This window comes from Microchirus variegatus, assembly GCF_963457635.1.
Source record: "Microchirus variegatus genome assembly, chromosome: 6".
NCBI lineage: Eukaryota > Metazoa > Chordata > Actinopteri > Pleuronectiformes > Soleidae > Microchirus > Microchirus variegatus.
The window spans coordinates 26249563-26321651 of NC_139807.1; the positions used below are offsets into that span (position 1 = coordinate 26249563).

At 39.8% G+C, this 72089-nt stretch overlaps 4 protein-coding genes across 5 annotated transcripts; 2 read left to right on the top strand and 2 right to left on the bottom strand.

The window, feature by feature from the left end:
- The first annotated feature begins 1979 nt into the window (after positions 1–1979).
- slc22a31 (solute carrier family 22 member 31) lies at positions 1980–25822 on the top strand. Of its 2 annotated transcripts, XM_083890945.1 has the most exons (10): positions 1980–2415; positions 9819–9922; positions 10000–10154; positions 18063–18231; positions 19040–19185; positions 19584–19692; positions 20518–20732; positions 21024–21135; positions 22690–22965; positions 23047–25822. In XM_083890945.1, the coding sequence occupies exons 1-10, from the start codon at positions 1987–1989 to the stop codon at positions 23168–23170; spliced, it is 1839 nt and encodes a 612-aa protein (XP_083747071.1). In that variant the 5' UTR covers positions 1980–1986; the 3' UTR covers positions 23171–25822. The 2 variants fall into 2 exon arrangements, with proteins under 2 accessions (XP_083747071.1, XP_083747070.1); XM_083890944.1 differs by having other exon boundaries at positions 22690–25822.
- A 33-nt stretch (positions 25823–25855) lies between these two features.
- Positions 25856–37664, bottom strand: dpep1 (dipeptidase 1; the record flags this gene model as incomplete). Its single annotated transcript, XM_083890946.1, has 10 exons — positions 25856–26124; positions 27558–27693; positions 28924–28999; positions 29123–29207; positions 32218–32394; positions 32584–32653; positions 34273–34423; positions 34516–34648; positions 35908–36034; positions 37537–37664. The coding sequence occupies 10 exons, from the start codon at positions 37662–37664 to the stop codon at positions 25930–25932; spliced, it is 1278 nt and encodes a 425-aa protein (XP_083747072.1). The 3' UTR covers positions 25856–25929.
- A 7506-nt stretch (positions 37665–45170) lies between these two features.
- On the top strand, positions 45171–48533 carry sult5a1 (sulfotransferase family 5A, member 1; the record flags this gene model as incomplete). Its single annotated transcript, XM_083890850.1, has 6 exons — positions 45171–45318; positions 45516–45727; positions 47152–47278; positions 47366–47463; positions 47551–47731; positions 48355–48533. The coding sequence occupies exons 1-6, from the start codon at positions 45180–45182 to the stop codon at positions 48531–48533; spliced, it is 936 nt and encodes a 311-aa protein (XP_083746976.1). The 5' UTR covers positions 45171–45179.
- Positions 48534–58097: 9564 nt separating this feature from the next.
- hp (haptoglobin) lies at positions 58098–59689 on the bottom strand (the record flags this gene model as incomplete). The annotated part of the gene is made up of 3 exons (XM_083890851.1): positions 58098–58661; positions 59286–59583; positions 59658–59689. The coding sequence occupies 3 exons, from the start codon at positions 59687–59689 to the stop codon at positions 58098–58100; spliced, it is 894 nt and encodes a 297-aa protein (XP_083746977.1).
- Positions 59690–72089: the final 12400 nt, after the last annotated feature.

The window sequence follows — 72089 nt, forward strand, 5'->3', positions numbered from 1 at the left end:
CTAAACTTTGTTAATTTTGGTAAACAACTATTCTAGCTGCAAACGTCTGGTTTTTAATGGAATATGTACATAGGTGTATAGAGGTCCATTTCAAGTGTTCTAATGGTACATTGTGTTTGCTAATGGCGTTAGAAGGCTATTGGATGATTAGAAAACCCTTGTGCAATGATTTTAGCACAGCTGAAAACAGTTTTGCTGGTTCTTTGACCAAAGGGCAAATCCTTATTTCTAATCTTGTCGTCTTGTTTTCTATTCACTGTGCAACTCTTTTGATGAATAAGTGTGTGGCTTTTTAATGGAAAACACAACAAAAATTGTATAGGTGACCCCAAACTTGTAAATGGTAGTGTACACGACAACGTAAAGTACAGATACGTTAAGTACAATAATGAACAACACAGCACTGAAGTCCATGAACCCTTTAGTGAAGCACGTTCAAGTGTGTGTTCCTTAGAAAAGACACTGAGGCTGCACATACATGTACTCCTGTGTGCAAATGGAGAAGTTTACATTAGGAACAAAATCAGACGTAAAAATCTAAATTAAATTAAATTAAGGAAAATATCCGCTGTGCAGCCCCATAATTAGCCGGAAGAAGAAGAGGAAAGATATCTATAATTAGCTCATGTCAGAAAAGAACAGGAAGAACCAACACATAAACGCTTCAAACTAATCCATTTTGCTCTCGAACCCAGTGAAGTCCTCCTGTCATCGTTTATGATTTAGCCCCAAAACTATTTATGGCTTCAAACACTCGGTCACAAGGTAGAAGCAGCTGTTTGTTTGCTGTGAGTCACAGAGTCACTGAGTGAGTGAGTGAGTGAGTGAGTGAGTGAGTGCAGTGTCATTTTCCCTGTGCAGCATGTGACGCTTAAACACTCTGTGAAAGTGAAAGTTACTTTAAGATTTGAATCATCGCTCATCATGTATTAATTATTTATGTCTCCTTCACCTGTATTATGGTGAGTCAGTGTGAAAATAATATGGACGTGTTCAGATACGAGTCATGTTATTATGGGTCAGTGAATCTTTAATGGGGATGACACATACAGTTCCACATTCATCCATGAAAACGATCATGGTTCATTTTAATAAAATAATTGATTATTCTGTTGAATATTATGTTAATCCATCGTTACGTTGTCCTCAGTGATTTTTTTTTTAATCTTATAGGGAGGCCTTGACTGAGAATGAATGAATTAATAAATAAATAACTTTTAAACTATTTAAATAATATATATAGATTAAAAAAAATGTTTTTATTACTTTTTTGGGGGTCTGTTTTCTGGCAAAAAAAAATGTTGGGTTTTGTTTTTACGAGATTTTTTCCCCAGGTTTGTTTTCACTGAAAAAAAAGACAGATAAGCTTCTGTGTTTCTGTCTCATTCACTCGGAAGAACAACCCCCCCCCCCCACAAACAAAAAAAATCTCGTTAAAACAGACTTGAAAAAGAGTTAATGTAATGCAATACAGTTCCGTAGTTAAGAATCTACAAATAACCACTTTATTGGCACCTTAAATACACACTTATATGTTGCTGTTTCTTTTCTAGCCCAGTCTGAGTGAGGCCCAACTGCAGTCCCTCGAAGGGCCACCAGAGGGCCACCTCTCACACTTTGACAAGCACTGATGTTGCTGGTGTCCTCTCTGTTTGTTGTATGAAACGTTGACGTTTTTTTGTGTAAACATAATGTTCTTTTGGTGCTTTTTTTGTTTATAATGTTTGAACTACAAAAAAAAAAAAAATATATATATATATTTTTATATATATTATATATATTATAACTGAGAATGTCCTTATGTTGAATATGTACATGTATATAAATGATCTTATATTAACCATCTTATTTGATTATCTCATCAGCCCAAGTCATTCTGATCCTCCTTCCTTCCTTCCCTCCCTCCCTCCCTCCCTCCTCGCGTGCTTCACCTGCCGCTGTGGACAGTCCTGTCCTCAGTGTCCTCAGTGTCTCGGTGACGGAGTCATGGCGGCGGACACGGATGACAGTGAGGCTCCTCTTCACGTGGACTACGAGGCGAAGGTTCTCCCTCACAGCGGCGGTTACGGACGCTATAACCGGCTCGTCGTCTTGTTCAGCTGGTTCCCAAACTTCGCGGTGACTCTGAATCTGCTCAGCGACGTTTTCTTCACTCACATACCGGAGTCGTACCACTGTAAGCCCGACCCGGAGCTGCTGCCCTCCGCCTTCCTCCTCAGCAACTTCTCCGCACAGGGATACTTGAACGTGGCCATCCCGTGGGTGAACGGCTCCGGGCTGAGCCACTGTGAACTCTTCAAATACCCGGCCAACACCTCCGACTTCACCGGTAAGGTTGCCAGGGCGAGGGTGTCCTGCACCCGAGGCTGGGACTACGTTCACTCTGCGGGGCTTCACACCAACTTTGTCACGGAGGTAAAGTAGCAGCGGTTACATTAACTCACGCATTATTTTCACAATTATTTTCACAATCGATTAATCTGTCGACCGATTTATTCGATTATAATCGTTTGGTCAAACATGGAAATGATGATGTTCTCGAATGTTTTTGTCCACAAACCAAAATTCAAAAGATTGGAGCAAAGAAATGAAGAGAATATTCACATTTAAGAAGCTAAAACAATCAGAAATCCTATTTTAGTAATGATTAAAGCTTCAAATCGATTCATGATCAAAAGAGTTGACGATTAATTTAGTAATCGTTGTTTCAGCTCTAGTTAATTCAGCTTGATTTCGTTATCGGGATTAGAGCTCCAACTAACGATTATTTTCGTAATCGATTAATCTGTCGATTGTTTTCTCGATGAATCGGTTGGTTCATAAAATGTTAAAAAAAACATTGATCAGTGTTTGTCAAACCCGGAAATGACGATTTTCTCCAATGTCTTGTTTTGTCCACAAACCAAAATGATTCAGTTTTAATGATTTCTTTGTTATGTGGAGCAAAGAAACAAAGAAAATATTCACATTTAAGAAGCTAAAACAATCAGAAATCTTGTTTTAATCATGAAAAAAGATTCAAACCGATTAATCGATTATCAAAATAGTTGGCGATCCATTTAGTAATCAATTCATCGATTAATCGTTTCAGCTCTAATCGGGATAATTGTGAATGTAGAAAGTATTCATATGATATTCATAACATTAGTACAAAGTACTAGTGATTTATTTTTAAGTGTCACCAGGGGGAGCCTGTCTACTCTCGAGTAATAATAATTATTAATTATTTATTTTAATTACTTGTTTTTCACTTTAAAGTGTGTCTAAAGTGTATTTCTCTGACGTATGTTTTGATTAAGTACTTTTGTAATGTTTGCAGCGTGTTTTTGTCACTGACATATTATGCCGCGTTCCATTAACATTGGAACTCGGAACTTCGAGTGACGTTTGAGGTAAGGGCGAAATTTCCCGCTGTCGGGACGCCGCTGTCACGACATCTTTAGACACACCGCCCGGAAATCTGCGGCGCTTACAACTTTCCTCTTCACTTGCTCGACTGTACGATCGTAGCCGGCCTCCCGCATCCGATGTTGCATTTTTTACGTCAGCCGTCTTGTTCCTGGATGACTCCATCTTCTTCTGGATCTCGTCCTCCGACCAGATTCTGATCAGGCTCTTGGTTTCGGAGGTGTTCCGTGTACAGAGTCCAGCGCCCTCCTTCACCTCCGCCATTTTTTTTTGGAACAAAAGTCCCGCGGTATATGGTAATTAGCGCGCGCTATATGCTAATCGCCTAAATCCGAGATTATTATTAACAGACGCAAAGTAAGTATCCTAAGTATTAATGGATGTTGCATACTTTTGTTTAGAACTGTAATTTGTACAAGACAAGTCGTTAACATCTTTTCAGCCATGACTTCATCCACAGTTTTTTCTGCGTTTCTCAGCACAAAACACCACACAACAGCTATTAACTGACGATACCAACAGTCCGCCTCCATGTTTGTTTATATTCTGAAATGTCGTTAAATCGCGCAAGTTTGCGTGAGATCTCAAATCCATGGAATCTCCTCCCTGAAAGACTTTGGCAGACATTAGTCATAGTTTTTTGTAACATACCAACATTTTGTTGTCTAAATGTTTGGTTGTTGGTTCTTCTTTACCAACGAAAACTGCTTTTCTCGACAGTAAAACAAATGTTTTGGGCGTTCTCCACGATGGTGGTACTGTGTTAGTGTTATCCGTGAAAGAGAAGCTGGTTTCTCTTTGCAGGGAGCGTGTGTGGTGTGTCGACGAAGGTTGTTCACATCAGTCAGTCAATATTTGCTCGGGTTAAACTGTTCAAACTATGCTGCCTGTTTTTCACTCTCACTTATCAGGAATAGTTCTGCCCCTAGGGCCATAACTGACTGTGTGTGTGTGTGTGTGGATACCAACATACACTGACCATTGTCCTCGTTCTGAAACAGACGTTATTCAGATTATGGCATGAGTTGCAATAGTCGCATTCAAATCGCGTGAACGCGGGTGTCATCGTTTCAGCTCAAAGGGTGAATTCCAATTTCTTGCTTAACCCTCAATCTTAACCCTCAATCTCAAAAATGTGCGCTCCCTCTAGTGCAAGTGCTGTCCCGATTCTCAGAAAAATTAAGTTGAGGGGCAAGTTTAAGGGCTGTATCGCCCTCAATATTGAGATTTTCCGAGACCACCCTTGGGAGCAAGGGCTACCCAGAATGCATTGCGTGTTTTCACATAACAAAGATAGCGCCGAAAGCAGCAAAACGAGTACGCTACAAATGAAGTATTTTCTTTGTTAATAGAGATATAAAAATTATGAAAAAAACATTGTATTATCTTAGTTTAGGCCCATATTATGGATTACTGACGTCATTGTTGCGTAACATTTATTTTCATTTTACGATCTTTTGTCAATAGCCGGCCGGTGCGGACAAGCGATCGTTTGCTATGGTTTACTTTTCAATAAGCCGTGGTGTGTGGTAACTGTCAGCTGAATATGTCGTTGGTTGTGGTATTTGTATGAGTATCATCTTATAACTAACTGACAAGCTAATAACTTGACTGACAAACAGATCGTAGTAAATAATCGTGACGTAAATGTGTTCTTCTTCTTCTTTTTTGGAGTTGACAGACTGGATGCAGCTTTGGCGTTATTCTGCCCCCCACAGTCTGAAGACGTATCTGCATTTAAGGGGTGTCCCATTTCTAAGTGACAAAATTACCCTCAACACTTGGTTTTGAGGGCCAGTTAAGATTAAGGGTTGAGCTTGAGGGTTAAGATAGGAATTGGAATTGGCCCTAAATGTCTGTAATCGGGAACAACTCCTGGTCAAATGACTCGGCAATTAATGGAAACTTAAGACCCGGATGAACATGCTCATTTCTTCTTCATTTCCTGCTGTTAGCTCAGCCATTAGTGCTGAATGTTGGACGAGGCTTGATCTAATCAGCTGTACTCTGGAGGGGCCCCTGTCAGCTTCAGATGCCCCTGTGTTGTACTCCATTGCAACACCCATTACTTCCATTGCTTTGGAAACTCCATTCGTTAACATCATAATGTGATGAATGAGTAGTGTCTTATTCAGTCTTACTCGCGTTAGAACTTTTCCATTACACAGTTCTAGCATGGCTCAGCTCAGCTCGACTCAACTCTATTGTCGGCCACTGATTGGTCAGAGAGAGTCGTCACTGGAAGAGTCTTGAACGTGGCGTCCAGCACAAGAATCAAACCGAACAGCGCTGGACTGTAGATCAAGTTAAAAAGACTATCTGGAAAACGTGCATTCATCTGCAACATTTAGCATAGGAAATGTCTAAATATCCTCTGTTAAATATCTTAATATTTAACAGAGGAGTCTGGTGTATTTAGTGACATCAGTGCTGAAAGCCAGCGATCATGAGCCGAATCACAATCCATTCCATGAACTGATTCTAATGATCCTGAGAGAGAGTTTATTTAAGATGAATAATAATTGTTGAAGTGATTGGACACAATTGATAAAAGGTAGTGTTTCCATGAGCCTGTTTTTATGCCCATTCTCTCTTTTCGCATTGAAAGAGTTAGGGTCAGGGTTAGGGGAAGAACTGGTGTTTATCGAGTAAAGAATGCATTTCCATCATTTTCAAACAGTGTATGTGAGAAGGAAGGTGTCCAGGTAAAGTCACTCCAATAACAGTGATGCTGTTAATTTAGGTCATCAAGTTGCAACATGTTGTCTTTTTTGTTTTGTTTATGTCCGTGATGACCTGGATTTTTATCTCTGTGAGCTACATTCCAATGTTCACTTAAACTGTAGTTTATCTTTGAAATATAAACAAATGTCACAGGAGTAACCTCTTCTTCACAGTTGCCCGTCATGAAACCATATCTAACTTTAACAAACACAGACATGCTGCATACCCACAGAAAGGTCAGAAACTCAGCTAAAAGCTCATATAAACCATTCTTATGTTCACGAAACACCTACGGATCAAACCGGCAAGAGCGAAAAAAAACGTTACAGTGCACACATTGAAAAGCGGCACCGGAGCGTCAGCGTGATTATGTAAACAAAAAAAGGTCGGCTGCGATTCCAGCGGTAATCTTTTTAGATCTGTAGTGACATATAAATAAAATTAAATGGGTTTTTAATAATTTGGTACCTAAGATATCTCAAATGGCACAGATGGTGCCAAGCTGTGCCAAAAGAGAGAACGCTCAGACATCTCTTTACTAAAACCTCTGTAATTTCACTCTGCTTCATTTCAGCAGCATCAGACTTTGCACAGCTCGTGTCCACATGTTGTTACATGACCTCCATGTGTTTTTAAGCTCCTACTGCATATTTTAAAGGTGATATTTGCTTTAAAATGCAATATTTTTTTAGGCGAGAGAAAAAAATCCTTCAGTTATGCTGCGTTCCATGTACATTTACTCTGACACAGTGGCATCTACAGTGAAACTTATCTCACAAGTGTTATCTTCATTTTGATACCAAGATAATCCACATAGAGCTTGTAACTGCAGAGATTTACTCTATTTAGTTTAGTCATGTCATTGTCGAGCAGGGACTCCAAAAAGAGGGTAAGGGAAGAAGTAGTTAAATCTTTAATATTAAGATTAGGGGAATTGTTGTCTCCATATGTTTTTAATATGTTTAATAATATGTTTTTATTAAATGAAGGAAAAACTTGGACAGAAGTTGCCTGGCCAAAGACGAGAGCGTTTACAGCAGGATAATGGCAGAGAGCTATTATTAATATTAATATTAATATTAATATCTCTACTTCATTGAAAAAAGTGATTTTCCCTCAAAAATAAGTACATTTCTATGTGACCCCAAAATTGTGAACGGTAGTGTAACTTTGATTTTTAAAGTATAGTTGCAGAAGAAAAACATAAAGCTAAACTATTAACATCTAGTTAAAAGTTGCATTTTTGTACATACAACCAATATGCAACTTTTGGAAAACAATGATGTCATAGCCCCACCTCTGTCATTGTCTTTGTCTTTCTTAAATCCTTGTCTGAATTTATCTTTATAAAAGGAAAAGCCCACAGGCTTTTGTTTCTCGAAGCGATTTTGCTTTTACGGAAAACTTAACTTAAGAACAAAAAGGAAAAAGGCAGTATTGGGAAAGTTCTCTTTTCATGTCAATAAGGTCTTATGCTACTCAAGAACACAGGTTTAGTATTTGCTAACACATGTCGAACACATCAGAGTATTTTCTGCACTCTGAACCACAGTGTGGGTTGATCAGCAGGACAAAGTCATTATGGGTAATTGTTCCTCAGATTAATATCTGTTTACTAAATACAGCAGGAGGTGGAGGAGGAGGAGGAGGAGGAGACCCTGCTCTGCCTCATTTTCCCTCATGACAAACTGTTGCTGGAAATCTAAAGGCTTCCATGTTCCTTCCTGAGTAAACATATCCGTCTTTCGCCGCTTCCTCTGTCCATGACGTCACTCACAGGGACAAAGGAAGAACTCGATGAAAAGGGAAACTTGAATAATCAACGACATCAGAGGTCATCAACTCCCAGACGTTATTTCTACTGATTATTGCAAATGTTCAAACTGAAGCTGCTGTTGTTGCTGAGTTTTGACCAGGAAAAAATTCCTAATTCAACAAAGGTTAATATAATATACACAAGGGTCAAAATGATAAACTCCTCTAGTGTACAGTCCTGTTTTATCAACATCTTTATCTCTGTATCTGTTTGTTGTACTGATGTTACTCAGGATCTGCTTGTGGCTGATCCTCCTCCTTTTTAACGTGTTGTTGTGTCGTGTTTTATTTTTGCTGCACATCCGCAATCTTGATAAATGGCTGTTTTTTACAAAGGCTTGAAAAGAAATTTTGTGATTTTCTGTTATTTAATCCACCCCACATAGTCTTAATGCCAGAGGAAGGCAGTGACTGGTGCCTCGCGGCTGCACAGTCACTGTTCACAGACAGGCTCTACTTCATTCTAATGTAATAACTGTCAGCAGACATTTTAACTTGGTTAGAAAAGGGGACGTGATCTACATTCCTGCTTCGCCCACAGAAATCTATCTGTGGTCCGATGTTTAGACCTTCTCTGAACATCTGTCCTCAGAGATCCGGTCACAAGTCGGACTGTTCACACCTGGAGTGAATATGTCTCCTGTGACCCTGTTTAAACACGTTAGTCCGACTAAAATTGAGCTAGACTTAGTCTGGATAATGTGATTCATAGTGATTACTCCTGCATGTATACGCTAAGTCGGACTGGAGTCGGACTGGAGTCGGACTGGAATCGGACTGGAGTCGGGCTGGGCCTCCTGCACTAATATTTCCTAGTATTTCCTAGTCTCCATGCTGTGTTGTCAAATCATATTTAAATGCAGCGTTTTCATGATTATTTTGTTATTTTTTTGGAGGAACACATTGGTTTAAGTTAATTTTATAATAACTAGGGCAGTGCCCGTAGGAAGTATGTATCCCTATAGTGGGAGCTGAAGAAAATTTTTTGTGAGCTGTTTTGTGACGTGGCTGACAGCGGGACTGTATCTATGTTCCCCGGGTCCTATGTTCCCCGCTTTGTATGTGACCGGGGAACATAGGACCCTTTCTCTAAAAAAGGGTCCTATGTTCCCCGCTGTTCCCTTTACCCTGGAGCTCCACACCCAGACTTCCACAAAGTGGGGAACATAGGACCCTTTTTTAGAGAAAGGGTCCTATGTTCCCCGCTGTTCACCCAAAGGGTCCTATGTTCCCCGCTTTGTATGAGACCGGGGAACATAGGACCCTTTCTCTAAAAAAGGGTTCTATGTTCCCCGATGTGCCCTTTACCCGGGAGCTCCACACCCATACTTCCACAAAGTGGGGAACATGGGACCCTTTTTTAAAAAAAAGGTCCGATGCTCACCGATCGGGGAACATAGGTATGGCCCCCTGACGGCTAGCTATGCTAATGCTAATCGAAAATGAAACCATTTGCGTTGTGCCTAATGAGGTTGCACAGTGTTTGTATTATGTTAGCCCTACGCTAATGCTAATTGTAGCCTCACTAGCTTACCTTTGGGAACAGATTTGCCAAGTTAGCGGCAAAGTAGTAGCATGCTAATGCAAAATAAACATGCGCTTGGTTATTGGTGAATGGACACCGACTTCCATTCCTTCCTGATGATGAGCCGCTGCCTGCCTGGTGTAGCGTGATGAATCAGTGAAAATTAAAATTCCTCAAAAAAAATTGAAAATCAAGGATGCACACCATCGGGCCATGCTCAACCCATATCCAAAGTCTTAGGGCCGATCAGCGAGATATGCCTGTCACAGACAGACACACGGACGCAACTTGCTTTATAGATAGAAGATAGATATTAATATAATTTTTTTTTCTCCTTCCTGTGCAGTGGAACCTGGTTTGCAGCGACTACTGGAAAATCCCTTTGCAGCACATCTGTTTTATGATGGGATGGATTCTGGGATACATCCTCCTTGGTACATTGTGCGACTGGTAAGTAAAGAATCTTTTCTCTATAATTTCAGAGAAGACGGCACGTGTCGTGACGTATGGACGCCGTGTGTTTTCAGGCTGGGCCGTCGGCTCGGGTTCCTCCTGTCCATCAGTCTGTCCAGTGTGTTGGGCGTCGCCGTGTGTTTGTCCGACAGCGCTGTGGTGTTCCTGCTGCTGCGTCTCTCTCAGGGCGCCATGCTCGCCGGAGTGTTTTTGTCCTCGTACATCATCCGTGAGTATCCTGCAAACACACATTTCGTGGTTTGGAAATGGAAGCAGTTTCTTTCTCAGGCTAGCTTTACACGACAACGATCTGAACACAAACCGCAAAAGTGCCGTTGCGTTCCCACTTTTTATTTCGCGCTTAGACGAGCGTCTTTGGGTGGAAATCTGCATGCACACGGTGACGCAAAAGTGTGTGAAATTTGATGTAGTATGCCTGCCAGGTGGCTAGGTGGCACTGTGAAGCACTGTCATACAACAACACCAGGAGCTCATGCATGCGCTGAAACGTCCTCCTACTTCTCTCTAGTAGCGCTGAGTAGCCCACAGTTAGTCCGCCCACAGTCGAAAACCACAACATTAAATCGCCGTAATTGCTGAAATGACTCCTGGATAGGTATCAGAGCAGCTAAGGCAACTTGAATGTCGGACAGACGGATCTAATCCGACATGTTTGTTGTAGTTTGCCTGTACTGCACATGGATCTGACGTCAATGTGTACAGGGGGATAGCCAGCGTGATGACGCTGAAGTTGGCACCACATTCGCCCCCAGCTCTCTTTAGTGAACCTGAGGCGAATGTGGTACCAACTTCAGCGTCGTGCCAGCGTGAGCAGCTGAGAAAACACTCTAGCGTTTTCAACCCTTTAGACGGGAACGCGACAGCAGAGCGCTTTTAAGATTTCCACTCTGGAGGGTGGGTTCATTTTTTTGCGTTTTTGCGCCCCCAAAACGCAGTCGCCGTCTAAACGAAAGGCACATCTGATAAAATATTTTGTCGGTTTCACCCGGGAGCGTTGCCGTGTAAAGCCAGCCTCAGTTTGTTTGTTAACCCTTTTATGACCATCGTGATAATCAGGCTAGATTTATTTCGATTTTATGGCTGTAGAATTGTCCAAAAATGTCCAATGAGTGAGTTCTGCTGCTTTTTCCAAGACAACTTCCACTTTCCATAAGTGCTGGGCACGTTAATGGCATAAACGTTAACGCACATTAAGGCATGGCACATTTCCATGACGACTGACCGGAAAAAGACCCTTTAAAAACAGAGGCACACATGCACAGTACACAGGTACGGCGGTTATTTGTAGTGCTGCTTTTCTTTAATAAACAGGCCGCTCCTGTTCCACTGTAGGCGCGCTAACGACGCTGAAGGAGCTAACGCAGCTAATGGAGCTAACTGGTAAACAGCATCTTTTCCGGTCAGTCATCTTGGAAATGCGTTTAAGTGGACGCTGTTACTACTTTCGTTATCTGGCAGTTATTCAACTGTTTAGGAATTACGGTTGGGTGTGTACATGAAGGTTATCAATGACTGCTCATCCAGCACCAGGACTTTTTTTTTTAGACTTTAACTGAGATAAAACAACATAACATTCAGATTGTGTTTTAAATATTGATTCTAAATGACGGACACATGACGGCCTCTCTTTACCTAATCTGCTCCTCCTGATTGATGCTATCAGACAAAGATAAGAGAAATCCCAGTGTGTGCTTACAGAAGCAAGTTAGAAATCCACGCTTATCTTTTGACCTTATCTCGTCTTTACTCCAGCAGACATGAACAAATACATTCAGACTTTTGTTAAATGTAGAAGAAGAAGTGAATAAATGCTTCATTAATTTACCACTGAGAGCTGAATCTATTGGCCTTAACGTCAATGTCAACATTATTAATCCCACTTTTTAAGATTTTTATGAAGAAACAAGGTATTATTCATAATGTTGTCTGTAATCTCTTGCCATCTTTTCCTCGTGTGACCTTTCTTCTGTGTTTTTATTATAACATCATAACAATGTGCCTTCGTTATTCAAAAAAATGAAAAGAAAATGAAATGAAAATCCTTAGATCATATACACGAGTCTGACAAATGGCTAGTTTAATTATATTGAGGTTTGTTTTAGCATTTTAGATACATTTTAATTCATCTTTTCTGCTAAAGATGACACTTTAATTGTATAGTCTTCTGGTTTGCTAGTTGAAGCTGACCAGGAAGTAAGAGCATATGGATTAGCCATCAGGGAGCGACAAAATGCAGTAAGTCTATTTAAATGTCATTCTATGGTAAAATGCTGACATGATTAATCGTCTCAATATATAGGAAGTTGTGTTTCATTTTTGTTATAGAAAATAATTAATGCTGGGCACGTTAACGGCGGTTAACAGCATCAACACTGACGCACATTAACACATGACGTGTTTCCATGACGACTGACCAGAGAAAAACGCACGTTACGTCATGTTTACGTGGCATGGCACGGGAGCTCCGTAGCTCCGTTAGCTGCGTTAGCTCCTTTAGCGTTGTTACAGTCGAAATAGAGTGGTCTGTTTATTAAACGAAACTAGCAGCGCTACAAATAACCAGCGTACCTGTGTGCTGCGTATATGTGCCTCTGTTTTTAAAGGTTAGCGTTACTTAAGAGACTCATTTTAACAATCTGGAGTCACGTAAACATGACGTCACATGCGTCTTTTTCCGGTCAGTCGTCGTGGAAACGTGTCATGCGTTAACGTGCGTTAACGTTGGCGCCGTTAACGTGCCCAGCACTAAAGATAATAGATGATAAAATATGGCAACATATGAGTGGACACCAGTGTGATTCACCAGTGCTGTCGTCCAATAGGAGTCTGAGCGGTTGCCACTTGAGTTTATCTTCCTTTAAAACTCTAAAAACTCTAAACTACCACAACAGCATCACTGTGTGAGACTGCTTTAGTATTTTTAACCTTAAATCAATGACAACACTGAGTTGAGCTGATTGTCAGGCACAGAAACCACATCCTCTCTCCCCTGAGAGACATCATTTTAATCATATTGAAGCAGGAGGAAAGAGTCGGGGGTCCCAACACCATGAGGCATTAGCTTTTTCCTCAGCACAACAGGAAATACTGTAGTGATTAGAGTGAATTGTTAGACATTCAGTTCAAAACTAATGGTGTTTTGACCTCTTTGGTCACATTGCTGTGTAGAATGAGGTCAATAGTTGAACTCTGGTTCAATGAGATAGGAGGGAGATGGAAGTAGAACGATCTGTGTGAATGTTGAAAAACAGCTGAAAACACCCGAATTAAAATAAAATATAATATTTATTTGAAATCATAATCTTTTTTATTTCAATAATTTTAAATTTTCAATACGACAATATTATTATTATTTCTTCACAGGAAGTGAGGTGTCTTTACCAAAGAAGAAAATACTTTTAAAAGAGAAGCCAGGGGAAGGAAACTATTAATGACAACAACAGCATTTAATCCAAAATGCATGTGAATAACAGCATTTCCGCTCATTAGAAAATGTATTTGTATTCTATTATTGTGTATTTTTGTAGGTGTTTATGTGCAGATATGTGGTAAAATACTGGCGAAATGGAAAGTCATGTTGCCATGGCATGTGTGTGTTTGTTACTGTGTGTTTGTGGGGGGGGGTTCAGCTGATGACTGTGTGTGTGGTGCTGAGCTGTGATTGACAGCAGACAGCTGCCTGGGGGGGGGGGGGTGTTGTTCCTCTCTCTCTCTGTGACGTCTTCTGTCTTCAACTAAAATGCTGCCCAGGAGTTTTCAAATAAAAATGGACCCAGCAGGCTCCAAAATGACAAATATCTTGATCTGAATCTATTCATTTTCAAACAAAAACAGAGACTGGCAAGACTCACAGGTTCATTTTCCATGACTTCGTAGTAGCTCCTCAACGCAGGCGGTGTCATCGTAGCACGGCTGCATGAAATTGTAGTGACGTCGATTTATACGCGACATGAACTAATGATATTAATAAAGTGACTTTTTAAACCGATTTACAGTTCGACATTTCTGTGTCGGACGTCGCGCTCATGACTCTTCCCGTGTCCGGCAGTCTGTCAACGTCACGCGTAGAATCGGCTCAGATCGATTGGAACGCCACAGCAGATACTAAAAAAACTACCAGGTACTATCGCTAATGGAAAAGCAAAAAATAAAAAATAAACGTGCAGAGTCGCACCATTGCTGGAACTGGGTGGTGGAAAAGCGGCAATAGTCTCAAATTGTGATACTCGTACCAGCGTCCTCTCGTGGTACTTGGAGGAAAACCACAAATCTTTGCTCTTCTTCTCTTGTCCTTTAATCGTACTTTCTGAAACTAAGCAAACATCTTCTACTCTTTAGACCAGCACACACTGGGGCTGAATGGTTATGTTTGAGTACAGACGCAGGTAGCTCCTGATAATAGAGCTTAAACTCTCATTTGTTCAAAGTGGACGTCGTCTTACCATAAAGAAACAGTTTATTAAATAGCCACCAGGGGGCAACAACATTTTATATATATATATATATATATATATATATATTTTTGAAAATAAAGAAGTTTAAATGGAAGTCTTTGGAATTTTAACATGACTTTCAACTTTAACATTTTCCTAATGAGTTAATGGTCTTGGTCACTAGTTTGAAATCATCTTCAATAGGAGATGATGTCCATCTTCGTCTTCTTCTTCTAATAATAATTTCCAGCAGGCTCAGCACTAACAGGTGTACAGTTCTTCTCACCCTATCTTCTTCACCTCACCCCAGAGGTTGCGCTAGACTTTTTTGTTGTCTGTCATTTTGACTGACAGGGTCATAAAATTCCTGTCATAAGCTATTTTTACCGGTCACTTTAATGTATTTAATTTAAATTATAATAAATATCCAATTGCATTTAATTTGCTGTCGCTTCACCCTCTTCTCATCATTCTTCAGTGACCTTCCAGTGTCAGTTTTGTAAACGATGGTTCCCATTGAGAGGAAAATGGACGATAAAGCATGGCACATATGAGTGGACACCAGTGTGACGCCTTGTTGGAGTGTCTGTGAATTGGTTTCAAACTTTCTTTCTTGGTGCCACTTAAATCTACAAATCTGAAGGCTATTAAACAGTCCATGGCCTGCAGGTCATATTTGTCTGAAAATGCTGTTTTTAAATGTAAATGTCTTTGTGTAGACGTTGGTCGATGATCAGCAGATGTCTCAGACTGGTACGGGGTCTTCTTGGTGTTTCCCTATCAACTGTGTTATATAGTTTTTTCTAGAACGTGATGTCTAAAAAAGGAATGTAATTACATGAACATTGTTAAAATAGTGTACATTCCTGTGAGGGAGGAGGTGATACTAGGTAATAGAGTTACAGTGGTGCCGTCTGAAACTTGCTCTTAATATACGAACATACTCCCACATTCCTGTGAGGTCAGGGTTGCACTGGCTCTTCATTTTTCTACAGATTGGACCGAAGTGGAGCTGACAGAAATGTTCCCGTCAATGATGTGAGGTCCTGTCAGCGTCTGCTCCTCCACAGAGAGACGAGAAAACAATAGCAGGACTGAAGTGAAGCAGGAAGCAAAGCTGCTCATTTTCCTTGTCCCCCTCCCAGTCGACAGGGAGGATGTGGAAACAGAATCTGAGCTGTTGGTGGGGCAGGAGGTCAAAGTTCAGGAGAAGCTCTTTACGTCAGTGGCGTGCCTGAGGTTATCTTTGAGCTGGTTGAGTTGTGTTTTTGAAGTCTCTCTTTGATTTAACCCAGAAAATTGACTTGGACAGTGGGTGATTTGGTTTTCCTGTGTTACATAATAACCAAGTGTTTGCATGAGGGTCCAGCTGCAGACGCATCAGGACCTCAAGTCTTTAAAGCTCACATAGAGTGGTCTTGTTGCACATTATGTTAGTGAGGGAGGTCTACTTACATACATTAACTTGTTTTTATGGTCAAAAATCTCCTAGTTGCTGTAAACGAGCTGATTGAAATCCTCTTTTCTGACGCTGTTCCTGAGTTGCGATATTTGAAACTCTCACCCCCAGAGAACAGAGTCTTATGATTGGCCAATACTATTCAGCACATCCGCTCTCAGAAGCGCAGCTCCCCCTTCTGGAACGGTGGATGCACTGCTCCTCATTATCAAAACATTGTTTTAACAATGTTTAAAAATAGCTTCTTCACGACTCCCCGCCGCAGTCCCTTTTATGACTTTGACCCGGAGTCAGAAGACACTGTCGCTCGTGAAACACCTCCACAACGGACGTTATTCTTCTTCTGCGGTTCAATGTACGCAACCGGATGTGCCCCGACCAGGATGATCTGCTGTTCAGGGGAACCGGTGTTTACATAACCGGACCGGGTTTTTTCAGAGATCTCTCTAAGCCCGAGATTACAATAAAACACAGCGTTCTCAGCAGTGGCTGAAATGTTTGTTTAGAACCTTCAGGGCTTCTTAAACAAGGTAATGACGCAGATACACACTAAAAAACAGCGTTAATTTGAACTTCTGGTCTAGGTCCGCTTTAAAAGTAGGGTTCCTGTGTATATATATATGTGTAAATATATATATATGTATATATATATATATATATATATATATATATATATATATATATGTATATATATGTATATGTATATGTATATGTATATATACATATATATATATATATATGTATATGTATATGTATATATACATGTGTATATATATATATGTATATGTATATGTATATATACATATATATATATATATATATATATGTATATGTATATGTATATATATGTATATGTATATGTATATGTATATGTATATGTATATGTATATATATATATATATATATGTATATGTATATGTATATAAACATATATATATATATATGTATATGTATATATACATATATATATATATATGTATATGTATATATACATGTATATATATACGTATATATATACATATATATATATATACAAATATATATATATATATATATATATATATATATGTATATGTATGTATATATATACAAATATATATATATATATATATATATGTATATGTATGTATATATATACAAATATATATATATATATATATGTATATGTATGTATATATATACAAATATATATATATATATATGTATATGTATGTATATATATACAAATATATATATATGTATATGTATATGTATATGTATATGTATATATATATGTACAGCCTGTCACACCGTACACCAGTGTGACAGGCTGTACGGTGAATGAGCCTGGTTGCATTTAACTGTGAAACTTTAATCTGTGAAAAAGAGTTTGTCGAGGCAACTAGAAGACTGTGTCCATTTTATGTTCAGTCTTTATTCAGACCATTTTTCTTTGATAATGCTGTTTTCAAATGAAAATGTTGTAATGTTCAAGTACTTTATACTCAAAATACAAGTAACGTGGTAAATAATTTTACTATAACTAAAAGTAAAAATCCAGTGAAGTTACACAGAGCAAAGATTTTGCCGTCTTATTTAGTAACTAGAGCTAAATCACTTGAATGATTTAAATATCTAACCTACACTAAGTGTGATGTCTATTTGATTTTCAGTTATATAAAATAAAAGTGTAATATTTACTATAACGTGGTGGAGCATTTTTACATGACAACATCTAAATTTTACACACTGTACTCATATACGTTGAGAAATTTAAAGTTAGACATTTTACAACATGTATATATTAATTGTTTTTTAATAAGTAACATTTAAATACACAATATATTGCTGACCTTTCAAATTGTGATTATACTTGAACCGATTATCAATCGATTACTAAATTAATCGTCAACTATTTTGATAATCGATTAATCGGCTTGAAGCTTTTTTCATGATTAAAATTGTTTCATTGTTTTAGCTTCTTAAATGTGAATATAGTTTCTTTGCTCCACAACAAAGAAATCATTAAAACTGAATCATTTTGGTTTGTGGACAAAACAAGACATTCAACAACATCGTCATTTCCAGGTTTGACAAACACTGATCAACGTTTTTTAACATTTTCTGACATTTTATGGACCAAACGATTAATCGTGAAAATAATCGACAGATTAATCGATTACGAAAAAAATGGTTAGTTGCAGCTCTAATTGTACTCACTGTTATCTTTGTCGTCCTCTCTCAGGGTTGGAGCTGTGTGATCCTCCCCACCGACTCATGGTCGCCATGATCAGCGCCTTCTTCGCCGTGTTCGCAGAGCTGCTGTTGCCGGGGATCGCCGTTCTGTGCCGTGATTGGCCCGTCCTCCAGGCCGTGGTCACGTTGCCTCTGCTCCTGCTGCTTTCTTACTGGTGGTGAGTCACCGTCCTAAAGATACACCGTCACTAACATTGTCACGCGTGTGTGTGTTGTTTGCTGAAGTGTCAGGTGCTTGTTATTGTGACCTCACATCGAACTGACATTTTATACAGCCACACCTGAATTCATGTGTAAACACAGTTATGAAGACAATGCTAATTCCAAGATCTCTGACTCAGGAAAACAAAATTACAAAGACTGACTTTGTCCAAGATCCTTAAAACAAACATTTGTCCAGATTAGAGCTGAAACTGACGATTGTTTTCGTAATCTCGATTAATCGTTTGGGCCATAAAATGTCATAAAATGTTAAAAACCGTTGATCAGTGTTTGTCAAACCTTCTCAAATGTCTTGTTTTGTCCACAAACCAAAAATAATTCAGTTTTAATGATTTCTTTGTTATGTGGAGCAAAGAAACAAGGAACATATTCACATTTAAGAAGCTAAAACAATCAGAAATCTTGTTTTAATCATGAAAAAAGCTTCAAACCGATTAATCGATTATCAAAATAGTTGACAATTAATTTAGTAATCAATTAATAATCAATATATCAACTGTCACTGATCCAGATCTGTGTATGGATCACCACCAAAATCAACTCTTCCTTGCAAGTAATGAAAAAAAGCCATTTGAATTTAGCCTATTTTACTACATGAGGGACACGAGCAGAGCTGCATCCAAACCCAGCTGATATAGGGTTAAAGGTGGAGGTCAAACCCTGGACAGGTGGCCACTCCATCACAGGACAAACAGAGCTCTTTTTCAGGATGTGTATGAATGAATGAACTCTTCTTTCCCTCAGTTGTGGCTCAGTGTTTCCTGAGTCTCCTCGCTGGCTGCTCGCCACAGCTCAGATCCCTCAGGCCAAGCAAAGCGTCCAGGAATTCTCCACCAGGAACGGAGTCTGTCGGCGAGATGAGATTTACCCTGGAGAGACTCTGCTGTCAGGTACTCGCACATGAACCTGCTCATTACAACCTGTACCAGTAGAGAATCCATGCTATTTGTGCTTACATGATCAAAATATGACTTTGATATTTATCTGTTTTAATCTAAATCAGAGCTTCTTAAACGTATAAGGTAAGCATTGTGATTACCATTTTGGCCATAACTAAGAATCTATATGATATGTTATATCATAAATATGTGAATAATTAATCATGAGGTGTCATATTTTTATTCTACATGTTTATGTTCTGATGAACTTGCAATACCTCCATTGTCCACTAGTGGTCTCAGGCCCAAACTTTTGGGATTAGATCTGAATCATAAAGAGCAGGTTTAGCAGGTTAAAAAGACATAAATGTGGTACGATGGATATAAACTCGGGGATTGACTTTTTTCAGAGATGGATTCGGCGTACGGAGAAGACTGTCGACCGAGTTATCACTCAGTCTTGGAGCTGCGTCAGACTCGTGTGATCTGGAAGAACTGCCTCATCCTCAGCTTCACTCTGTGAGTGAATTCACCTGAAAGATTACGTGCAGTTTAAGGCAACGGAACTTTACCAACGCATGTTTTTCTTGGTCGTTTTTGTCTTTCGTCCATAAGAAGATCCCCAGAATGACTATAAAAGCTGTAGTAAACAAAGCTTTATTCAATTGATCCGTTAACCCTGGAGCTCTCAGTTGCACGGTCTCATGAAAATCTTGGTCAGAATCTGTCATATTAACCATCACATATATGTATATACATATGTGTGTTTATGTATATATTTGTATATACATATGTGTATTGATATATTTTTATGTTAACGAACATAAATAAAAATTGACCAAACACAAAAGGAAGACGAGCGGTGGGACGATGACATCATCATTTTCCCAGAGTAGCATCGTGTTCGTGTACAAGAAAATGCAAGGGTGGCATTTTTCCAAAAATAGTGTTTTGGTTTTCCCATAATCACCGTTTTCCTGTGGATAAAATATGATAATTAAAAAACACAAACTTCAGCATATTCTCCTGTGTACGGCCCCTAGAGAATGATTAACACACACAATCTTCAAACGCTGTCACTGTGTTTCTCTGGTTTCACACATGATAATAATAATAGCTTTATTTATACAGCACCTTTAAAAACAGCAGTTTACAAAGTGCTTTTACATACAAATACACACTTACAGTATAAATACAGTATAACAGTATAAGTACAATACATATTAGACGGCATCACATAAAGATCAGTCTATAAAAATAGGTTTTGAGAAGTGATGTAAAAGAAAACACAGATTCTTCACTGATAAAAGTCTCTCACTCTCCATTTGTGCCTCTCGTGTGCAGGTTCATAGGAACAGGTATCCAGTACTGTTTCACCAGAAACCTCCGCAGCTTCTCCACAAACTTCTACTTCAGTTACTTCCTCAGAGCGATCACCGGAGCTCTGGCCTGTGTCTTCATCTGTCTGACGGTCGATCGCTTCGGGCGCCGCGGGATTCTCCTGCTCTCTGCCATCGTCACCGGACTGTCGTCGCTGGTGCTGCTGGCCCTCACTCAGTGTAAACCACAGCCACTGTATCTATAGAACATATTTACTTAGAAAGCACAACAACAGCTGAATCAAAGTGCTGTACATCAGAGATAAGTAAATAAAACAAACGTGTGACCTTATAGACCTAAGAACAAACAATAGAACAATAAAGATACTTTAGAAAATATAAAATATCTGTCTAAATCTGTGTTAGTGAGCCGAGGTGTGGCATATCAAGATGCCGTTTAGACAGCATGAGGTGTGCTTCAGGCTGGCCACAGATGAATGGTTTGAGTCTTTGTTCTTCATGTGTTGTCAGATCTGCGTGGAGGTCTGGTCCTGGTTCTCTCTGTCGTGGGTCTGCTCTCGTCTCAGGCCGTCGCAGTGCTCAGTGTGTTCTTCGCCTGTGAGGTGATGCCAACTGTGGTTCGGTGAGTTCATTACTGCGGAAACTCTGGCGTTATATTAGTGGATGTGTCTTCTTTTTATTTATCAATTAATTTAATGGAATATAATGGAATATAAAGATATTCTATTAAAACTGATTTACATTGTCCAAGGTACTAGGTAGGTAAGTTGTTACACAGATAATGAATTAGTTACTCTAGTTAATCTTGTTCTAAAAATCCATTAAAAAGACCAAGTGAATGAGTTTTTTTTTTTTAGAATTAAACCTGAAAAGAAGCCTGTGCCACTAAAGCTATTTAAAGCTATTTTGTCCCATTAATTTGATATTTTTATGTGTTTTGGTTAATTTTTATTAGACAAAGATTATATAAAGACAAAATAACAAAACCGAAAAGAGTGTACGTTGAACGTAAATCTTATTTACACCTGGCCGTACCTGACACAATCTTGTATTTTTTTTTTTTTACAAAAATATGGTTATGGCAACAAAAATAACAACAAATAGCGTTGTCATTATCAGTTTTAACATATTTTCATGAACTAAAATTGTTTATAGTACAGTATATTGCAAGGTTAAATAGTTTTTCATGCAGTTGTATGCATACACAATACTTGAAGTATTGTTTTTAGTGGCTCTGTGTGTTTGTTTGTTTGTTTGTTGTGTTTCCACACTTGCACTTGCACTTGCCACTTTGACCAGCAGAGGGCAATGAGTGAATTGTTTGAGCCGATTTCGTGTCCTGCATGTTTTAACATCTCTGCTGAGGTGGAAAAAGTACTAAAATATTGTACTCAACTAAAAGTACCAATACTTTGATGAAATATTACTCAAGTAGAAGTAAAAGTAGACATCTGAAAATGTACTCAAGTAGAAGTAAAAAGTACTTCATTTGAAATGTACTTTAAGTAAAAGTTACTTAGTTACTTTGCGTGGGGTGTGAGGGTAGTAGAAATATGACAGAAATCCAAAACTATTTTGGAGCTCACGTGCCCGGCGCAACACAGGATATTACGTCTGTGCCTTTTCTCCAACCTTCATACAACCTTTTTATTGGAGAACGTTCTCTAAAGGTTCCCAGAATGTTCCCCTAAAGTTCCTTTTTCACAGCTGGTGATAATCACATCATCATCACTCGTCTGTTTCTGGTGTATATTTCCCCCCTGTAGGTCTTCATTGTGCTGAATTTTTATTTTTACTCAGTAACGGATAGGATTTATAAAGTAACTAAGTACAATACTTGAGTCAATACGTACTCAAGTAAAATACAAATTCCTGATTTTAAATTGTACTTAAAAAATACAAAATACACAAACAAAAAGTATTCAATACAGTAACTTGAGTGTACTTGATGTATTTGGTTACTTTCCAACTCTGCATCTCTGGTTGTACAAATATGAATGTTCCTCTGAGATTATACTGACTGTCCCTCATTTTAAACCACCTCTGAATAACAATGAGCACAATGTTTTCCTGTTTGTTCTGTGTCGTGTGGTTAGAAAGCACCATGTTGAGCATGAATATAAAGTATTATCAAATCATTTTACTTGTTGACAGTTGTTCTCTCTCTGTGCGTCAGTGGTGGATGCCTCGGCTTGGTGATGGCGGCGGGTTGCGTTGGCATGGCCGCTTCCTCGCTGATGGAGCTCCAGAACAACAGCGGCTATTTCCTCCACCACGTCATCTTTGCCTCCTTCGCCGTCCTCTCCGTCCTCTCCATCATGCTCCTGCCAGAGAGTAAACGAAAGCCGCTCCCGGACTCTCTGAAGCAGGGCGAGAACCAGCGGCGCCCGCCTCTCTTCCTGTCACGGCCTGACAGGGTCAACCTGCCTCTGCTGTGCACGCGCCCTCCTCTGTCAGCGTACAACCCCGACAACTACTCACGCTTAGTTTCTGCCACGAGGAAGATGTTGACTAAAGAGACTTTGCCTTACAGGATCTCTGTGCCGGCTCTTTCGCCTCTGCTGTCAGGCAGTGAAACACAGGAGCAGGAGGACGAGACTCAGGATGGATATGTTCGCAGAACGTCGAACTCCAATTATCCTTCTTCAGTCTTTTAGAAAAACTCTGTAACTCTGACAGTTCACCGTAATCTTAATTCAGTTACAGTCTCATAACTCTGCTTGAGTGAACTTTAGAGCCGAGGCTCCAAGTCTGTCAGTCTTCAGGATTATTATTATTATATTTTACACTTGAAACTGTAACCGTGCAGTGTTTTTTTTCTCATGTGGATTCTTTATTGTTGTTTTTTTTTTTTATCATCCAAAGCTTTGTGAAGGCTTGGAAATCCCCTTTGAGTCGTGACGTTGCATGTTGTGTCATGTTTTGTGGAGATTTATGGTTACAAAACAACAAAACTCTGACTGGGGCCATTGGCCATCCCCCCACTGGTGTCCATTCACGCAAAGCCATGCTTTGTCATCCATTTTCCTCTGAAATCATTTATTGGCACCGTGTTCTGTTGGGGAAGAGCGGAAACTGGTGAGTAAAACCGTTAATTCCTCAGGAAAATGTTATAAATACAGGGTATCCGCGGGGTCTTAAAAAGTCTTAAATCCAATCATTTGAATTTAAGGCCTTAAAATGTCTTAAATTCTCCTAAAATCTCATAAAAGGTCTTAAATACAATTTTGAAAGGTCTTGAAAATCTATCAACGTTACTTTTATTTAAAACATTTATCCAGCACCACTAGCTAGTGTGCTGTGCGCGCGCCGCGGTGTGTTACAGCTTAGCATAGCAGCGGAGAAAACTTAACGAAAGCCCACAGCTAAGCCGAATTGCAAGTTCAATGATTTGTGGCTCCAATTTTCCTTCATTTCTTTTGTCCTTTTTTGCCAGTATGGATTTGAAATGGGTCTTAAATTGTATTCATTATGGTCTTAAAAAAGTCTTAATAAGTCTGCAGAGACCCTGTAAATAGTGCTGGGCACATTAACTGCATTAACTGTCCAGAAAAAGACATGTGACGCCATGGCACCGTTTAGCCGTTAGCTCCGCTAGCTGTGTTAGCTCCTTTAGCGCCGTTAGCACTGAATGTTGGGGTTGTTTTATCACAGTTAAACTCTAAAAAAAAAGAAGCAAAAGTTCTGGTGCTGGATGAGCAGACGTTAACCTTCATACAACCAGCTTCTCAGTACCGTAATTCCTAAACGGTTGAATTACTGCCAGATATCGAAAGGAGTGCTGGGCACTTTAACGGTGTCAACGTTAACAACGCACGTTAACACGTTTCCATGACGTCTGACCGGAGACACGCATTATGAGGTCATGTTTACGTGCCGCGGCACCGGAGTCCAGGCACCGTTTACCAGTTAGCCGTTAGCTACTCTACAGTGGAACTGGAGTGGTCTGTTTATTAAAGGAAAAGAGCAGCGCTACAAATCACCAGCGTACCTGTGTACTGCGTATGTGCGCCTCTGTTTTTAAAATTTAGCGCTACTTTAGAGACTCATTTTAACAACCGGGAGTCACGTAAAACATGACTTCACGTGCGTCTTTTTCCGGTCAGTCATTATGGAAAAGTGTCATGCGTTAACGTGTGTTAGCTTTGCCGCCGTTAACCGCCGTTATGAATCACGTAAGAAGTAGAAGCTCATTAGATTCAGACTTATATTCAAATGGAGTTATGAAAAGGAAAAATTAGCTTCTACTTCTCAGTTAATTTATAACGTCTTTTCCGGGGGAGTTAATGGTCTTAGTCTACTACTTCTTCAATATCCCGTCATGTCAATTTTGTCGATTATGTTTCCATCATGGACACCAGTGTGTGAGTCTGGCCTGTGAACTTCCTGTTTCCAAACCTCAAAATGGCGCCCGTCAAAATGTGAATCTCAAGTCTTCAAAACGGGAGTTCAGTGCTTGGTTTTTGTTTGGTTTATTGTGGTTGAAAATGGCCACACTGCTTGTTTGGACGGTTTCAAACCAAATTCTTTTTTTAACGCTGGTTTCTGCTGCTGCTGCTGGTGGTCGATCATGTGAGCAGCAGCCCTGTGTCCGTTTATTAGTAACTCGTGCACTTTTCATTACGTCTGTTCCATCCCAGTGCTGAGAGGAACCCGCTGTCACTCCGTGTTTCAGAGAGTCTCGAGATAGATTATTCATTAGTGGGTGAAACCGCTCGCTGTTGTTGACAAGAAATATCCAGGCTGTTCATCTGAATATGTCACTTACATTTACATTATATGGATTCTGTGTGTTGATGATAAACCACAGAGGAAACCAACTGTTGTTTACTAAGGTGTTATTATTTCTCCAAATAATAAGAGAAGCATCATGCAGACGAAAGGTCCCAGCCAATGACCTCACGGCTGGGACCTTGTGGATTTACCAACACATTTTATTATTTATTTTTTTTTTTTAAAGCAAGAAAAAAAAGAAAGACACTTTTATTACTTTAGAATTTAACAGAATCAGTGAAGGATGAGCGGTGGATATTTTCACCTCAAACATCTGAGCCTTTTCATTGTGTGAATGAGAGGAACTGCATCATCTGTGTGTTCAAGGTTGTCTTTTGTGTGTGTGTTTTTTACCTTTGTTCATATTTTCTTTCTAACCTGCATTGTTTTAAACACTAGATGGAGCTCTTCCCCTTGGGATATGGAACACTTTGGCGTCTCTGTTTATTCACAGTACACTTGTGTGACAATGTTAAAAAACACGGTGACTCAAACCCGTATCGAGCTCAACTTGACTGATTATTTCTATTCCACTGACTTTATTATTATTATTATTATATTATTGTCTAAACTTTGTTACTAACCAGTGTTCAATTAAAGTTAGACACGAATCAATCTGTTCAATGTAAATCTAGGCTCTGGCTTATGAAGCTGCCACTGTGACGAGAAGCTGAAGCATCAGCGTGAGCAGCAGGGCCAGTGTGCTGAGGGAGTGGACGCGTCCAGAGTTGTTCTCATCCACATTGTAGCCGTAGCTCGTCCTGCATGGGTTCTCCTCCACCTCCTCATATGGAATAGGAACATCATTTGGAGTCTTGTTACTCAGACTGTCACGGACCTGAAGCACAGGGAGAAGAAGACTGTCAGCTGAAAGGCAGGTTCCCTGAAGGTTCCTTCTAAGTTCTCCTGTGGTTGACACTGAAAGTTTTTGGTTGCACATTTGGCTCCTAGAACGTTACTTTGTCACAACCTTCATACAACATTTAGAGAACGTTCTGTAAAGGTTACCAGAACATTCCTGTAACCACTTTTGTCACAACCTTCATACAACCATTAGAGAACGTTCCCCTAATGTTACTTTTCTACAACCTCTGTAGAGTGTTCTCTAAAGGTTCCCAGAACGTTCCCGTAACCAGTTTTGTCACAACCTTCATACAACCTTTAGAGAACGTTCCCTGAACGTTACTTTTATACAACCTTCATACAACCTTTGGAGAATGTTCTGTAAGGGTTCTCAGAACGCTCCTCGAACATTACTTTTATACAACCTTCATACAACCTTTAGAGAATGTTCTCTAAATTCTAACTCCTAACTTCTCCTTAGAGAACGTTCTCTAAATTTTGTACAATGGTTGTGACAAAAATGATTACGGGAACTTTACAAAAAATTCTCTCAAGGGGACTGTTCTGTGAACCTTTTAGAGAATGTTCTGTAAAGGTTCTCAGAACATTCCCCCGAACGCTACTTTTATACAACATTCATACAACCTTTAGAGAACGTTCTCTTAAGGTTCACAGAACAGTCCCCTAGAGAGAATTTAGATAATTTTTTGTAAAGGTTCCTGTAATCATCAATCATTTTTGTCACAACCATTGTACAACCTTTAGAGAACGTTCTCTAAGGAGAAGTGAGGAGTTAGAATTGAGTGACGGTAGCTCAAACTATCTGATGTAGTCATAAAATTAGATAATTATTCATTATGATTATTATTGTTATTTTACGATGTGTGCCACCTTTCCCGCATGACATTCCTTCACCATAGACTTGGCTGTGGCCAAGAATGTTATTGCGATTAAGAAGTTTCAAATCAGTCAATATCTGCAATTATCATAATAAAATGTCACATAATTGGTCCTGTGTGAAAGTTGAAGAAAACGGCTTTTCTTAAAAAAATTCCACAAATCTGAGGCAAATCTAGTCTATGTTCATATGTCTTACAATACTCATTGTCCTCAGTATTTTATTTGACGGTGTGTTGTAAATTTGCAATATTTAACCACTTTTTCTGCCGTCTACACAGCTACAAATGGCAGCAGGAAACTGTTCTTATCAGGCATTTTTTCTACAAACTCCATCATCTGATCTTAATGTGTAGAACTAAAGATAAAGACGCAAAGATATTTTTTGTAAATGTGAGGACGCAGTTTTGCTGATCCTCACATCTTTAAACGGGTTTTTAAAGACGAACATGGAGTTTGTTTTAGATTTAGGTTAGAATTGCTGGGATGAAACGTCCCAAGTGTACGAATGTGTGAATGTCTGTTCTTTACCTTCTCAGCCTCATCCAGAACCCGGAGAAGATTATTTCCCAGAGCAGCTTTGACCTCCACATCAGTCCATCCTCTTCTCAGCAGCTCAGCCACGAGGTTGGGCACCTTGGACACGTCCTCCAAACCCTCTGGTAATCTGGTAAACACACGGGAAAAAAGATTTCACTTTCTACATTTAGGTAAATAAATGTTTTTTATTATTTCACTTTTCTAGTCTTGATGACCACTCAAAGTGCAGCACATTTTCCTATCACTCATCTTTCATACCCATTCACAGCAGTCAGGGGGAACGTAGGCTTAAGTGTCTTGCCCAAGGACACATCGGCATGCAGACTAGGTTGCAGCAATCAAATGCACAAACCTTCAAGTTGAAAGACAACTGAGCTCCTGTCGCCTCACGTGAAGTCTCAAATGATATTAATCTATAAAGCTGTATCCCCTTGTCTGAACATTTAAGCTCTAGTGCAACAGAAACTTTATATTCCTTTGTTTCTATGATACTTTGCTAAGTCATGTGTTGCATATCTGCATGGTGCAGGAACAGCAGCAGCAGCGGTGTATTTTTTTTTATTTTTATTTTGTAATTTATTTTTTATTGACGTTCAGAGTCAGATATTCACATCCAATATAACATACAGTACAACTTACATCTGTCGTCTGCTCTAAATGTACAAATAATACTTTTTGTTTATGTCTATAAAAAGAAAACAAACAACAACAATATAACTATGTACAGGTAGGGAGAGATTCTTTTTTGTATTGCACAGTCATTGGTTTGTGAAAGTAAAATCAGGCCTATGGGGTGTGACATATTTGACCCAGTTCTCCCAGTCCGAAGTAAATTTCTCCAATTTGTGGTTAACAAATGCAGTTATCCTCTCCATTTTATAAATGTCCATTGTAATGTCCATCCATAAATTTAAAGTTGGGCTAGCGGTGTATTTTCAATGTTGGAAAAATGGGGTTCACGAAAAGCCGAAATCATCATTGTGTTTAAAATACGACTAAATGTCCAGGGTTATTTTCAGCAGTAGAACTTTTTTATGGCTGCGTCTCTAACTGTATGCAGCTGTCTTTCTTGAGTAGCTGTTGTGTAGCTGCTGTGCTTGTTGGACTGTCGAAGGCTGCTGTACCGACAAACATCTGCATTGTGCGGCAATGTGATTTTAATGTGGCATTTCTTCATTTTTTAAAAGACAAAAACAAAAAAAAAGCGAGGACAAAAACAAAGTTCTTCATAACCACAGCTTATCCAATTTAGTTCTGAAATGTGCATGTTGGTTTCAGATGTTGCTCAGACTTTTCAATAAGCAGCTACAACAATGAAATCCTTTCAAACTAACGTGTTGGCACTGCTTATACTCGCCTGGTAACTCCGTCATAATCGCCACCAAATCCGATGATCTCAGCCCCAGCCACTTTCTTTATGTGGTCAAAGTGATCTACAGTGACAGCAGTAAACAGAGATTAAAGTGTATGTGTGTGTGTGGGGGGGGGGGTTCAGTTATAACTGTTAATTTTCAACCATATCTTCAATAACTGTCATGATAGTAACGGTAATTTACCAGCGACGTCTGACACATTTGCAGTGTGGCTGCAGGTCACATAGTCGTTGTAGAAGTTCACCATGACGATCCCCTTTTTTTCTTTCTGGAGAGACGGAGGGAGAAATGTTAAGGGTTTGGTGAAGTGCTCGATGTCCTTGAAAACGCTTGTGTTTCCAGTGTTTTTACAAAGTGCTTAAAAACCCTTGAACCATAGTAAATTTTTAGATATTTGAATGACCAGTTTGTTCATTAGATGAAAACACCTGATCATGACTGTTTTAAATCAATATTTTGGTTGCTCAGAGCACGGTTAGTATGACGTTTTGATAAAAGAGTAAAATAATCATTATCTTGCAATTACGCAACGGTTTGTGCCATTGGAAAAATTCCGATATGGTTTCTGAAAGCTGAGAAATTGCAAGTCAAATGCCAACATTATTTCACCCGCGCTGTCGAAGGAAACTGGCAAATCAGCATTTTTGTCACCAGAGAGGAGAGAGTTGGAAAAACGCCTTAGTTTCCTTTTTTTATCACACAAAATCTGGTGTTTCTTAATTATTTAAACTGTTGCACTATGCACTATTTTAACATGCAGTAAATTGTAAATAACTGCCAGATGACTGAAAGTTATTCTCGGAAAAAATAACTCCAGGGACATTTTACGGCTTAACGTTTATGTTTATGGTTAAAATAACCAAAAAAAAAAAAAAGTCCAGAAGGACATATTGAGGCTTAGGTGTTAAAGCTCACATAGAGTGGTCATTGCACATATATGTTAGTTATGGAGGTCTACATACATTAACTTGTTTTTATGGTCAAAAACCTCCTAGTTGCTGTAAACGAGCTGATAGAAATCCTCTTTTCTGACGCTGTTTCCCAGCCGCGAGATTTGAGACTCAAATCTCTCAACCCGGAAGTGACATATCAGCACACCCACTCTCAGAAGCGCAGCTCCCCCCTCTGGAACGGTGGATGCACTGCTCCTCATTATCAAAACATTGTTTTAACAATGTTTAAAAATAGCTTCTTCACGACTCCTCCCCGCAGTCCCTTTTATGACTTTGACCCGGAGTCAGACCCAGAGTCAGAAGACACGGTCGCTCGTGAAACACCTCCACAACCGCATTATTCTTCTTCTGCGGTTCAATGTACACAACCAGATGTGCCCGGAGCAGGAGGATCTGCTGTTCCGGAGAACCGGTGTTTACGTAACCGGACCCGGTTTTTTCAGAGATCTCACTGAGCCCAAGATTACAATTAAACACAGCATTCTCAGCAGTGGCTGAACTGTTTGTTTTGAACCTTCAGGGCTTCTTAAACAAGGTAATGATGCAGATACACACTAAAAAACAGCTTTAATAGGAACTTCCGGTCTAGCTCCGCTGTAAATGGTTTAACAAAGTTCTAAAGTGGTGGAAAAGTACTTGAATTTGACTCTGAATGTTGCTCAGAGAAAGTGAAGAATGAGACGCTGCTCTGTTGGTGTGACTGAGGGACAAAGACAGGATACAAGGGTATTGACCTCTACCTTCTTATCTGTTGGCAGGCTCCCGGTTGGACTTTTTTTTTTATCTTGTTTATTTTACATTGCTGCACAATAACCTGATTTTATTGCCCTGAACTGGGAAGCTGTCATCATTATTCAACGCACAAGGTGAAGCAAGTCGCCGATTTACAACCGCTTTTAAGCCTTTGGTGTCATAAAGACCAAAGTTTTATCATGTTATGTAAGGTATAGCTGAGATAATATGCAGGAAACAAAAGTGTCCAGTACCAGTGGTCAGTAACATTCGGTGATCCAGCCCAGGGTAACTTCTCAATCCGTAGTTCTCAGGCGTCTAATAATCTTGTTAATAACCATTTGAATCAGGTGTTTTGGACCAGAGGGCAACATCGAAAACACGCGGGGCCACGGGTCCCCAGGAACATTGTTGAGAAACCCTGATCCAGCCTACTGTTCTTTACGTAGAGATTTGAGTTATTCCTATTTATTCATAACGAGATTTCAATGGGAATCTATCCTTTTTTTAATGTTCCTACATGATTTGACATTGATAATCTGTAGTTCATTTCTCAGAAAACACAATGTGCGTTTACATGCACACTAAAAAACGGATTATTATCGGGTTTTTGTAGTTATCTGGTTATTCAAGTGCTCATGTAAACGGAATAAACTGATTTCATTATCAGTTTATATAACCTGTTTAACACACCTAGGTTTCTTAGAGACATGTATACACCTTAAACGCTTTATTTTCAGTTACTCTATTATTGCCAGTAATCGTTTTTTTTAGTGCGCATGTAAACACACTCAATGTTTTTCTACATCGAAGACTAACCTTTCACTTATGTCTCCTTAAAAATAACAGTACAGAGTTCAAGCACTAATTTCTCATTTTAAAATTCAAAGATAATTCATGATTTCACACATACAAAAAAAAAAAAATATATATTAGAGCATTGGTTCTCAAAGTGCGGCCCGGGGCCAATGGCGGCCCACAGAAACATTTCTGGCGGCCCGCAATGAATTACAGTTGATAGTTTTAATCCATGAGCTACTAAGCTTGTTAAATGTTTATTGGACATTACTGGATACAGACCAATAAGTGTAAACAAAAATACTGGGTATTTACCTGGTTTCTATATGGTGAATTTTAGTGTATTATTGGGTTATAAGCTGCTAATAAGCAGGTAGCTACAGCCCCCAATTACTAGCTATTTACCCAGTAAATATATGGTAACAGAAATGTGTTACTTGGTATTAACCTGTAATTAGAAGGTAAGAACAATGGCCAAAATACTGGGTAATTACCCAGTAAATTATAAAGCTTTATTATATTAATGCTTAAATTACATTATATTAACGCTTATATTACTTAACGCTAAACTGTAGAACTGCAAAGTGGTAATTAAAATGATTACAAATGAGATTTCTTTCTGTTTTTTTTTTTTCCTTTTCTTTTTCCTTTGGCGGCTTTCAGTCCAATGTTGGGTTCCTAAATTGGCCCTCAGGTATCAAAACTTTGAGAACCCCTGCCTTAGACTCTTGAAAACTGAAGATAGGAGTGACACGTAACTCTTGAGAATGTTGAAATTAATAATCACCAACTCACAACTCTCATGAGGACGTCATCGGGGACGTTCCTCTTATGTGGACAGACACTGTAGGCGGATGAGTGGCTGAAGATGACCGGAGCCTTGGACATGTCCAGCACCTGGTTCATGACTGCAACTGTCACATGCGCCAGGTCGATCAGCATCCCCAGGCGGTTCATTTCCTCGACGAGTTGCTGTCGCATGAAAAGATCATGAAAGATCAACACCAGGATGGACACAATGGATGGAGTACTATTATTTGACTGCTCAATCATATTTGTACTTGCAATGTGTATCCACATGTTAAAGTAGTAGTGTTTCTAAGTGGCTTTAGTCTGTGACGCAACTGTGGAAATGTTGCCAAACGCGGCTCATAGACAGACCTTGCCAAATGGAGACAGGCCATTGTGTTGCGATGGCTCTGATCCTGTGTCAACAAGCCAGTTATCCGCCCTGACGAGAAAAAGGGAAGTGACAAGAAATCAACAACAAAACACTGATAGTAATGTAAAAGTGAACAGTGGAGGGAACTCTAAGGTGTCACATTTCTACCTTGGGATTTCCATTGGGTAGCTCACCTGCAGGAAACCCCCACACTCTCCACAACACAAGTGTAACTGAACGTGACACTGAGACACTTCATGGGTGTAACTGAGCCAAACTGACCGTTGGTTTGATGGTGAATAATGACCAAAGACCTCTGAAACATCATAGATGTTTATGTTTATTTTTATATATTATACAGTGGAGGAAATAAGTATTTGATCCCTCACTGATTTTGTAAGATCATCCACTAACAAAGAAATGAAGGGTTTATATTTTAAATGGTGGTTTTATTTTAACAGGGAGAGACAGAATATCAAAAAGAAAATCCAGAAAATCACATAAAACCAAAGATTTAAATTATTTTGCAGTATTTGACCACCAAAACATGACTGAGTACTTGGTGGAGAAACCCTTGTTGGTAAGTACAGAGGTCAGACGTTTCTTGTAGTTCATCACCAGGTTTTTACACATCTCAGGAGGAATTTTGGACCACTCCTCTTTGCAGATCCTCTCCATCGTGGGCAAGACCAAATAACTTTCTAAGGACACCTCCATGTTGACCAAGGGCCAATTCCAATTCCTTGCTTAACCCTCAATCTTAACCCTCAATCTCAAAAATGTGCGCTCCCTCTAGTGCAAGTGCTGTCCCGATTCTCAGAAAAATTAAATTGAGGGGCAAGTTTAAGGGCTGTATCGCCCTCAATATTGAGATTTCCCGAGACCACCCTTGGGAGCAAGGGCTACCCAGAATGCATTGCGTGTTTTCACATAAGAAAGATGGCGTCGAAAGCAGGGAAGCGAGTGCGATTCAAATTAAGTATTTTCTTTGTTAATAGAGATATAAAAATGATGAAAACCACTGTATTATCTTAGTTTAGGCCCATATTATGGATTACTGACGTCATTGTTGCGTAACATTTATTTTTATTTTACCATCTTTTGTCAATACCCGGCCGGTGCGGACAAGCGATCGTTTGCTATGGTTTACTTTTCAATAAGCCGTGGTGTGTGGTAACTGTCAGCTGAATATGTCCGTGGTTGTGGTATTTGTATGAGTATCATCTTATAACTAACTGACAACCTAATAACTTGACTGACAAACGGATCGTAATAAATAATCGTGACGTAAATGTGTTCTTCTTCTTCTTCTTTTTTGGAGTTGACAGACTGGACGCAGCTTTCGCGTTATTCTGCCCCCTACAGTCTGAAGACGTATCTGCATTTAAGGGGTGTCCCATTTCTAAGTGACAAAATAACACTCAACACTTGGTTTTGAGGGCCAGTTAAGATTAAGGGTTGAGCTTGAGGGTTAAGATTGAGGGTTAAGATAGGAATTGAAATTCACCCTAAAACTTGTCCTAATGCAGCAGAACCTCATTTACTGAGGAACTAAGTTTAGGACTTAGACTGGAATTGTGTGGTTCAGGTCAATGTTAGGGTTAGGCGTTATCTGGTTACGGTTAAGGTTAGAGATAACACTTCCTGCCTGTGTGCTCCTATGTGTGTGTTTTTTATATAGATCTTACCATGGCGTGTTGCAGGAGTGCGTAAGGGTGAGGTATCGAACCCCCAGATGGTACATGGTGCGCAGGGTGCCCAGGCTGCTGTCTACGGAGTGACCCCCCTCCACCCCAATCAGGCTGGCTGTCTTATTCCTGCTGAAGGCGTTCCTGATGTCTGTGTAGTGCACACATGGGATGACAGGTGATTGAGAGGCAAGTATCTGAAGAAACTGAAGTCTCATCTGACGTTACATCCGAACGTCTCACCTTGACTACTGACGGCAAACTCGAAGAATTGCGGGTATTCGTGGCAGATCCTGTGAACCACATCGATCTGCTCCAGTGTTTGTCTCACTGCGTCTTTGTACTGAGTGTCACAGGGAACATAGGCCGACCAGAACTGAGAGAGGAACGAAGGAGGGTGGATGAGTTGAGTTCGTCGACAACGTGTTCTCTCACTGAGTTTCACAAAGCAGCAATGATATTTTACACATTTATATCCTCAGTATATGTAAGCTGGTTTTACAAGATTTTTTTTCAGCTCTGTTTTTATGAGATCTTTTTTTTTTTTACAAGGTCTGTTTTGTTTGGGGGGGGGGGGGGGGGGTCTGTTTTGACGAGTTTTTTTTCCAAGATCTGTTTTTACGAGATTTTTTGGGGGCTCTTTTTTTACGAAATATTTTTTTTCAAGATCTGTTCTATGATATATGTTTTTTTTGGGGGGGGGGTCTGTTTTTACGAGATTTTTTGGGGGGTCTGTTTTGACAATAATCGTACGTCATTATATCACTTATCATCCTTTCTTTTTTTTAACAGATTTGCTCAGTGAAATTACCACCATTAAAGCGGACCTAGACCGGAAGTTCAAATTAACACTGTTTTTTAGTGTGTATCTGCGTCATTACCTTGTTTAAGAAGCCTGGAAGTTTCTAAACAAACAGTTCAGCCACTGCTGAGAATGCTGTGTTTTATTGTAATCTCGGGCTCAGCGAGATCTTTGAAAAAACCCGGTCCGGTTACGTAAACACCGGTTCTCCTGAACAGCAGATCGTCCTGCTCCGGGCACTAGTCCGGGCACATCCGGTTGCGTACATCCGGTTGCGAGGTGTTTCACGAGCGACAGTGTCTTCTGACTCTGGGTCTGACTCCGGGTCAAAGTCATAAAAGGGACTGCGGCGGGGAGTCTTGAAGAAGCTATTTTTAAACATTGTTAAAACAATGTTTTGATAATGAGTAGCAGTGCATCCATCGTTCCAGAGGGGGGAGCTGCACTTCTGAGAGCTGGTGTGCTGAATAGTATTGGCCAATCACAAGACTCTGTCTTCTGGGGGTGAGAGTTCACTCTGAAACATCTCGACTCAGAAACACCGTCAGAAAAGAGGATTTCAATCGGCTCGTTTACAGCAACTAGGAGGTTTTTGACCATAAAAACAAGTTAATGTATGTAAGTAGACCTCCATAACTAACATATATGTGCAACAGGACCACTCTATGAGCTTTAATTTATCCCACACAGATTCATGTTAATGCTTTTTCAAGAAAGCTTCTGCAATAGCATCTGTCAAGATAAGATCCAGTGCCCAGAAGTTAATGTATCATTTGACCTTGAAAGGATAGTTCCCCTTTAATCATTAACTTCCCAGTCCATCTGTTCCATACCTGTGCTCCCAGTCGTCCATCCTTGATCTTAGGGATGTTGGTGTGTGTTGAGTTCAGGGTTTTAAGATCCACTTTGTTGAGCTGATTGTTGAATTGCTTTCGAAGTTGCCAAGGCAAGTCGTTGTGACTGAAAGATCAGAGAGTAAAGGTCTCACAGAGTAACAAAGCTTCCATGACTCAAAGAGGGAGTTTGATATAATAGTTTTTATTGTTTGGCCTGTTTTTTGACATTGAGACAAAAACTCAAACAAATGTTATTTTAAATATGTTTCGTACTGTTCAAATTTCAAATTCAACACAAAATGTACAACTACAGTGTTTTTTTCTCAATAAAACCAGATATTGAAAGCTATCCTAGATAGCTTTCTAGGTCAGAGGACATTTTTATTGTTAAAATAAGCAAAATAAAAGTTCGGAGACTTTGAGACTCAGGTGTTGAAGGGTTAAAAATGTCAAACCATTCCTCATGGATGATTATTAACAGTATCCACAGCAGATGTATTTTATTTCAGTTTATTTTATGTATTCCTGTAGAAATAACTTTATAATGTATTTTTCTTCTGACATGCATTTTGTATCAGTTTGACTTCTTTTTTTTATTACATTATTCTTTATATTATGGACAATAATGTCTGATTTTGAGTTAATTGCTTCTTGTGTTTTCTGGTTAATTAAAACGATGACCTTTGTTGATCCTGTTTGAGCTGTGAACAGTTACAAACACTGGAAGATCATCACAGCAGGTTCCCAAAATTCAGAATGCATTGTGTTTAATATAATTGCCCCACTTTCTATTTACCTCATAAACACAATAATATATGATCAATTAGTGTATTATTGTAATTATGTTACAATCACCTTAGACTCATGTTGAATTTCTTCTAATAGCTATTATTTTTTTAAATTGTAAAATGTATTTATTATGATGGAACATCATGTTTTCGAGATGACCCTGTTTTACAGACAAAGGCTCTCATGGGGAAAAAAGTGCTGTTGATATTTCCAGAGCGACATGCGTACTCTTACATGAATTTGTTTGCTACTTCCTGTTTTATTACTGCTTTTTATAAAGAATATTTATTAGATTTTTCAAAAGGTGACAACATAAAAAAGTGTGCCTATAATACTGGGTAACATACAGTCAATGCATGTATTGAGTTGGCCTTGAGACTGAGGCGTAGACATTCAGACAATGAATGATGACTAATGTTGAATTTCTTTTCACCTGAGATAATAAAAACTGCTTATGATTTTTTTTTATCGTAAAATGTCTTTTTAGACAAAGACATCTGGTGTTTACTTGTTTCCCTGTAACTCTCCCTGTTTTTATGTGTTGTGTTTTGTGGAAAAAGCGCTGCTCATAAACTCTCTGAGCTCTTTGAAGCTGCACATGCCAGACAGTGCTGAGCAGGAGCAAACACAACAACACAACAACACAACAACACAACAACACAACATCACAATCTCAAGGTTTGAAAGAAAACACAATACAAACGTTCAGCACCGGATCAGTGTGAGAAAGAGAGCTCATGTTATAACTAGTGCTGTTGTGCTGCAGATACCACAGTTAAAAGTATCACACGAATGCACATTTCCATCGCACACTATACACACATTTCTTCCACTTACCCATCAATGAGCGGAGTCTCGGACATGAGCTTCAGAGCTCTGGTCATGTGTGGATCCTCAGCAGAAGTGAAGACACAGGAGCTGATCCACGCTGCAAAATGTACAGCCAAGAAAACCCTGTAGAGCATTTTTAAATGCTTTTCTTTTTCTCTGTGACCCCTAAACTACACTTGTTAGGGTTAGATTTGATTACACAGTTTCTTCTCAACGTCTGCAAAACCCACAAGTGAGCAGAGTTCTCTCTGCTTAAGCAGTTTTTAAGTGTTTGTTTTTGTCTGCGTGCTGATTCTGTCTCTAATCGTCTGTGCTTTTTTCCCCACTTCCTTTAAGTGAACTCTCAGCATGTTACTCCTCCTCGGGTCTGTTTTTCTTTACAGCATCAGTGCTCATAAAACCAACAGAGTAGCTCCAACATCCTTGAAATCTCCACAGTAGTTAACTAATAAATGCTGGTTAATGTATAATGTCAAATATATGAAAAGCGTGTGCTTTTCTAAAGTTCACTTTATTACCACAGAGTTTGCTGTCCACACGACCATGAACTTAACTTTTACATGAAGCAGATATTTTGTTCTGTAAATTCTCAGTTTGAGTATTACAGTACGGTGTACAATGTCTGCCTGTTTGTCTGCCAGGTTATTAAACACGCAACTGTTTGTGCTTGACAGGCTTCACCACGTCGTGCATAAGAACATGTCAATTATTCACACGGCTTTTGCCATTTGTTAAAACGTTAACCACATGGCGATGACAAAGAGCAGTAATCCGCTACTGAAAATAAGCTTTCGAGGAAATATAAAGGACACACCCACACTGTGGGAAAATATGACTGTTAGAATTATATTTAATAATAATATCATTTGACTAAGTATGTTTAGTTTCCCACCAATGCAAGTCAGCAGTTGCAGTTCAATTGAGATACATGTACATTTTACCAGAATTTAAAAAGTTCTTCTGTTCTTCAGATTAAAACAGTCTGCATGCATTCATCACCAGCTTCATGAGACATTTGCCTGAATATTAGCACCTACATTGTAAAACATAAATTTGCATTTTTTCTCTCTCACTGTCTTGCTCAGAAACAGGTCAGAGTGTTTATTTATGTATTTATTTTTAAGATTCCACAATTTTCTCTGAAGGAAATGTGACTTTTCACTTTCAAAGCAGTTTCCTCACAAACCTAAGCCACCTATTGTGGCTTTATCCAAACATGATTAAATGTCTTCTGCGGCTGGAAACATAGTTCAGAACCAAACAATGTGGGGCTGCAGTGAGAGAAATACACAACTCCTTATATGGATATCCTGGGGGTGTGAGTTTATCTGTCAGATATATATTTTTTTCCATCTTCTTATGCGTTGTTGAGTCAAAGTTATGATTAATTTTGTATCCCACTTGTAGTAGTGATATAAAGAAGCCATAATTGTGCAGAAGTCACAAAAATAGACCGTAAGTCTTTTGTTTTGTTCATAAAAACGAGCCAAGTGAACTTTGAACTGTGACGTATTTCCAAATTTCACAAATTCAATCCGATCTTATACATTTTGAGTTTTTTCTCAGGTGTGTTTATATACAGTAATTGGTGCAAATTATACAATTTCCTAGGTTGTGCTAAAAAAAAGGATATAAGACACTCTAAATTGCACATTCTTATAGCCTCTGTATATATTGTACGTTTTATAGTAATGGTAAAAAGCAGCCGAAATGCTCTGTTTTTCTAAGGGTTAATGAAGAACTCTGCTGTGTATTTATTTCCCACCTGCATTTTGTTTGTGTGGACCTTGATGAGCTGACACCTGAACACCATGACTTGTGTTTATTCTCCTGAGGAGGTCAAAGCAGAATATCGAGACAGGTGTAGCAGTGAGCACTAATGAATGTCAGCGCTGAGTAGAAAACAAAATCTAATCAGTGAAAAGGTTAATTTATTGTCCTTAATAAAGGACAGGTTTATCAACCTGCAAGATGAGGACACAGAGAGAGAGAGAGAGGAAAAACAAGGTTAATGACATATAATGAAGTCATATTCATACCCTGAGTGTGAGAGAGAGTGAGTGTGCGTGCACCACAGGAATTCCCCCAGCACTCTCGGTCTATAGCAGCATAACTAAGAGATAGTTCAGGTTTCCCTGGGCCAGCTCTAAGTATAAGCTTTCATCAGAAAGGAAGGTTTTAAGTCTAACTTTAAATACAGAGCGAGTGTCCGCCTCCCTAACTGTCACTGGGAGCTGGTTGCATCGGAGAAGAGCCTGGTAACTGAAGGCTCTGCCTCCTGTTCTGCTCTTACAGACTCTATCACAGATCATCATATACAGAAAACTATTTCTAGTTTTAAAAAACAAACAAAAAAACAACATAAATCCAGTTTTACATAAATCCTGTTTTACATGAGAGGAAGGTTAATACTAATACAGTCCATTAAAGTTCTCCATGGCCAGTTCTATACTTTCAGCTTTGCAATAATATGTCAGTGTCATCAGTATAAGGATGACACTATTACAACCCTCCAAAGACAGAATAATGTCATAAAGGTAGTGAAAAGGACTGGGCTCAAAATGGATCTGTGTGGCACACCATGGGCCAATTCCAATTCCTATCTTAACCCTCAATCTTAACCCTTAATCTTAACTGGCCCTCAAAACCAAGTGCTGAGGGCAGAATAACTCCAAAGCTGCGTCCAGTCTGTCAACTCCAAAAAAGAAGAAGAAGAAGAACACATTTACGTCACGATTATTTATTACGATCCGTTTGTCAGTCAAGTTACTAGGTTGTCAGTTAGTTATAAGATGATACTTATACAAATACCACAACCACGGACATATTCAGCTGACAGTTACCACACACCACGGCTTATTGAAAAGTAAACCATGGCAAACGATCGCTTGTCCGCACCGGCCGGCTGTTGACAAAAGATCGTAAAATAAAAATACATTTTACGCAACAATGACTCCATAATATGGGCCTAAACTAAGATAATACAATGGTTTTCATCATTTTTATATCTCTATTAACAAAGAAAATACTTCATTTATAGTGTACTCGTATCGCTGCCTTCGGCGCCATCTTTGTTATGTGTAAACACGCACAGCATTCTGGGTAGCCCTTGCTCCCAAGGGTGGTCTCGACATTCTCAAAATCTCAACATTGATGGCGATACAGCCCTTAAACTTGGCCCTCAACTTAATTTTTCTGAGAACAGCACTTGCACTAGAGGGAGCGCACATTTTTGAGATTGAGGGTTAAGATTGAGGGTTAAGCAAGGAACTGGAATTCACCCCATGTGTTCCTGGAAAACAATCACACTGAGCATCGCCCATCTTTGATCATGTATACATGTCATCTTAAAAAGTGGGTCGTCAACAGCTACATCTGTCAAAGCTTCCTCTCTGGTGTTATCAACTTAACTAGAACGTCTTCTATGATCCGTTCACTGTGGTTATATTTCCTGTGCAGTTCTCTGCACTCTGCCCTACTTCACTTGTGCTCTGCATAACTCCATCATGTTGCTGCTGCTTCACATGTTGTTGTTCAAGAAGGGTTATTATGTTTTTCAAATGAAGCATTCATGTATTAAAGACTATTACTTGTTGAGAAATGTTCCCTATATTAAAAAAAGAGTACATTTACCAGTTCTACTGTTGGTGTGTCTGTGATCTGTGCATATTCCACTAAGTTGTAACACTTAGGCAGAAGTGTACATAATTATAGGTAGTATATAGTTGAACCAGATATTCCTAACTCAGAATAAACACAAGGCAAAGAGATCACAATATAATCTAATATAATAATATTGTACAAATGTTTTCCAGGATATTTTAATTTCAATGCACCTCCAAAGGCAGCGATCCTTCTTCTCAACCACATCTGATACATAAAGTACATCAGGATTGGTAATTTACCTGTTATGATTTGTAGGCGGAGGACCCGAAAGCAGACGGAGACGTAGGTATAATTATAAACAATAATATTTTTCTACAAAAACGAGTAAATAACAAAAAGCGACTTCACAAAAGCGGAAGTGAATTTAGGGGATAGTGCAAGTGAGAGAGAGAATGCAGCAGCAACACCTTCCACATCTCACTTGAGAAGTGAGACGTGGAAGGTCGGGGGTATCTTGAGGGAACTGGGGAGCTTCAGGCGGACAGATGACTGGTTGATGATGCGGTCGATAGGGAAGTGACCGATGAAGCGGGGAGCCAGCTTCCGGGATTCAACCTGGAGGGGCAGGTCCTTGGAGGAGAGCCAGACCTTCTGGCCAGGTTGATAGTCTGGAGCAGGGGTACGGTGGCGATTCGCTTGCTTCTGAGACTGAAGGGAAGATCGTTCAAGGGCCGCACGAACCTGTCTCCAGACAGCTTGGCAGTGACGAAGGTTGGCCTGGATGGATGGGACGGTGATCTCTTCCTCCTGGAACTCGAAGAGGGGGGGTTGGTATCCGAGTGACGCCATGAAGGGGGAGATGCCTGTAGATGCAGAAGTGAGGGAGTTGTGGGCGTACTCGACCCAGGGAAGCATGGAGCTCCAGGAGGCTGGATGGCAAGCAGCAACGCAGCGAAGAGCGCTCTCCATGCTCTGGTTAGCACGTTCCGTCTGGCCGTTTGACTGAGGGTGGTAACCGGAGGAGAGGCTGACGGATGCGCCCAGAGCAGAGCAGAATGCTTTCCACACCTGGGATGTGAACTGGGGGCCACGGTCAGAAACAATGTCAATGGGGAAACCGTGGAGGCGAAAAACGTGGTTTACCAGCAGGTCTCCGGTCTCTGTGGAGGTAGGCAGTTTGGGGAGGGGGATGTAATGAACCGCCTTGGAGAAACGGTCCACCACCGTTAGGACCGTAGTGTTGAGGCAGGAGGGTGGCAGGCCGGAAACGAAGTGACCAGGGACGACGAGGGATAGAAAGGGGGTTGAGGAGTGCCGCCGGCTTGTTGGTAGTCTTCCCCCGGGCACATGTGGGACAGGCGGAGATGAAGGTGGACGTATCTTGTAGCATGGAGGGCCACCAGAATCGTTGTCGGAGAAACCTGAGGGTGCGGGTTGTTCCGGGATGACAGGTGAGTTTGTTGTTGTGTGCCCACTGCAGGACCTCCGACCGCGCCGAGTTGGGGACAAACAGCCGATCAGGGGGCCCATTCCCAGGGTCAGGTTCCTCCAGTTGAGCCCGTCGAACCGCCTCCTCCACAGGCCAAGATGCTGCTCCAAGGATGCAGGAGGGAGGCACAATAGGGTCGGATGAAGTGGTGGGAGGGTCAGGTGAAAATTGTCGTGATAAGGCGTCGGGTTTGACGTTCCGGGAACCAGGACGGAAGGTGGGGGTGAAGGTGAAGCGACCCAGGAAAAGGGCCCAGCGTGCTTGTCGAGAGTTGAGTCTCTTGGCGTTACGGAGATAAGAGAGGTTTTTGTGGTCAGTCCAGACAATGAACGGATGAGAAGCCCCCTCCAGCCAGTGCCTCCACCCCTGTAAGGCCACGATGACGGCCAACAGTTCGCGGTTTCCCACGTCGTAGTTGGCCTCAGCAGGAGACAGTCGACGGCTGAAGAAGGCGCAGGGGTGTAATTTCTGGTCACATGAGGAACGTTGCCCTCTCCCTCGCCTCACGAACCTCATCTGCTGACACGGAGAAAGACGACGAGGACGACATTTGACCGGCTGAGGATACCGTAGCGCTCAGGGAAGGGAGGGGGTGAGTAGAGCAGCAGTTCTTTGTTGTAAATTTCAGCCTCTCCTCTAGATGGTACTATAAACTACTTACTTCACCTTTAAAGCAAACACATGCATTTCCTGTGAATGTCCAGAAGCTGGACAGAAGCAGGACTGAGCCTCAAAAGAGAAAATCACATTATTTTGTGTCTTTTAGTAATATTTCATCTTCAAATTGTGACAAACTGTCAGTGAGAATAAATGAGCAGTTTCAGTTATGACTCTTCCAACAGCATCTTTTCAGTCCTAACCTGTAAGAGCTTAATCAATTTTAAATTAAAAGCCCATAACTCTGCATGAGTTAGAGTGGGTACTTTTTAACACTTTTGTCAGCAAAACAGAAAACAAAGTGATCTTCAGGGATCATGGTAATGTAGGAGCACTTTGTATTTTTACATATTTTTTTGATTATCTAAGAACCACCAAATGACTGCTGTATTGTAGACGGCCCATTGTAAACACCTCCTCTTACATAATAGTTGCAGTCTGTGCTTATTTTTCCAGATGAAATTGGATACTATTTTTAAAGGTACAGTGTGTAAAATGTGTACTGACAGAACTACAACATGACATAATCATGCTGATGTCTTACTGCTGGACAATCACCAGAATATATGCATTGTTGTTTTCATCTGTCCTACACTCTGTGCTTTTAATTTAAAGAATAATAAACTGCAAATTATAATGTTTCTGCTTCTAATACCTTTTGTTTTTGCATTTATTTTTGTGATTTGAGGTTGTCATTTTTTCGCTTTATCACTGAATCTTGATTGTGCAACTTCTGCCACCAAAATGCTGCTAACACCAGTTAGCTCACTCACTTAGCTTTCTATCAGACAGGACATTACACCATGGATGTATAATATGAACTGGATAGAGCACCGCCCCTTCGCTTCCGTTCATTCCTATGAAGTAGTGTTGTGTCGGTCAGGAGTGATTTGTTCGAAAGTACGAATCATTTGAGTTGGATCACTTCATGAACTGATTCGTTCCATTTTTAGTTCAGTTGAGCTCAGCAGTGAGCGTGGCGGCCGGGAGTGGAACTGCCGGGTCCTGTGAATCACTTGTGAAGTCATTCGCAGAGAGCAGGTGAACTGACACTGAGGACATGAATCTCGTCCACGCTGTCACTCACTCACTCTTTGACCCGCGGCGCGCACGTACTGCACTCAGGGAGGAGGTGAGTCACGTAGCGGGGCACTGGGCTCCTGCTTAGAACTGAACGATTCGGTGAGCGAATCCTTTGAACACATCATTTAAATGAACTGATTCAAGTGATTCAGTACACTCAAATGAACTGCCGATCCCATCACTACTATGAAGCTGCTCACCCAGCGCATATGCCAAAAAAGTTTTTTGACTTCTGCGTTTATTTCCGGGTTATGGGGCCCATAGAGCATGCACAGTAGTGTCACTACCATATAAAGATCTATAAAAGCCTGTGTCCATGTCTCGAGGTGTCCTGTGGACACTTTTACAGGTGTCTCTTTTACTATTGCGGTCAATGGGAAAATTGCTTTTTGGGCTTTTGTGCTTTTATGGGGTTTCCTGTTGCAGTACCCACAGTGGCCACCATGTAAAAATTGTCTTCAAGGCAGAGGGGGCGGTGCTCTATCCAGTTCATATTATACATCCATGCATTACACATGCTAATTGCTAAATGAGCTGCTGTTTCGGTTGTGCTAATTTCTACAATGATGAGTGTCATGTTTAGCAAGCAGCGTTGCAAAAAAAAAACAACACACCCACAGCCTTGCAGGCAGTCGATGAGCCAAAGTGTCATTTCCTCTTTTGAGGTGTAGCTAAAGGTTGTGGTGTCATGACTTTATCTTCTCACGTAGACTGACCACATAGAGGTCGGCAACAGAGTTACAGCGAGGTAGACACAGAGAAAGGACGCAAAGGCTAGAAAGTAATACACAGTAAACTTATACTGAGGTTAGACATGGCCAGGTTGGACGTTCAGGAGACGTTTCATGGTATTTTATTTCCTGGACACCTGCACACACAGGAGTCGTTGCAGCATGCCATCAGCTTCCAGTTTCAGGACACAGATATTCTCATCGTCTCTTATCCAAAGTCAGGTAAGACGATCTGACACCTGCAGTGTTTCTGAGAATACAATAATCCTTAGACTGAGTAATTCAGCACATGGTGACATTAATATCATGACTCATTTGCAGTCTCGATGTTTTGTTAAACTACAGCCTAACTAAGAACCTTTTTTGCTTTTTTTTTTTGTGTGAAATAATCGAATGAGGTTTCTGGTTTCCCTGAACAGGTACCACATGGATGCAGGAATTAGTGACTCTCGTGTCCCACAGAGGAGACCCGCACATGAGCCAAACTGTGCCAAACTGGGTCAGGGCTCCCTGGCTGGAGCAATTCTATACTGCGGCTGCACTAGAGGCCTTAACCACCACACAGCGAGTGATCACCACACACCTGCCTCATCAGCTGCTCGGCCCTGCCCTCCAGGGCTCCAGAGCTAAGGTCAGAGTTACATGTGAGTCGATGTGACATTGGAACCACGGCGTTGTCAGGACAGATTCACCAGGACAATTTTTCAATGTTACTATTCTGCCTCTGTTTGTTTTTTTTGTAAATGAAAACAGTGTAAATTCATTTGTATGCTGTGTATTTAATCTGAAAACAGTCTCCATCAAGCAATTCTAACAAACCTAAATGCCCAGCCAAAATGTCAAAGTGGGTCCCAAAAGGGTTATATTGAGACTGACAATGTTGGTCCTGAACAGGTTTGTCCACTTCAAGCCCATGCCCACATAGTTCATACCTGTGGGTACTAAGTGGGCATATGCTTTAAAGCAGGGGTGTCAAACTCATTTTCACTGAGGGCCACATCAGCATAATGGTTACCCTCAAAGGGCCAGATGTAACTGTCATACAGAATAAATATTACTAAATATAACCAAATATTACATACAATAAAGGTAACTACTCTGTAACATATTGCTAAATAACTTTCTGAATCAATTCAATTTCACTCATCGCATTGATGCATATACAACGATACACTGCGATCCAGTGGCGGTGGCGTCACTTTGCGGGTGACCCAATCGCCATGCATTGTGGGAAATGTAGTTTATGGTCAACGCACGCCTTAAAGCAGCATATACCTATTTTAACACGGCTTTTTAAGACCAATTAATCACTCTCGGGCCACATAAAATGACGTGGCGGGCCATATCTGGCCCCCCGGGCCTTGAGTTTGACACATATGCTTTAAAGGGATGGTTCGGATTTTTGAACATTAAGTTCTATGACACAGACCCCAGGAGTAGAGTGGATGCAACAGCATTAAATCATTTAACAAGGCTCCGGTTCTGAGATCTTGCCCCAATTTGGAGCCGAGAGAGTTTGGGAGAGAGTGTGGGACACATACCCAATGGGTTTAAAACCACAAACATGCCTGCATGACGTCACATTTTTAGTTTGCATCAGCTTACTTGGACCTTCTCCAGAGCTGGTACCAATAAAGCACCAGGTGCCAGGTACAATCCCTAATGGAAAAGCTCCAGCTGTAAACTCCTTCGCGGTCCCTAAGATCAGCTGAGGAGCTGCTCTTGATCCTGATCGGGGGACTGTCATGGTAGCGGTTCACAAATTGTGAAATGATTTGCCATTTCATATTTGACAGGCCACTTCACTTCCTGTTTTTAAAACTCACCTCTTCTCTTTTTGGCTCTCACCTCTTGTGTGTGTTTTTTGTGTTTTATGTTTTTTAATGTAAGTTTTTAAATTGCGTGTTTTGTCATGTCTGTCATGTTATCTGTGGGAATTCATTGTGTTTGCCATGCACACAGCCTATTATGCCCCTTTAGTAGAGGCTGTGCAATGATATGGTGAAGTTGTGTGGCTCGAACTATCTGACAGTGTGGCTCTGATTCATCTCACAGGTCATATATGTGAGCAGAAACCCTAAGGATGCTGTGGTGTCCTTTTACCACTTCCACAAAATGGCAAATTTTCTCCCCGAGGCTGGAACGTTCCCAGAGTTTCTGGATAAATTCCTCAAGGGAACATGTGAGTCCATAAAGAAAATATAGTTTACACTCTTTTCCTCTATTATAGTTAGATCAAAAATCACTTTTAAAACCTTTTTTGTTTCAGTATCTTATGGGTCCTGGTTCGACCATATTAAGGGATGGACCAGTCAGATGGCAACCATGGACAATCTGCTTCACATCACCTATGACGAGATGTTAATTGTATAAAACAAGTGGTTTAACGCTCTTGTCATGCTATATTATGTCCACAAACCAACATTATTATTACTGTCTTCATCCTGTGCTCAGGACCTACCCGGTGCCATAGGGAGGCTCAGCTCTTTCCTTCAGTGCCCCCTAGTGGACGACGAGGTCAACAGTTGTGTGCAACACAGCAGCTTCAGCAGCATGAAGAATAACAAGATGGTCAACTACAGCCTCATCCCTAACAACATCATGGACCACAATAAAGGCTCTTTCATGAGGAAGGGTGAGGTTACAGGTTCTGTTAAGATATGCAAATGAACCAAATTATGTCTCATAATGTCTAATTCAAATAATATACATATATATATATATATATATATATATTATTATTTGAGGGGATGTAGGGGATAATAGTTTCATTACTCCTGTTTTCAAGAACATGTTTGGAGGCAGCTTTTGTTTCTTCCATGGTAATTAAGTGAACTTTATTCATATACAACTATATTTATTCATATACAACACCGTCATTGAGGCAATTCATTATTTAAATCTTATGTCTAATGAAAGTTTGTCCCAAAGTTTCAGTGTTAAATACTTCAATATTATGGTCTTCAGGGGTTTCCTGGAACCTTGGACCTTATATACAGTATATGTGTATCTGTTGAGCCACATGGTACTGATAATGAATACATTAATTCTATAGTTTCTATGTAAAGGTAACAGGCTGTAGCTTCATAATAAATAATACAGACAGGAATCTTTGACAGTGAAGAGCTAAAAATCCTGTTTATAATGTAAAAGTCAGCAGGCAAATATGCAAAAATCCAATAACTTAAATAAGATAATACTTGGACGTTCATATGTATATTGATTGACGTGTAGTGTTTCACTTTTTGTTCATTTCAGGTAAGAGTGGTGACTGGAAAAACATGTTCACAGAGGACCAGAATCAGCATTTCGAGAGCGTCTTCAGGTCCGTGATGCAGGACTGCGCTTTAGAGTTTGTGTGGGAGCTGCAGGATGAAGTGGAGACGCACGCACAAGAGCAAATCACACAACCCACAGAGGAACACGGTGAACTGTGAAAGAAGCCGCTCAGCCGAGGAGGTTTGAGTACGAGGATTTATTGAGCTGTGTTAACAACATTATCAGAGTTTTTGGCGATGCAAATGTTACACCTGAATTACATTACAGGGGAAAAAAGGGAAAAAACAGTTGCAGTTTTCTGTCTTTGCCTCAGTGCGTGATAACGTGTCCAGTCCAGTAAAATTAAAGGTATAATCAGCCTCACGCCGTCTGCTGAGCTCTTTTCGTGACTTTCAACAATGGTTATTTGATTCGTTGGTGCAGGGGTTGTGGCATTTGAGTAAACTACAAGACATCAACACTTTCTGTATGTGAGCAGCACAGCAATCACCTGTGTGTGTGTGTGTGTGTGTGTGTGTGTGTGTGTGTGTGTAAATATCAGAGGTGGAAAGTAACAAAATACATTTACTCAAGTTACTGTATTGAAGGGAAAAACAGTGGCAAAACACCACAATATCATCTTAAAATTATAGCACAATAAAGATATTCATGATCATATTCTACAGAATTTCAAAATAAAAGTGCATGTTTTGATATGCAACCATGCATACTTCACTATAATATCTATTTATGATGCTAAATAAATCTAGTAATAGCAAAAACAGAAATACATCTAAAACAAACAAAAAACAGTATTTGATCTTGTGTTTTTTTTTTAAAAAGCCACCATAAGGAACAGCGTGTACAGAACACATGGTGCTCTGTGACCTTTTATGGTGGAGAACTGGTGGAAACACTGTGATCAAATAAAGACTGATAACAGTCTCATATGTTACGCTTTATACTTTTATGCGTTTCGATTGAGACTGAATTGGACCACAATTTGAGTTTATAGGTGACACACGTCATCGTCGTCTTTGAGACTTTGTCTATTTACTTTGTTGCCAAATTAAGCAAGTGGTCAATCATTCGAGACGTTTTATGAAGAAACAGGATCTACAGTCGTCCCTGTGATATTTACAGAGAATGGGTCGTCGTCTAGTTGTAAAATTTAATCATCAACATCACAAAGAAAAAGGGAAATAAAATAGGGGAAATGCTCAAAGTGTCATCTGTGATGAAAAAACAGGCGCATAACCACACGTTAACCTTTTAAATACGACCCATGAGACACTGGTGGCCTAGTTTTAGTCTATCCTGAACTCAGTCACCTATGTTTAATTAAACCTATTCTATGAACAAACAATGAATCTACTGTACAAACAATATGCAATTGTTATTTTATCATTTATATTATATTGTGTAATTACCTTATGATACTGATCTGTTTTTATTTTGCCATAACTGTGCCAATCATGTTTTATTACAGTCTGAATGGTTAAAAGAAAAATGTACCGACTTATGACTGAGATGTCAAGGCTGAGCCTTGTAAAACCGACGTAAGACAAAACTGTTTTTCAACAGCTGACTCAGCTCAAACACCAATAAAATCTTACCTTCAGAGTTTTTGCTTGTTAAATTGTGAGACACAACAATAGGGCAATAATACCTGAGGCAACTGTGGCTAAGATGCATAAGTATTAGTGGAAGATTAAAGAAAACTGGTTGTTCTTAATGGATAATTAGAGTTAAACTGTTGACCGATGACACAGATGCAGGACACCGCCTGAAGAAGGTTGAGACTAAAAATCGATTTACTCTTAATAACCACTGTCAATGGTCAATGTCTCACCAATTGGGAACCTGGTCATGAGCACAGCCATAAGAATCTGATTTTTATGCCTCCTGTAATGGAATTTGAAGTACGATCAACTCCCCAGGAAAGTATTTATTGATGTTGATGTTATATATAGGATTCGCCGAGTGGATACTCAATATATGTTTATATGTTTACCTTTGCTTTGGAGACGTACATCTATATTTTATACATGGTCTGTGTGTATGAACATTGTGTTTAACATACAGGTGTTGCTGGGGTTAACACAACCAGAAGATTCTCACTGTGTGACATTTTCTTTTAGACCCTGAGAGGATTTTCCTCCAGATACTTTGGAGTCCAAAGACGTGCAGGTTTGGTTGACTGGAGACATTAAACTGCCAGTAGGTGTGAAGAACGAGTGTGAATGTTTGTGTCTCTATATGTCAGCCCTGTGACACGTAGCCTGCCCATTGTCAGCTGATGTTAGCTTTAGCCCTCCTGTCACCCTTCAAGGACAAGTGCTATCACCAATGCCTGTTTTAAAAAGGCCCAGCATGTGACATTTTGGAGTTTTTTGTGTGTTTGTTAAAGGGGAATTGGACAACCAAACCTATGCCCTTGCTTATGATAACAATCTGAGCCACTTTTTATGGATATAACAAACAAACAAGCCAGAGTGTGTGCGTTTCTGTTTTTGAAACAAGAACAAGAACATCCTTTCTGCTTTGTGAAGGCCACACTCATTTCCTGAAGTGTTTTGCTTGACAGCGACCAATGAGATACACTTCTTTCTCCTCTTCTCTTCGTTCACATTATTTGTCAGGGCTGTGCTTTGTTTCTGTCACATTTAGCCGAAACTAAATCATGTTGACATGGAGCCTGATGTGACACGTGCAGCTGCTAATACATCCATGAATGAGTCTCACACACACACACACACACACACACACACACACTGAAGGCTCAGGCACTTCAGTCACGTGAGAAGTCACTTCACACCTGTCTATATATCAGACCCAGCTGAGGGGAAGGAAGTTCAAGGGTGATGCTGATGTCATGACCATCACTGTGACTGTTAATTGCCGCAAGGTAAACAAACAAACACTAGTTTATAGTGACATCTAGAGGAGAGGCTGAAATTTACAACAACAACGAACTGCTCCTCTGCTCACCCCCTCCCTTCCTGAGCGCTACGGTGTCCTCAGCCGGTCAAATGTCGTCCTCGTCGTCTTTGTCCGTGTCAGCAGATGAGGTTTGTGAGGCGAGGGAGAGGGCGAGCTACCACGGCCATAGCAGACGAAGCGGAGAGAGTGGAGGCGGGACTTCCGCTACAAGTAAAGCGATGCTTGATTTGTTCTCTCGCTCCAGTAGAAACATGGCGTCTCGCTGCTAACGGTGGCTATGCAACCGCGGCCCGTGACCATTATTTTACATGACTTTTTGAAACACTACGAATATGAAACAAAAACTATTATACAGCGACTAGACAATGCAGGAGCACATAATATGTATAAAGAAGTGGATTTTGGTTCATATAAACCCATAAATACTACGCAGTGTCCCTTTAAATTACCATCACTATTGGATTTCACCTGTTAAGAAAGCCTTGTTTTCTTACTCAGGTTTCACGGAGAACACAGCAGGAGGTGGTCTGAGGCTGTTGCTGCTTGCATTTCATTTACTCATGATTCGTGTGAGCTTTCACTCTAGCAGCAATATTTTATGTCCTCACTGGTTTTCATAGAATAGAAAAATAAAAAGCATCCAAAACCTGATATCCTATTAATATTTGATGTGATGTGAACAAGTGTAGTATATGTTGTTCTGCTCTGATAAGAAGAGACTGGTAACAAAGACCTGGATGTAGTTGAAAGCAGCTGTGGCAGGCGGTCATGGCCTGGACAAAGAGAAGGTGTGACAGTCGTGACATTTACGTGACATTTAACGCCCGTCGCGTTATCCCTCCCATTGTAACAGCTACGGAGTGCACGTACGAACAGTGTAGTTCATCTCTACAGAGCGCGCACACATACGCACACACGCACGCACGCACTATCCTTCTTATAGGACACTGTATTGACTTCCACTCATTTAGAACAAAGCTGTATCCTGAACCTTAACCTCAGAAATGAGCTTCTGCCTCATTGGGACTAGATTTTGGTCTCCATGAGGACTACTGGTCCTGACAAGTTCAGTGTTTATGCCCCAAATAATACATTATGAAATTCTCTGTTATGTTTACAAGGCTAACGCCACGTAATTTGTCCTTGTAATTCTATAGGAACATCTCTTCAATAACTGCTAAACATTACCAAGGGTATTTTTTGAGATAATGACTGTATTTGATGTTGGATTATTTAATTTCCTGATGATAATCTGTTCAATATTTGCACACACACACACACACAGACACACGCACATAAAGTGTTTCTATTATAAATTAAGTCAAGCCACGATCATTAAAAGGCAGAATCAGCAGTGAAAAATGATGCATCAGCAATGATTCATCGGCTCATACAGTTCCATGAAGAGCTGTGTGTGTGTGTGTGCGTGTGTGTGTGTGTGTGTGTGTGTGTGTGTGTGTGTGTGTGTGTGTGTGTGTGTGTGTGTGTGTGTGTGTGTGTGTGTGTGTGTGTGTGTGTGTGTGACAGAGATAAGTACAGTAAATATGAGGGTGGGTGATGATGCTCGCAGAGCTTCAGTTTCCACAGTAACACTGGCAGTTGTTTATACAGCGTGTTTTCAGAGTTAGAAAATACTGCTGATGTGCATCATTACGACCTGAGATCTATTCTTGCGACAGATGTTCGGGAGGAGACTGTGGGCTTCATGGATTGTGCGTCTGTGTTTAATGCAAGACGATCAATAGACTGACTGCCTTTTTATGTGTGGATGAACAAGCAGAGAGCGGCTCACATTGTATGAATCACGGCAGAGAACATGTGCTATCTTTGCACATCGAATTGCAGAATATTACCGAACTTTCCCTTCCTCGTCCTCCAGGCAATGCAAAAAATAAATAAACAAAGGTGTGGTGTGATTTAAAAACTTTTAAAAGATTTGAAAGTGAGTGAAATATATGACTGGAACTCCTCACACCAAAGTCAATAGAAAAAAAACATTGGTGTTTGAAAGCCTATGTTCATTTTTTGAAGGAGACATTATGCAAAATCAACTTTTAATCATTTTATTACTTATATTTGGGTCTCTGGAGGCCCTATGAGTAGGCAAAGTGTGAAAAAAGATGACTCACTCATGTTTTTGTGGTCCTCCTCAGTCTAAGTACAGGAGATAAAACACACAATGTTGACATCCGCACTCATTGTTACGTCACAATGAGACATTCCTGGAATTGTTGTCTCGCGCAGCTCCGCTTTGCCCCTAAAAACGTGAGAGTGCAGGCGAGGGCAATAGTATACAGAAGAGTCTACGAAGTGTTCTATTTGATGGCAATGTGCCGGCTAGATGGCAAATGATGGCTTTTCCAAAGGCTAACTTCTATTAGCTTCCAGAGCCTGTTGTGGAAATGTCTCTGCTGCTGGTGAAGAATGAAATAGAGAACTTCTGCCGGACGACAAGGTTATATTTTCGTTGCAAAGAAAAGGTCAATCTTCACAGGAGTGATCCTTGCTGGAGAAAGACCCAGAGCAAAGTGAACATTTATGTCTGAGCAGCTCCGCCTTCGCATTCCTCCAATAGACAAAGACTCTACCTTCAGACGGTGCTTTCACACATCTTTGTTTACTGTAGTCATTGGGGAGCTGGCTCCCTGCTGGTGTGGCAGGAAGGTGCACGCTAGACACAATACACAATATACAATATACTATACACAAAGGACCTGGTATTCTGTAACGGGTGGGTGTTCAGTGTTGGGCAAATGTAGCTCTGAGACAGAGAAATTTAATTTTACTATTACAGAGCCTCAGTGACGCTGACGTAGTTTCCTGTGTCTCATTTGCATTTAAAGAGACAGGCACCTTCATAACCGAGCGTTCTGAACTGGGATGTTTTGGCAGGGTGATTGAACTGCTGTGGTGCTTCATCCTTAAGGTATCTTGACCAAAGCATGTCACAGACATGTTCATTAGGACACCAGGGAACTAGGTTCACTTTGAGAAATAGGGGACAATATGAGTCCTTTAAATAAATGACACAAATGCACCAACTGAGGCAGCGGTGGAGCAGCAGCTCCTGTGTCCCTGCAGGCTAAATATGGTGATTTTCTTCATGGACTTTGGTCCGTGAGAGTTAGCAGTTTACAAATTATACAGTCTTTTGTTACATAGCCATGTCGTCAGTGAGTGTGCTCTGCCACATGAGTTGTGATAATGTGTCTCGAACTCATACAGCTGTGCTTTCAAGGCCATCCTCACTTATCCTCCATCTCTGTGACCTTCTCCATGTCGCCACCTCCTCTGGCTCCCTCAGATCCTCCTCCTCCTCCTCCTCCATCATCCACCTCTCTGTGCCTGTGGGGAGCTGAGCTCTGACTCTCTTCCTCTCTTCAAACCCAGACTCAAAACTCACCTGTTTTCAAAATAGCCTACTCTGTAATTTCACTACACCATTTTGCCGTTTACTTTGTCACCCTGTTGTTGTTTTGTCTCTGAAAAGTGTCCTTGAGGGTTCAAAAGGCACTTTTAAATAATTTCAAACAAATTCTGAATCTAATCATGGAATCTAAATCTTTAGATTTTGAGCTATGATACAGACACAGAAATGCAGCCGTAATAATAAACAGTAACACTTTAGATTAAGTAACACCTATTCACCATTAAGTAGGTGCTTATTAAGTAGCATACTAGCATTACTTTATTAGTCATCATTAAGCATGTATTAACACCTTATTCGACATAACCTTATTCTACCTCTATTACGACATAATTAAGATTTTTCCTGCATAAGGTGTTAATATGTGCATAATATTTACTAATAAAGGGCTAGTATGCTACTTATATGCATGTTAGTAAGCACCTAGTTAACGGTGAATATGTGTTCCCTGATCTAAAGTGTTGAGAAAACACTGTAGGACGACCTGACGTGTACAAATACACAACTCTCATGAAGTACTCAAGTACTTCACATGCAGGTGAATATCAACATCGCCACTGTCTGTTCTGTTACTGCTTTAATCCACTGAAGACAGTGCAGGTGTGATGGAGTCAGAGCGCGTGCACTCTGAGACTGGAGCAGAGTAATGGTCTTTGACAGGGATATTAATATTTCAGAGGGCAAAGGAGGAACCCTGTGCACCCTGAAGCAGAGCTGCTAAAAAAAGTATATATATATAAAAAAAAGTACCTCTCACTACTCCGACAGCTTCATTTTTTTTCTTTGTGTTAAATGATGTGGATTAGAGTCCACAAAGGAACAGTTTATCATTTGTCTCGTGTCAATATGATATCACTGACTGTAAACGGAGACACACGATATTTACGCGGTGGACCGTGATGGACTCATGATGTGCACAGTGTGCTCCTCTCAGAGGAGAGGTCTTTGTGTGAAAGCAGCAAAGCAAAACCTGACTGGATCAGTTTAGAGAGAAGTGGTAGCTGTAGACAGTATATGTCATGCCACCTCCTCCATGTTGGCCAAAATATGAATTAAAATGTTCTTATTACGCTGATGATACAACACAATTTCTGACCAATCTCCAGTCAGAAGAATGACTACTGATTGAATTGTTGGGACTTAATAACATGACCTCAACATGACAGCAACATGTGGCATATGTTAAAGCAGACCTAGACTGGAAGTTCCAATTAACGCTGTTTTTTAGTGTGTATCTGCGTCATTACCTTGTTTAAGAAGCCCTGAAGGTTCTAAACAAACAGTTTAGCCACTGGTGAGAACGCTGTGTTTTATTGTAATCTCGGGCTCAGCGAGATCTCTGAAAAAACCCGGTCCGGTTACGTAAACACCGGTTCTCCTGAACAGCAGATCGTCCTGCTCCGGGCACTAGTCCGGGCACATCCGGTTGCGTACATTGAACCACAGAAGAAGAATAACGTTGATAATGAGTAGCAGTGCATCCACCGTTCCAGAGGGGGGAGCTGTGCTTCTGAGAGCGGATGTGCTGAATAGTATTGGCCAATCACAAGACTCTGTCTTCTGGGGGTCAGAGTTCACTCTGAAATATTGCAACTCAGGAACAGCGTCAGAAAAGAGGATTTCAATCAGCTCGTTTACAGCAACTAGGAGGTTTTTGACCATAAAAACAAGTTAATGTATGTAAGTAGACCTCCATAACTAACATATATGTGCAACAGGACCAACAGTGGACCAGGTCCACTTTAAACATCTCCATAATCTATGGTCTAAAACGGATTTCCATGCTTGTCTATTCCAGATGATTTTTACTTTTTTGTATTTTTATTTTTATAACAGGCACAATCTCATTCACCTCTGAAAGCTTGAGTAACTGAAGGAAATCACACCAAACCTGCTGTATATGAGGGTCAGTGTAGGGGAAAATTAAATGCAGGAGACCATAATATGACGTTGTCCAGGGAATAAGGATATTTCATTTGAATTTATGGATTATATGAAAGCTGTCTGCAAAACCCTTATATTTCATAGATGTATGACCTGGCTTGTATATATTATAATGTTCAGAATATTGTAAAAATCTTCTACTTTCTGTCCTCACATAAATAAAAAAAAAATCAAAAGAAACAGAGAACAGAACAACTCTGGAGCCTTGCACTTTGACTTTTTTCCTTTTCTCTTATCTCGTATCAGCTGGACAGACAGCTGTCGTCATCGCTCTGATCCTGTGTGGAGAAAAGATCTTGTGATGGATGCAGGTACAAATCCACTCTGCCACACACCTGCCTTTGAAGTTACACTCCTAAAAAAACAAAAAAGAAATGTGGAAATCACTCCACATGATGAAATGTTGAGTTTCAAACAGTAAAAGCAGCTTAATTCCTCCAAAATATATAAATAATAATATTAACCCAAAAATACTATTATTTCTTAAAGGGACACTGTGTAGTATTTATGGGTTAATATGACCCAAAATCCACTTTTTTTTATACATATTATGTGCTCCTGCATTGTCTAGTCGCTGTATAATAGTTTTTGTTTTAAAAAGTCATGTAAATAAACATGGTCATGGGCCGCTGTTGCATTGCCACTGTTAGCAGCGAGACGCCATGTTTCTACCGGAGCCTGTATAGACAAACCCGAGAGAACAAATCAAGCGTCGCTTTACTTGTAGCGGAAGTCCCGCCTCCACTCTCTCCTCTTCGTCTGCTACGGCCGCGGTAGCTCGCCCTCTCCCTCGCCGGCTTCTGACAGCTCTACCGCCACCACGTAGAGCTGTCCCTCGTCCTCGTCCTCGTCCTCTCGTTGTCTGAATAAATACTAGAACCTCATCTGCTGACACGGAGAAAGACGAGCGAGGACGACATTTGACCCGGCTGAGGATACCGTATCGCTCAGGGAAGGGAGGGGGTGAGCAGAGGAGCAGTTCGTTGTTGTAAATGTCAGCCTCTCCTCTAGATGTCACTATAAACTACTTAACGGGGGCCTTCAGGACTGTAAAAACATTCTCAAAGCTGGATGGTTTGAGTTTGATTCAGGTCAGGGGAAAATATATTGTTTGATTTAGAATCCTTTGGTGAAGATCATACAGTATAGTCTATAGATTGATTCTACAACACTTTTCATTATTATTTGTAATTAATCCTATACCTGATATGAAGCAAATGCAGTGATTCACTGGCTAACCCTAACCCTAACCCTGGGAGAGGAAGGCATGAACAAGAACAGAGGAGTCTTCTGTTGGTTTCAGTCTGTGGTCTCAGCATTAGATATCACAAATGATCACACACTTGATTTTCAGTCAACTTTAGTTTAATTACAAACATTTCATTACATTTAAGACTCCAGAATTGAAAAGCACAAAGTGCCTGAAGCTCTACAGCTGCTGCCAGGAGAACATTTTGGACATTGCACCCGCGCGCACAGCCAATGATTTGTCTGTGTCCCCCCTGATGACGCTGTGAATCCAGGGTAAATATGAGGAGATCTTGGTGTAGACTCCGTACTTGTACCTGCACGCTTTGTCGTAGGAGAGGATCCCTGCAGCGTAAACGTCCCCAGTTTCGGGGTGTTTGACAGCCAGAGCTCCGCCCGCGTCACCGAAACAAACATTCTCCCCGTGTCTTAGCGTCGCTGTGCAGAACATGTTGTCGTCCACATCGGGTGTGAAGGCGGCGTCTTCATATTCTGCTTTACATTCAGACTGACTGGCCAGAGGGAGTATGAGGTGTTTGAGTGATACAGCAGGGGTGAGGTAAATGCCCCATCCCCAGCCGGCGATCGCCCCGAACCTTTCCGCGGTGTTGTCCAGGTCTTTTCCTCTCTCAGGCAGAGGGATAGGCATCACTTTACTGCTCATAACCACAGGCTGCTTCAGCTGGATCAGAGCCAGATCGTTGTTCCAGTCAGAATGATTCTGGAAGCCTGGATGGAGAACAATCTAGAGGAGAGGAAGGTTAGAGTTTGTAATCTGGCTGCTGTGCTGTATGGACAAGACATTGTAATAGAAAGTATTATATTGAACAAAAGGAGGAGGATGTTGGTACATTATACTGTGGAATATTTCAGGCTCTTTTCCCACGGTGGGAGTGTCTGTCTGATTGTTTGTGCTTCCACACTTGCACTTACCAATTTGACCAACAGAGGCCACCAGAGGCTTGTTGCGTGAATGGGCTTAAGTCTACCATCTCTGATTGCCAAAAGTTTTTATTTTTTCCTGACTTTTTTTCAAGAGAAGTTTCTTGAATTTTTTTTACGAATTTTTTTCCCCCAAAAAGTATTTTTTTCCCCAAGAATTTTTCCCCCCAAAAAAGTTTTAAATGAAATAAAAACAGTTTAAAAATTGACATTTTTTTTTTTTAAACCCAACTTTTTTCTTATTTTTTCCTTTAAAAAACCCACAACTTTTATGGAAAAAAAGTAAAACTTTTTTGGAAAAGAAAACGTTGTGTTGTGTTGTTCCTGGTGTGTGTACTTCCTGTGCTCTGTCCTATCCTTGATTATCTGACCTGCCCTGATCCAAGGTTTATCTTTAATGTTACCGTTTACAGTTGTTTTTTCTTACCCTCTCTACTGCGACCTCTGTGGATGCATTTGCTTCCTGCCGCCCTGTGATTCCCAAGTACACTTTAGGCGTTACGGGGTCTTTGCCCCGAGTGTCTCGTTGACTCTTCCTGACAAAAAGGTTCCTGCCAGCCGTCAGAACCCAGCGGTCAGAGACGAGAGCACCACCTGCGTAGCCACCATCCAGTACACTGTCTGAAATGTAGACCATGGCCTGCCAAGGGACATAAGGGGCCAGAGTCCCCCCAACCATTCGCCTGGAGCGCAGTGACGCTAACCTGGAGGCTGAAATATCATTCCTATTTTAATGATTTAGAAACACAAGTATACTGCATATCATAGGCTTTTATTTGGATTGCTTACAACCAATTACCCATGGACTAATATGGGATTCTCTATGGTCATTTTTACGGCAATTTTCTTTTGTTTCATTTATTTACCCAATTTTATATAAGATATAGTTATAACTGTTTGTAAACAGTGTTTTCAATGAAAAAAGAAATATGTACAAACTAAATATTAACTGCAACATTTGTCAAGTTTCTGAGAACAAAAATGTCTAATTTGTAATAAAAGGTAATAATCAGCCAACGTTGATGGCGTATTTATGGTAAAAGGGATGAGAGCTGAGTCAGAGCCAAACAGAGCTTTGTGTTTGTTTGTTTGTTTGTTTGTTTGTTACCTGAGACAGATGTTTTCACCCTTTGTTCAGCGAGAGCCGTGTGTGTGTGTGTGTGTGCAGCCAGGCAGAGCAGGGCCAGAGAAAACCTTCGAACAACAAAAGCCACATGAGTCATAAACATTAAATGTACATACAGTCAATTTATGGATCAAGTTTTGTTCATATTTTTATCCCATTTACTTTTAAAAAAAAACTTTTTTCCTTTCTGTCTGTATTTGTTATTTATGGAAGCATAAGTGAGTCGAAATTGTGAGATTAAAAGGTAGAAATTATGAGATAAAAATGAGAAATTATGAGATAAAAAGGTCATAATGATGAGATAAAAATACTTTTAAAGTCATATATGTGAGATTATAAAGTCATAATTATGAGATTAAAAAAAAAAAAAATTGAAATTGAAATTATGAGATAAAAAGTAGATAGCAGAGATAAAAGGTCATAATTATGATACCTCTTCTTCTTTTTCTGGTGAAAATCGGCCAGACTTATTAGATTAATTCTGTATTTTTTTTGTTTTTAAGGTAACATTGTGTGATGCGGCACTTCATCTTACAGTGACTCATGTGCCTTTGTGCATCAGAAAAATGCACATATTCAGCCCTTTATTGACATGAGCTAAAAAAAAACATGGCTGCATAAATATTCCACTTAGACTCATAAACACTTCAGCACCTGTGATCATAACACCTGCATTTAACATATACTTTAAAATTATAATTTTGTGTAACAGGTTCATATCCTTGACAGCTTTAATCTTTATTATTATTGTAGAAGCTCAGTTGAAAAGATGCTAAAATATTTACAGCATGTTCAGGTGTTAATTATAAAGTTATTAATAATAATAAACAACAAAAAAGGATCTATAAACTCACCACATTTTGTTCATCTTCTGAAGTGACGTGGGTTATAATCTTGAGTGAGTGTCGTATTCTGTCGGAGCTGCAGAGGGATTATTTATATTTGCTGCTCGGGCACTTGTTGCTCAATTGTTTATTCCTGGATTGTGAAATAAAATGTGCGCGTGTACAGCTCAGTCAGCGAGGTCACATGGTAGAAAACAACACAGCAAGTCAATGAAAGAGAGTTCTTGTTGTAACACATTATGTTTAAATATTACATTTTGTTAATTCTGTGTGGGTTTTTTTTTGTTACAGTTTACTTGTGTGATCTTGTGTTTTATTATAATTTGACGTTTTGCATTAAAGTCATTCTTGGTAACACTTTAGATCAGGGAACACACATTCACCGGTAACTAGGTTCTTACTAACAAGCATACTAGCCCTTTATTAGTAAATATTAAGCATGTATTGAGACCTTATGTAGGAAAACTCTTATTATTCATGTTGTAATAGAGGTAGAATAAGGTTATGTAGAATAAGGTGTTAACACGTGCTTAATGATTACTAATAAAGGGCTAGTATGCGACTTATATATGTTAGTAGACACCTAGGTAATGGTGAATATGTGTTCCCTGATCTAAAGCAGGGTATCCGCGGGGTCTTAAAAAGTCTTAAATCCAATAATAATTTAACGTAAAATCTCATAAAAGGTCTTAAATACAATTTTGAAAGGTCTTAAAAATCTATTAACTTTACTTTTATTTAAAACATGCATAAACTTCAGTCTCGCTAAGCCGAATTGCAAGTTCAACGATTTGTGGCTCCAATTTTCCTTCATATCTTTTGTACTTTTTTGCCAGTATGGATTTGAAATGGGTCTTAAATTGTATTCATTATGGTCTTAAAAAAGTCTTAAAAAGTCTTAAATTTGACTTGTTGAAACCTGCAGAGACCCTGTAAAGTGTTTCCTCACTCTTTTTTCACAAGTCACTACGTTTCAGAATTCTGTAAAACACAACAGTGACTGACACTTTGTTACAAAAAGACTTTACTAAACACTGCTGACACACAGCATGTGTAAGGTTTTATCTCTTATGAACGTGCAGTAATAGAAGTAGTAGTAGTACAAAATGTGCTGTTTGATCTGTTATCACAGAAAATGAGTCACACGCGGTGATTTTTTCAGCCGTGAAAACAAACGGAACATTTTCATCTGTTCCCAGCAGTAAATAGTTTAATGTGCAGCGGCAGCAGTGAGTCAGGAGTCAGGGAGGAAAGTCCAGTGTTGCTGCTGTTTATTTAGGTCACAGAAACATCACAGAGGTTTGTCACCGTAAGATATTTCATTTTTTAACACTTTCTATTATTTTTATTATTATTATTTGGCAGTCGGGACCAGGAAACAGAGTTGCAGTTTAACACGCTTCTCTGTGCTTCCACTCGTTCAGTCGCCCCCTATAGATAATGACTATGCTATATATAAAGATAAAGCTATATATGAACATAGATTTAGGATTAACACAGTGTTTGCCTCTAGGGCTCCATACATTAGACAGTCACGGAGAAACAGGAGAGGAGTCATTCATAGTAACCTCGTTAGAATAAACACGAGGACATTCTCCGAGCCGAGAACGAACAGTTTTAAGTGTGGTTTGTTAAATATTCGTTCTCTCCGCTCAAAAGCGTTGCTTGTGAATGAACTGATACACGAACAGGATTTTGACTTGCTCTGCTTAACAGAAACATGGCTTCAAGTGAATGATTATGTATCTATAAACGAAGCAACGCCTCCTTCCCACACCAATGTTCATACCCCTAGAGGAAATGGCAGAGGTGGAGGGGTCGCAGCTATATCTGACTGTATACTTTCGCTCACCTCTCGACCCACGGGTACTTATGAATCATTTGAGCACCTTACTCTAAGTCTGTTAGACTCAAGTATTAAACAGAATAACAGACTCCAGCTTATCGTTGTATACCGACCACGGAACTCCTACTCCGACTTTTTAAGTGATTTTGCAGATTTTTTATCTGATTTAGTTCTCTGTTCAGATAAAATCATCATAGTAGGTGATTTTAATATTCATGTGGACGTAGCCAATAATAGTCTTGGCTCGTCTTTTAAAGCTTTGCTTGAATCAATTGGCTTCAAGCAGCAGGTTAACAAACCAACACATCATTATGGACACACACTTGACCTTATCTTGACGTATGGTATTGACATACGTAACTTGGTAGTATTTGATGAGAATCCTTTGATATCGGACCATTGTCTGATCTCATTTGAGGTTGTACTTACTAATGTTACTGATCCTAAACAGCAGCATTATTACAGTCGCTGTTTATCCGACAGTTCAGTTGAAAAATTCACTGAACAGCTCTCGTCTGCCCTCCAGCCATGTTTTATCACAGAGGATGACTATAGAAACATCACTCCCACGGAACTTAATGGAATAGTGGATAACACAAATTTAACCTTGCAAACAGTTCTAAACACTGTTGCTCCTTAAGAGAAAGGTTATCACCCGGGACAAGTCTGCCCCATGGTACACAGCCCAAACTCGAGCGTTAAAGCTCAGTACACGGAAGTTAGAAAGAACGTGGCGTTCCACACATAATGACAGTCACTATGTCTTGTGGAAGAACAGTTTTGATATATATAAAAAAGCTCTTAGACATGCAAGAACTTCTTATTACTCAGAGTTAATAGAGAAAAATAAGAGCAACCCCAGGTTCCTTTTCAGCACTGTAGCCAGGCTGACGGAGAGCCATGATACAACGAATCCATCGATCCCTCGATCGCTGAGTAGTAATGACTTTATAACATTTTTTAACGATAAGATAGAAACGATCAGAGATAGAATTACCAACCAGTTTAGTACAGCGAGCCTAGACTTAATTGCGGCTCCAGCTTTACATGTATTGAATCATTTTATTCCTATAAGCCTCCGGGAGCTGACCTCACTGGTCTCCTCCTCTAAACTAACTACATGTCAGTTGGACCCTATACCAGCTAGACTCCTTAGAGAGGCTCTACCACAAGTTGGTAATATTTTACTAAATCAAATAAATATGTCTTTACTGAGCGGCTGTGTCCCAAAGGCCTTTAAGATGGCAGTAATTAAGCCATTACTTAAAAAGCCTTCTCTCGACAGCAGCATTCTGAGTAACTATAGACCGATCTCAAACCTTCCTTTTATTTCAAAGATTTTAGAAAAAGCTGCAGCCACACAGTTGTGTGATCACCTGTGTAGCAATAATGTATTTGAAAAGTTCCAGTCTGGGTTTAGAACCCACCACAGTACAGAGACTGCACTACTTAGAGTAAAAGATGATATTCTTATGGCCTCTGAAAAAGGACTGGCTTCTATACTGGTTCTGTTGGATCTCAGTGCAGCATTTGATACTATAGATCATGAGATCCTGCTACATAGACTAGAACAAGACGTTGGGATTAGAGGATCAGCACTTGTCTGGTTCAAGTCCTATTTATCGGACAGATTTCAGTTTGTTAGTGTAAATGAGGAATCCTCCATATTCACTAAGGTTAACTACGGAGTTCCTCAGGGTTCTGTGCTTGGACCTATTCTTTTTACCCTGTACATGCTGCCATTAGGCAACATTATCAGGAAACACAACATAGATTTTCATTGTTATGCAGATGACACTCAGCTATATGTATCTGCACGACCGGACGACCCAAACCCATCTATTAAACTCCAGGATTGTCTCATAGACATACAGACGTGGATGACTCGTAATTTTCTGATGCTTAACACAGAAAAAACTGAGGTCATGGTCCTTGGGCCAAAAGATATAAGAGCAGCACTTGGAGCTCTAAACCTAGGCAGTAACACTCCAGTCCCTTGCACTACAGTAAGGAACCTAGTATCCTGTTTGACCAGGATTTATCGCTGGATGAACATATTAAGCATACATGTAGAACAGCCTTCTTCCACCTTCGCAACATCAAGACAATTAGAAATATTATATCAAGACAAGACTCTGAGAAACTTATCCACGCCTTTATAACCTCTAGGCTGGATTACTGTAACTCCTTACTGTCTGGATGTCCTAGTAGGTCCCTGAGAAGCCTTCAACTTGTCCAGAACGCAGCAGCACGTATACTGACTCGAACCAGACGACGTGACCATATAACTCCTGTCCTGGCTTCTCTTCACTGGCTCCCAGTGAAAAGTAGAATCGACTTTAAAATACTTCTACTTACATACAAGGCCCTGAACAATCAGGCACCTTCTTACATTTGTGACTTAATCACTTTATATCAGCCGAATAGACCGCTGCGCTCCTTGAACTCAGGTCTACTGGTTATTCCTAAAATAACTAGAAGTAGAATCGGTGGTAGAACATTTATCTACCAGGCTCCTCTCCTGTGGAACCAACTTCCGCTTTCAGTCAGACAGTCTGACTCGGTCTCTGCCTTTAAGGTGAGACTGAAAACCTACCTTTTTAACATAGCCTATAGTCGAAGCTAGATCAGGTATGTCCTGATTAGAATAGTCTATCTTATGCTGCCATAGGCTTAGACTGCTGGGGGAATTTCCCATCATGCACTTAAAATGAGCACACAGACTTTGCACGAGCCGCACTTTCTCTACCCCGTCCTCGATTTTTCATCCCTCACCACTTACCTGATGTACCCCCATGAGATGTAGCACATAAATCTACATATAGCACATCTCTAACTGATTTTAATCTCTTACAGTTCTGCTGACACCAGTGAACGACATGAGGTCAGGACAGGAAAGAGGACTCCGTCATCCTCAAGTCTCTGACCACAACAGTCTTCACTACAGGCTGTGACAAACCCAGTGATCCAGATGATCCTGGCATTTAAAGATTTTTTTTCACTTTTTATTCTTGTCATTGTGTATTGTTTGTTTTGGGTAACATCTACTGCACGTCTGTCCGTCCAGGGAGTGGATCCCTCACCTGTGGTTCTCCCTAAGGTTTCTACCCTTTTTCCCTTTTACAAGGGTTTTTTTTTTCCCTGGTAGTTTTTCCTTACCCTGGTCGAAGGTCTAAGGACAGAGGATGTTACCAACCCTGTGAAGTCCCGTGAGACAAACTATGTTTTGTAAACTGTGGGCTATATAAATAAAGATTGATTGATTGATTGATTGATTATTTCAAGATGCTGCAAATCTTCAAGACACATTTTTTATATCCCTACAATTTCCAATAGTAGATTATTTTTAGATGCAAGACAAAGTAAGTGAACATGGTCTTAAATAAACAGTGCAAATGAGCAAGTGTATGGATGATACAAAATGATTTGCTGTGCATGTCTGACACGTCTGCAGAGTATAAATACTTTATCAGTGTGTAGTCACTCCGTAACACATGAAACACGCCTGACGACAGGATTTCACGTTCATATCTTAAGACTTGAAAGTGACTTTCACTGGGGAGGAGTATGAAGTCATTTCACGGTGCCGGTGTTATCATTAAAGCTGCTCCGTTTTTATTTCATGATTTCAGTCAAGTGCACATCTAATTAGATCAGTCACAGCTGAAAAGCAATAACACGTGGTTATTACGGTAATGTCGCAGGAAGCAACAGAAGAATCAGCATCTTTGTCACCAGAGAGGAGAGAGTTGAAAAGAACATATAGGACATTGAGACAGACTCACATAATGTGATTTTAAATGTGTTTTACTGTTCAAATTTCAGATATAACACAAAATCTGGTGTTCATGCACAACTACAGTGTGTTTTTTTTAATATGACTTTTTGTTTTTCTTCTTTTTAAACTGTTAAAGCTCACATAGAGTGGTCCTGTTGCACATATATGTTAGTTATGGAGGTCTACTTACATACATTAACTTGTTTTTATGGTCAAAAACCTCCTAGTTGCTGTTGCTGAGCTGATAGAAATCCTCTTTTCTGACGCTGTTTCCCAGCCGCGAGATTTGAGACTCAACTCTCTCACCCAGAAGACGGAGTCTTGTGATTGGCCAGTACCAGGAAGTGACATATTCAGCACACCCGCTCTCAGAAGCACAGCTCCCCCCTCTGGAATGGTGGATGCACTGCTCCTCATTATCAAAACATTGTTTTAATAATGTTTAAAAATAGCTTCTTCACGACTCCCCGTCGCAGTCCCTTTTATGACTTTGACCCAGAGTCAGACCCAGAGTCAGAAGACACTGTCGCTCTCGAAACACCTCCACAACGGACGTTATTCTTCTTCTGCGATTCAATGTACGCAACCGGATGTGCCGGAGAACCGGAGAACCGGTGTTTACGTAACCGGACCGGGTTTTTTCAGAGATCTCACTGAGCCTGAGATTACAATAAAACACAGCATTCTCAGCAGTGGCTGAAATGTTTGTTTAGAACCTTCAGGGCTTCTTAAACAAGGTAATGACGCAGATACACACTAAAAAACAGCGTTAATTGGAACTTCCGGTCTAGGTCCGCTTTAATACATTATTTCAACATGAAGTAAACAACTGTAAATAACTGTAAGATAAACACACAGATTTTCTCAATGGCCTTTGGCACAGGAAAGTGAGCAAATTACAATATTCCAACTGCAATAGCCTTGGCAAGAAGAAGTAACTTATTCTGTCTTAGGGAACACACATTCACCACTAACTAGGTGCTTACTAACATGCATATAAGTCACATACTAGCCCTTTATTAGTAAATATTAAGCACGTATTGACACCTTATGTAGGAAAAAATCTAAATCTATGTCGTTATAGAGGTAGAATAAGGTGTTAATACATACTTAATGATTACTAATAAAGGGCTAGTATGCTAATTATATATGTTAGTAAGCACCTAGGTAATGGTGAATATGTGTTCCCTAATCTAAAGTGTTATATATATATATATACATATATATATATATATATATGTATATATATATATATATATATACATATATATATATATATATATATATATATATATATATAATATACTAAGCCTTTATTAAGTAGTCTTTAAGTAGTGCCTCATCCAGGTAAATTCTTTGTGTTGCATAAAGTGTTGTACAGAATATGAATCATATAGCATGTCATGTAATTGGAGCTCGCGACAAACTATTTGGCGCCATAAAAACATGTGACATGTGAATGAACTGTGCTGTAGTTCCACTCACTCTCACTCTGCAAAAGCAAGGTTATGTTACGTTACGCTGCAGCTGCAGCGAGGTCTGAAAATCTCTGAGTGGTCTCACACTGTCGAATCCTCCAGTGTATGAAGTGACCTTTACTAGAATAAAGACGTGCTGCAATTATTATTTTCTTTATTATTTGGCAGGCTTACAAAGCACCTTGACCTCCACTTCTCAACATACACACATATTATGTAAGTGTGATGTGTTTATTCCTGATGCACAGTATACGATTTTAGATGATTCAGATGATTGGTGAAACTAATTCAGAATCAGCATCACCATTTACTGAATAGATAAATAAACAAATAAATAAATAAATACAGTTTTATTTTTGTAAATGTTAAGTTTTAGTTGATGTTTTATTCATTTTATTTTGAGTTATTTTTTTTGTTTACCAGCTTCGAGATTCAAAAAGGTCACAATAAGTAATGTGTGTCATTAAAAACCCAGCAAAAGATGCCATTGTAAAAGTTGATAAGGACAGAAGTGCAAAATGTGCATCGTACAGTGTGTCAGGTAAAAAACAAACAAAACAAATATCTAATAAATTATAATAAATAACCCTCATGAGACACATCTACTAACAATAACACATGTTATGTTTAACTTGCAGAGCCTTGATTCATTGATTCTTAACTTTTATTATGAATGAAAAATACAACCGTTCAAAAAATAAATAAACTTCATACGAACCCAAAAGGATTATTTATTAAACTAATTTACAAAGAGACGAAGCACATTTTCGTTACAATTTTAGAAGGTTTTCGTTTGTTTAAACTGTGGTTTTTATTTTTATTTCAGTTTCAGAATATTACACAGCACAACCTGTGTTATCTTCATATTTTTACAGTTTATAATACATTCTTACTGTTTCTTACTTCCAGTGTTGCTGAAACTTATATCGAACCACGTCATATTTGTATCTTTGTATCCAAAATATAACTTCATTTACCCTGGCCATTACTCAGGCTTCATGGTCTTGATAAGAATTTGATAAGCGCACTTTTGAAATGTCATCCTCCATTCAAAATTTGTGATTAGATTCATGTTTGAAATTCTCCGCAGCAAGAGTCAGTATTTTTTTTTTTTATGAGCTTTGATTTCAGTTTGACATTCAACTGGGGGGTCAAGGCGAGGGGAAAACACGGTTAACCAGTGTTTTCAAGTGAATATGAGGGAAAGGGAGATTGACACGAGGGCCACAGTCGCCGCTGCCTCTGCCCGAGGAAGAGAACGTGACCTGTGACCTGTGACATGGTCAAAGCTGTGAAAGCTGGATTAAGTCATCAGTGGGCAGAGAGGATGGATGTCATTTAATGTGAGAGTCACCTCTGTCTCTATGTATGTGTGTGTGTGTGTGTGTGTGTGTGTGTGTGTGTGTGTGTGTGTGTGTGTGTGTGTGTGTGTGTGTGTGTTCTAGTACTTGCGGCATACTGAGGACCAGTGAGGGTTTTTAACCAACAAAGTGAGGTCATTTTTACAGAGTGAGGACATTTTGGCCTGTCCTCACTTTGTTTTCAATGAATTCACTTCCTTAGGTTGCTATAACATGCTATACTCAATTTGTAAAAAAAAAATGTGGACGACATAGTATAGTGTGACCTTTTTTGTCAAATTTTAGACCAAACATTTTTGGTCACATTTCTTTTGAAATTTTGGTCAACATAGTATAGTATGACGTTTTTGTCAAATTTTGGTCCAACATAGTATAGAATGACGTTTTTGTCAAATTTTGGTCCAACATAGTATAGTATGACGTTTTTGTCAAATTTTGGTCCAACATAGTATAGTATGACGTTTTTGTCAAATTTTGGTCAACATAGTAAAGTATGACGTTTTTTTGAAATTTTGGTCAACATAGTATAGTATGACGTTTTTGTCAAATTTTGGACGACATAGTATAGTTTGACGTTTTTGTCAATTTTTGGACCAAAAATCTTTGGTCACATTTTTTTATTTTTATTTTGGTCAACATAGTAAAGTATGTAAATATGTATATAAAACTTTTTTGTCAAAAATTTTAGGTCAAATTTTGGACGACATAGTATAGTATGACGTTTTTGTCAAATGTTGGACAAAAAAAAAATGCCCCCAGTAGTTCTTTGTAGATGTCATTCATGAAGTAGATATTTGTAATTTTGTTGATTTGTAAAGTGGAAATGCTGGTCCTCACTTTGTCAGCAACCAGGTCCCCAGTATGCAGCAAGTAAAAGAATGTGTGTGTGTGTGTGTGTGTGTGTGTGTGTGTGTGTGTGTGTGTGTGTGTGTGTGTGTGTGTGTGTGTGTGTGTGTGTGTGTGTGTGTGTGCGTGCGTGCGTGCGTGTGTGTGCGCGCGTGTGAGAGGTGTGAGAAACCAGGGGGATGAAGATGAGTGGGGGTGGGGGTGGGGGATTCATACAGAGAAAAAAGAAAGAAAGCGTGGGAGTAAAATGCTGCTGTGGACTTTACCTTGAAGCTCCAGGGATGAGCATGTGCATGCGATAATGACTGAGAGGAGAGGAGGAGAGAGGAGAGAGAGCAGAGGAGAGAGGGCAGCAGTGAAGTGCTGGAGGTTGAGCAATGCAAAGAATAAGAGAGAGGAGAGAGAGAGAGAGAGGCTGAATCACAGAGGATGTGGAGGGAGAATGTCAGTGTGCTTCAGAGGAAAGAATGATGAGAGGAGGCGAGGAGGAGAGGACCATTGCTGACGCCGCCGCTCCACTTTCTTCTTGACTGGAGGATGTTAACCACACTTTACATGAATAAAGACAACAATATTATAGTGCTGGATTGTCAGCGCCTGTGTGCGTAAAAACCACTCTCTGGTGCGCGACATCAGAAATGCCGGTAAGAATCATTCCATCTGATTTATGTTTATTCTGGTGTTTGTGGATGTATTTATCTGGTTGGAGATACAATGTTTCTATATTTGTTTTGTACTTTTATTCTTTTATTGTCAAACTTCTGTGCGTGTTGACTGATAATGGAGGTCATTCATTTGCATATGAATAACCTTCAGTAGCTGCTGGTATTCATATTTGGAGCAAAAATTATTATTATTACTTTGAATTAACTATCTTGTTTTTCCAGGCTTGTTAAACCAGTTAGTTAAAAGACTTTAGGTGACTCATAATTATAGCAATTATTGCACAAGTCATCTGCAGATTTATGGGACTGTAACAGGAAAATACTGCACTGGCTATAAAAGATGATTTCTTGTTTCTTGTTGAATTTGAATAGTGATGGTGCAGTTGCCGCAGGTTAATCATGAGGAATGAATAATAATGATTGAAGACGAGAGCCGAGCATCGAGTCAAAATCACGACAAAAGTCTTGCAAATGCACATTCATAAATAAATATAAGCGATAAGAATGACAGTGCAGATGGGGGGGGGGTCCTGCCTGCTGTCTCGTTCGAGTCAACATGAAGTGGGTGCAATGTCCACGAGCACTGTGAGATTTATCCTGGGAGTTATTGGAGACAAACAAACACACGTCAGGATTCAGGGAATTCAACAAACTGCATTCAGATTTTAGTACAGCTTTTGTTTTGAATTGATTATGTTTTTTATATATATATATATATATATAATTACTGTGGGCAACAGAAAAAATCCTGTAACACAATGTAAGAAATAGTATATAATAATTACATATTGGAATAAGGACTGTTACTTTGTTGCATTTTATTGTTGATTGTACATCAATCCCTAACCCTAACCCTGAATAATTTTGGTTTGTGGACAAAACAAAGACATTGAGAACATCGTCATTTCCACAAACTGATCAACGTTTTTTGAACATTTTCTGAAATCCTTTTTATTATCGTTTTATATATTTTAAGAGATATTAAAAGGATTTATAATTTATTATTTTACCTATCATTTAACCCTGAAATAGGCCCAGGCAATGAAATTCTGATGTAAAAGACTTCTGGAAATTTACATTTTGAAATATACATGGCTAATGGGATTTTTTCAAAAAGAACGACCCAAAAGATACACTCAGTCAAATTGTGGTTCTTCTTTCCAGTTGTGAAAGAGTGTCGTGAAAAAAAATGCAATAATAAATACACACACAGACACGGTGTCTGTGAAGAGGAAGTGGTCTTTCTACTCATGTGCTGTGGCACTCTGTGGCCTCGGGCGGCTCTG

Bases quoted from the DNA above. Each gene is read 5' to 3' on its own strand.
- slc22a31 (XM_083890944.1), top strand. From the start codon at position 1,987: ATGGCGGCGGACACGGATGACAGTGAGGCTCCTCTTCACGTGGACTAC. The intron at 10,155-18,062 runs GTGAGTATCCTG...GTCCTCTCTCAG, and splicing joins TTTGTCCTCGTACATCATCC to GGTTGGAGCTGTGTGATCCT. The intron at 18,232-19,039 runs GTGAGTCACCGT...TCTTTCCCTCAG, and splicing joins CTGCTGCTTTCTTACTGGTG to TTGTGGCTCAGTGTTTCCTG.